Source organism: Acomys russatus, chromosome 24 (assembly GCF_903995435.1).
Source record: "Acomys russatus chromosome 24, mAcoRus1.1, whole genome shotgun sequence".
NCBI lineage: Eukaryota > Metazoa > Chordata > Mammalia > Rodentia > Muridae > Acomys > Acomys russatus.
This window is the reverse complement of record NC_067160.1, coordinates 17,056,817-17,128,218: the sequence shown is the minus strand read 5'-3', so window position 1 is coordinate 17,128,218 and position 71,402 is coordinate 17,056,817. Positions and strand designations below refer to the sequence as shown.

Genomic DNA, 71,402 nt, shown 5'->3' with positions numbered 1-71,402 from the left:
TGCTTAAAAGCACACGTTGCTCTTTCAGAGGTCCCGTTTGATTCCCAGCATCCACAGAGTGGCGTACAGCTGTCTAACTCCAGCACTAAGGGATCCCACTCCCTCTCTCTCTTCTAATCCCCAGGGCACTGTATGCATACGATGCTGGAGACGCATGCAGTACTCATGCACAAATAAATAAATAAATAGGAAGGAGGGAGGGAGGGAGGAAGGGAGGGAGGAAGGGAGGGAGGGACGGAGGGAGGGAGGGGGAAGGGAGGAGGAAAAGAAGGCAACAGCAAGACAGATACAGTAACACCCAGCACTCCAGAAGCCAAAGCATGGGGACTGCCAGGAACTCAAGGCTGGCCTGAGCTCTATATTGGCATGCCAGCCAACTAATGCTCCCCAGCAAGACCTTATCTCAAAGCACACACTCTCGTGATCCAAGCACTCTAAAGGTGGATAGAGAAAAGAAAAAAGAAACTCAACAATTCAATAGCCGGGCATGGTGGCGCATGCCTTTAATCCCAGAAGAGGCAGGCTGGATCACTGTGAGTTTTAGGCCAGCCTAGTCTACAAAGTGAGTCCAGGACAGCCAAGGCTACACAGAGAGATCCTGTCTCAAAAAAAAAAAAAGAAAGAAAGAAAGGAAAAAAAAAAGACAATTCAATAATCGTAGCAAGTTAGGCCTCCTGGGCTGCCTGCTGAGGCTGCACATCAGCACGCTGTGGTTACACTGGCTTTGGGAAGATTGTTGGCATTTTATCTGGAACAGTTTCAGTGTCAGTCAGCATCATGGAAGGGTGAATTTGGAACCTCGGCAACCCATGATGAACATAGATTCTCATTTAAGGTCTCTCTGTGGCAGGAGAGATGGTTTAAGTTTTTACTAAATGGGGGGGGGTGAAAATATGGCCAGGCAATAGTGGCACACACATGCCTTTAATCCCAGCACTTGGGAGGCAGAGGCAGGCAAATTTCTATGAGTTTGAGGGTAGCCTGGTCTACACAGTGATTCCAGGACAGCCAGGGCTACACACAGAGAAACCGTGTCTCAAAAAAAAAAAAAAAGAAAGAAAGAAAATATGTCCTACCTAGTTAAGTGGCTTAGAAATGAATGAAACCAAATTGCATTATTTCAACCAGAGAAGATCGTTTGTCAGATTGGCCTGAAACATCCAGCCTTATCCGATTTTATGGGATGTTTCCTTCTGGGCTCATAACAATCCTACTGTGTTTCCTAGGAGCCATGATATAGCTGTGGCTTGGTGAAAGTAGACTCCCCGTCTTACAAGAAGATTTATCAGCACATTTTGGACAAGCAGTAGTCAGAAGCATGCCTGGACTTGAGTGGATGGAGGTCGAATGGAAAGAAGAGGAGGAGAGTAAGGAGCACCTAAGACTCAACCAGTGCCAGAGATGAGGGTATCAAACTCTGCTCGCTTCCATTTCCTCCCACCTGAACTGGAATATCTGGCCAAATTCCTGCCTTTGGTGCCACTTCTAAAATCCTGAAAGATGACAGCATGTATGCATGCATGTGTGGGTGCGTGTGGGTGTATTTGGGCGGGCAGGGGGCCAGATACAGACATGGTAGTACACCCCCGCAATCCCATCACTCAGGATCTGAGGCCTTGTGAGGACTGTGAGATAGGGGCTAACCTAAATATTTAGCAAGACCTTCCCTCAGAACAAAAAGAGAGAGAAGGGGACAGTGGGAGTGAGTGAACATTGTGTCCTCAGCTACCGTGCAGTAGAAGCTGAGGCAGGAGAATTCCTTGAGCCAATGGTTTTGAAACCTGCCTTGGCAGCATAGAACCCCCATGCCAAAACAAGAGAAGGCGATGGGCAGAAGATCAAGGTGGAGAAGAGCTAGAGCTGGCGACCATCACTGCTGGCATGTGCAGAGTTTATTGACAAGCTAGAAGGCTATACTCAGAAGGAATAATAATAAGGAGACTAAGAGACTGCTGTTCTGTCCCCAGTGTTACATTATACACCATTTTATGGTTTTGTCCTTTTCCCAGGTTGAAAGGGTAATCATAAACTACAGCGTACCATAGTACCCCAAGAGCTAAACTTTCCATGCTAATATTTGACCCAAGGGACTTTGATTTGTTGTTGTTTCCAAGACAGGGTCTCTCTGTGTAGCCTTGGCCGCCCTGGACTCACTTTGTAGACCAGGCTGGCATCGAACTCACAGTGATCTGTCTGCCTGTGCCTCCCAAGTGCTGGGATTAAAGGTGTATGCCACCATGCCCGGCTTCCTGTTTTGTTATTGCTGTTGATATTTTAAATTTTTTCTCTGACAATCTTTGGTAGGTAGTCCACATTGGCTTCAAACTCATTATGCAGAGGGGGTGACTTTGAATTCATGATCTCCTGCCTCCACCTCCCAAGCGCTAAGATTACACCTAGCACCAGCTTCCTCCTTAGCATTCTGATGACTAAAATCTTCATAGCGACAAAAGAAAAATCACAAAAGCTGTAAAAGAGAAAGACCCGTTGCTCATGATCAATAAAATCCTTTCCCAATCTTCAAGAGTGACAATTATGAAGTGGGAAAAGCTGCACCTCTGCTCTGTGACTGTGGACCAAGATTGACACCCAGTGGTCAAGTTCAGTCTTTTTCATTCTTTCTGTGTGATATGTCTTTTGGTTTTGTTTTGTTTTGTTTTGTTTTGTTTCTTTTCAGTGTTTGAGACACGACCTCACTTGGTAGCCCAGGCTGGTCTAGAACTCACCAAGGCTAGTTTCAGAGTCTCCCCATGTGACTCTAACTACAACCTGACTTCTGGAATTATGGGCATGACCACAAGACTCAGTTAATTACACAATTTTTAAAAGAATATATCTAAATCTGTTCCTGCTTTTGTTTTTATTATTATTATTATTATTTATTTATTTATTTATTTATAGCCAAATATAGTGGCACATCCCTTTAAGTTTCAGCACTTGGGAGGCAGAGTCAGATGGGTCTCTCTGAGTTCAAGGCCAATCTGTTCTACAGAATGAGTTCTGGGACAGCCTGAGCTACCTAGTAAGACCCTGTCTCAAAAAAGAAATTGTAGTTTTTGTGTATAGCTGTTTTGCCTGCATGTATACCTGTGCACCATGTGTGTGCCTGATGCCTAGAAGAAAGTGTCAGGTCCCCTGGAGCAGTAACTACAGACAGTCCTGAGTCTCTATGTGGGTGTTGGAAATTGAACTCACGAGCCATTGTTTCCAGTGTCCCCCTCCAACAATAGTGAGATGATACAGAACACACACACACACCCAAGAAGTCAACATCCTCCCAGCCCAAAAGCCCTGCCTCCTCCAAGGAAGAGACAAAGGATCTTTCTTTTTAGCCACAGGTACTGTCACCAACTTGACATTTCCCATATTCTCCGTCCCTAACAGGCCTGGTCACAGAACTATTCCTTATCAGCAGCCCCAGGGCTTCTGGTCTGCACCAGGGTGGAATGGCTACTTAAAGAATCTTGGAATTCCAGGTAGCCAGGTCACAAGAGCTCCTATTCAACCCTCCCTGATCAAATCATTTCAACCCCTAAAAAAGCCACCTTTCCTAGCTAAAAAGAGACCTAACAACAGAAAAAGAAAACAAAAGCAAACAGACAATAATCCGGCATGATTGCATACACAGGGACCCTAGCATTTGGGAAGTAGAGGCAGGCCAAACTCTGAAATAGTTATGGAGGTGAGGTGGGGATAGCTCCATTCCCACCATCAGGAGAATGTGCAGGCTGGGAGTACTGCTCAAGGAGGCTGGAAAGCCAAGGGCACTGTGAGGCCAAGAGTGCTCTACTGTATTCATAAGGAACAGTAGCAAAGACGCCAGCTACTCTGGGGCAACAGCCAAATTGCCAAGAGAACCCTCAAGGGTAGAGATCAGGACTAGGTGCAGTGGCAGAGTGAAATAGCTACTTAGAATACACTCAGAACTTCATCCTTTCCAGAGGCACAGAACCTGTGGGAGTAGCCAACCAATGTCTGATTTGTCTTAAGGCCCACTCCACGAGAAGGAACCCATACCCAACACTGCTTGGGTGACCAAGAACCAGAGACTAGCTAGCCCAGAGACCTATGGTAAAACCAAACATGACTGATGTTTAAAATAAGATGATTCCTAGTGATATTCCGCTAGGCTAATTGGTCAGTTCCTTACCCAGTCTGCATCAGAGAGGCATCCTCCAGCAGCAGATGGGAGCTGGTGCAGAGACCCACAGCCAGACATTATGTGGAGAGAGATTCTAAATCAGAGGTCTCCATCATGTCCCCCCCCCCCCTCAGAGCTCAGGGGACCCCAAGGAAAAGGAGGTGAAACTCACAGAGACTGAAGCAGCAAGCTCTGAATGTTCAAGGCTAGCCTGGGCTACATATCTCAACCCTTCTCAAAAGGAAGTGGGGCAGAGGAGGTGGCTTATTGGCAAACCGTGTTAGCAAGAAGATCCGAATTCAGATACCCAACGCCCACATAAAAAGGCCTGTGACAACACAAGCCAATAACCCCAGTGCTGAGGAAGCTGAAAAAGGAGATCCCTGGGGCTTGCTAGCCAGCCAGCCTCACTGAATCAAAGAGTTCTGGGTTCAGGGAGTGACTGTCTCAAAAGTAAGGCAGAGAAGTAATTGAAAAACAATACTTGTGTCAACTTTGGGCCTCCACATAGGTAGACACCACACACACACACACACACACACACACACACACACACACACACACACGGAGAGGGGGAGGGACCGTGGACGTGATGGAGGGAGGGGACAAGCATCCAATTTGGCTGTTTGGGAGCACTGGTCCTCTATTTGTACAGATTGCCCATCACTGAGATTCTTCATGCTGTGTCTCTTGCTGTGTGAGGCATCTTATCAGGACCCTGTTCCCACACCTGACCACAGTGATTGTGTAGAAACAAAGCCAATGACTAAAACACTTGCTCTGTCTAAAGCAAGGGCTCCTCCTGACTCTTCGTCTTGCCTGGCCTTCCTTAGGGTCTGGACCCTTCACCAAACCTACTGGCCCGTGATGGCCTTAGAGACAAGCTCCTCCTGTTCCGTGCTAGGCACTGTGTGACTTGGCCCTCCCTGCCTGCACACGCTCCCTCCTTTCAGTCCCAGCCTGACCTATGGGCTTGCCATTGCTCCTGTTTGAGCTGGCCTCAGTTGCCCTACCTTGCACCTTAGCACCTCCTTAGAACCGGGGCTTAATGAATTGGCAGATTGTTCGTTGCCCTGGAGAATGCTGTGTTTCCTTAGGAAAGGTAACTGATCTTCATCGTGAAAGGATGGAAAGGAAATCTTTTTTTTTTTTTTTTTTTGACCTGCTTAGGGGCTGAGAATATAGTTTAGTAGTAGAGCAATTACCTAGCATGCCTGAGGACCCAGACTCAATCCCCGGAATTGAGGGACCAACAAAGCCATTTTTAAAAAGCAAGTACTCTAGCAAAATGAGGGCCGGTGCCAGGAGATAGACACCAGAGGCCCTTGCAAAATTATTTCAGAAACTAGATTGAAAATAAAATGTGAAACCAGGCAGTGGTGGTGCACTTGGGAGGCAGAGGCAAGGGGATGTCTGTGAGTTCAAGGCCAGCCTGGTCTACAAAGAGAGTCCAGGACAGCCAAGGCTACACAGAGAAACCCTGTCTCAAAAACAAAACAAAGCAAAAACAAGCAAAATCTCTCCCCAAAAAGAAAAGAAAACATGACTGTGTTTCCTATAAAACAACATCTTTTCTTTGTTTGTTTTATATTTTCTTATATTTTCCTTTTCAGCGTCCCCCACTCCTTTGCCCTCCCTCTCCCCCTTTTCTGGGGAAACATTGTGACCTTCGCCCTTCTTTTTTTTAATTGTATGCATTGGTTTTGTTTATTTGTTTTAGTGTTTGTGTTTTGAGAATCTGAATCTTGGTATGTCTGGCATTTGTCCAGGCTGGGTCCAACTCCAAGGCTCATGACACACACACCCCTCACTCACCTCAGCCTCAGGAGTCCGACCGTGTGTGTGTGCCTCCGCCCACTTCACCTGGCTGAATGCATAAAGTCTAATTTTCTTACTCATAGAATATCTGTTTCAGCTGGGCGTGGTGGCGCACGCCTTTAATCCCAGCACTCGGGAGGCAGAGGCAGGAGGATCAATGTGAGTTCGAGGCCAGCCTGGTCTACAAAGTGAGTCCAGGACAGCCAAGGCTACACAGAGAAATCCTGTCTCAAAAAACCACACACAAAAAAATTGGTTTCCATAGCACCTATTCTTTCTGTCTGTCTTTTTCTTCCAAAGTCACCCAGTATCTTTTGTAAGGTTTCTACACACACGCGTACATGCACACATACACACACTACCTTTTTTTGTTGTCATTGTAAGGGCTCTCTGTATATCTCTGGCTGTTCTGGAACTCTATAGACCAGGCTGGCCTCAAACTCACAGACATCCACCTGCCTCTGCCTCTCTAGCCCTGGGTGGGACTGAAGGTGCACACCACCACGCCTTGCTCTAAATTTTCTTCCTGCTGGTTCTTCTCCTTCTTGTCCTCCAACATTTTTTTTTTCAGATCTTTCTTTTTCTTGTTTCTTTTCCCAATGTTTGATGGTTTGACTCGCTCCCTCTCTTCCACTTCCCTGTCAGTATTTGATAAATATTGAGATTCGTGTCCAGCGATTTGCCTCTGTGGATAAATATACTTGCTTTCCAAGCCTGGAAACCTCCAAACACAAGAACAACAACAAGACAAGCCCGGAAGCCTGAGTGCAAGCCCCAGACCCCACGTAAAGGTGGATGGAGAAAACCAACTTTATGAACATATCTTCCGGTCTCCACGTGCTCGTTCTTTCTCTCTCTCTCTCTCTCTCTCTCTCTCTCTCTCTCTCTCTCTCTCTCTCTCTCTCTCTCTCTCTCTCTCACACACACACACACACACACACACACACACACACACACAGAAAAAATTCTAAGTTTCATTTTTTTATTTAAGGATGCAAACCTGGGCTGGAGAGGTAGCTCAGAGGTTAAGAGCACTGTCTACTCTTCCAAAGGTCCTGAATTCAATTCCCAGCAACTACATGGTGGCTCACAACCATCTATAATGAGATCTGGTGCCCTCTTCTGTCCTGCTGGCTCACATGCAGGTAGAATACTGTATAAATAATAAATAAATAAATCTTTAAAAAAAAAAGAAAGAAAGAAAAAGGCACACATGGTGGCACACGCCTTTAATCCTAGCGCTCGGGAGGCAGAGGCAGGTGGATCGCTGAGTTTGAGGTTAGTCTGGTCTACAAAAAGAGTCCAGGACAGCCAAGGTTACACAGAGAGAGACCCTGTCTCAAAAAACAAAAACAAAAGACAAATCAGACATTGGTTGGCTACTCCCACAGATTCTGTGCCTCAAACTCAGAGATTTACATGCTTCTGACTCTCAAGTACTGAGATTAAAGACGTGCACCCTCATGACAGGCACTATTTTCTGGGTTTGAGACAATTCTTTTTTTTTTTTTTTTAAGATGTATTTATTTATCATGTATACAGTGTATATCATGTATACATGTGTGTGTGCCTGCGGGCCAGAAGAGGGCATCAGATCTCATAGATGGTTATGACTCGCCATGCAGTTGCTGGGAATTGAACTCAGGACCTTTGGAAGAGAAGCCAGTGCTCTTAACCTCTGAGCCATCTCTCCATCCCTTTGAGAAAGTTCTTATGTAGCTCAGGATGTCCTTGAACTCCCTCCACCTTGACAGCCCTAGCACATTCTATGTGTCTTTCACCTCACTTTCAGTGCTGCACACATTCTCGTTAACTAGAAGCATGGTTGAAATCCATGGTCTAGCCTTGCATGATGTGTTTAAAAACAAACAAACAAACAACCTACAGAATACTTGGTTGAGTTCACCAAATAAGAGTTACAGGTCTCTTCCATTTGCCCTTACTCTTGGCTTTGTAAGCAGGTCATTTGCCTCCAGGATGCTCACCCCTTTCCTTTGTTACAAAAAGAAAAGACTACGCGCACACACACATGAAAAGTACTCCAGAGGTAGAGGACCGGGTTCAAGGACTGTCTGGGCTACACAGTAAAGTCCATGTTAGCTTGAGTTACTTGTGAAGTGTGGTGGTACATGCCTGTAGCCCCCAAATCTGGGAGGCTGTGCATGTAGAATGGCCTAGACTACATGGGAAGACCCTATCTAAAGAAGAGAAAAGGAGAGCTGGAGAGATGGCTCAGTGGTTGGGACCACTGACTGTTCTTCCAGAGGACCCAGGTTCAATTCCCAGCACCCACATGGCAGCTCACAACTGTCTGTAACTCCAAAATCTGACACCCATAGACATAAAATAAAAATAAATAATTTTTTTTAAAAAGAAGAGAAGAGGAAAAAGAAAAAGGAGAAAAGAAGGAAGAAAGTAGAGAGAAGAGAGCGGAAAAAGAACTATGCAACAGAACTATGCAACAGAAAGTAGCAGAAGCAATGCTATTGGCTTCCAAGGCTAAGTCAGGAAGGGGCTGGGACTACCATGTGTGCATTCCTGTGCTGTGAGGAAATCCCAGTCACAGAAGAGGCCATGATTAGATTCTTAGTCTAAGCTAAGGTCTTGGCTGATAGCAGAGTGAAGACACCTCCTGAGGACTCACGCTGCCTTGCTCACCCCAAACCACAGCTAGCTATTGCGTCTCCTCCGAGGCCCCAGATGTTGGGGGTGGGGGGAGGGAAAGGGAGAGACAAGTCTGTCTTCCGATGGGTGCTGAAATCCACACATTCATAAGCACAAGGATATAGCTGTTTGAAACTCCGTCACTTTGGAGTGATTTGCTATATGTCAGTGGCAACTAAAATAGAAGAGTCTGTGCGAGGCCATATGACAGGTTCCTCAAGGAAAGCGTGGCGCATAGAAGTAAAGCTTCTAAGTCTTCAGGCAGATCAGACAAACTTCCATGTGACCATCTTCAAGTGCCCCTGAGGTTCCCCTGAAAATTCCCTTTCATGAGTATCACTTTAACAGACCACGGGGTGGTGGGTGGGTGGACAAAAGGCAAAGACTATTCCGCAGCTGTTAATGAGTTCTTTCATCGGCTATGGATGGTGACAGAGTTCTCCTACCTTGCACTCCTGGTGACATCACAGGAGGTTTGTAAAAAGCAACATACACTTGTGAACTTGTGATGGAAGCAGGCGGAGCGATCCTACACCGCCCCGGATCAGCTTCATACAGAACTTCCTCTAAGCCGGTCCACTAGTTTATCTCGTCCAATGCTGTCTCCTGAGATGCCAGCAAGTGGCACATTTTTTTAAAGTCGCAATTTTCTTTCAAGCTCATTATTGATCCTGATCATGCTTCCTTCGTTACTTCCTTCTTTTCTTTTCTTTCTTTCTTTTTCTTTTTTTTTTTTTTTGGAAAAGTTTATTATTCTTTTATGTGTATGAATGTCCTCCTGCATGTACGTACGTGTAGCATACTTATGCAATACTGATATACGCCAGCAGGGGGTATCAGAGTTAAAGTGGTTGTAAGCATCTATCTATGTGCAAGGTCCTCTGGAGAAGCAATGAGCACTCTTTTCTTTTTTTTTCTTTTCTTTTCTTCCTTTCTTCCTTCCTTCTTTTTTCTTTTCTTTACTTTTTTTTGGGGGGGCGGGGTTTGGAGACAGGATTTCTCTGTGTAGCGTTGGCTGTCCTGGACTCTTGTAGACCAGGATGGCCTCGAACTCACAGCAATCTGCCTGCCTCTGACTCCCGAGTGCTGGGATTAAAGGCGTGCACCACCACGGCCCGCTTGTTTGTGCTTTTGAGACAGGGTCTCTCTCTATAGCCCTGACTGTCCTGAAACTCAATGTGTAGACCAGGCTGGACTTGAACTCACAGAGATCCACCTGCCTCTGCCTCCCAAGTGCTGGGATTAAAGGAGTGCTCCATCACACCTGGCCATGAACAGGCTTGTTGTTTGATTCTGTGTATGGGAGTTGAACCTGTGACCAACACTCACTACGATTCTACTACACCGATGAGGAGGAAGGACTCCTCCTCCTCCTCTTCCTCTTCCTCCTCCTCCCTTCCTGGCTCAGAGGTTAAAAGCACTGGCTGCTCTTCCAAAGGTCCTGAGTTCGATTCCTAGAAACCACATGGCAGCTCACATTAATCTGTAATGAAGTCTGGTGCCCTCTTCTGGTGTGTAGGCAGAACACTGTATACATAATAAATAAATAATCTTAAAAAAAAAAAAAAAAAGCCTGACTAGCAAGACAGCAAACTAGAGGAGCCCAGGGGAACCCCACGGTGTGAAAACAAGAGAAGCATGTCATGTCCTATTCTTAGAGTATTTGCCACAAATACCACTGCTTAAAGACAGAAGCTGTCATACCAATTTGTATATTTATTTATTTATTAACATACTGAGCCAGAATGGGAAGTAGCCACAAATGACCTTGTGCCGATCATCCTGCACTGTCCCTGGAATGCTGGGATTGTGGAGACACATCAACCATCACACCCAGTTCATGTGGTTTATGCAGAGCTGGGAAAAAAGTCCAAGGCTTCACGCATGCTCCGCAGGCACTCTACCAACTGAGCCCATACATGCATGCTCACACACACACTACCTGTTTGTTTGTTTAAAGATTTATATAGTATTCTGTCCCCATGTGTGCCTGCATGCCAGAAGAAGGCACTAGATCTCATTACAGATGGTTGTGAGCTGCCATGTGGTTGCTGGGAATTGAACTCAAGACTTTTGGAAGAACAGACAGTGCTCTTAACCTCTGAGCCATCTCTCCGGTCCCATATAGTTTTTCTTTCTTTCTTTTAAGATTTATTTATTATGTATACAGTGCACTGCTTACATGTACACCCACAGGCCAGAAGAGGGCATTAGGTCACAGCAGTCAATGCTCTTAACCTCTGAGTCATCTCTCCAGGCCCTTGTTTTGTTTTTGAGGACAGGGTCTCTCTACATAGCCCCGGCTGTTCTAGAACTCACTATGTGGACTAGGCCAGCCTCAAATTCACCTGTCTCTGCCTCCCAAGGGTAGGGATTAAAGGCATGTGCCACTATGCCTAGCCCTTAATGGTGTTCCTTTTTAATATGGAATTTCTACAGAATTCATAATGAATCTGAGATGACAATCCAAAAAAATTTTTTTTGGTTTTTGTTTTTGTGGGGTTTTTTGCGGGGGGGTTGTTTTGTTGAGACAGGGTTTCTCTGTGTAGTCTTGACTGTCCTGGACTTGCTTTCTAGACCAGGCTGGCCTTGAACTCACAGCGATCCATGTGCCTCTGCCTCCCAAGTGCTGGAAATAAAGGCATGCACAACTACTGTCCGGCCAAAAAAAGTTTTTAAATTCGTGTGCCCCTGTGTCTGGCAATGGGAAAGTACAGGATCAAGGCCATCCGTCCAGGCCTCTGCTCTAAAGTCGCCCTCAAGAGCCCATTGTGAAGCTACACATGGCCATGGGTTTCCGTTGTTGGAGTAAACATGACCCTTTCTTATACGAGCATACTGTGGTTTTGATCCATTGAAAGCCCTCCGTGGACAGCTAGGGACCAGCGTACAGGGTGAGGGCTGAACAATAAATAGGCCACAGCATTAGCACCCGTCACTTCATAAGAAAAGCGCTGAAGCAAACCGGACATCAGGGCTTTACAGAAGCAGCTGACGTGCTCTGTGTTTTGGAGATGGGTTTATGGCTAATTAACCATCCAGGACTATTCTAACTCCTGTACCTAGGAAAACACGAGCTGAGACAAAGAGTGATTGATTTTAGTGGGAAAGTCCTGCATTGTGAAACCAGAGACGGGAGGCTGGCGAAGGCAATCTCTTGGAAGTTCGGGGCTTGCGCAGCTTTGCCAGGGAATCAGGATTTTGCAAGAGGCCGGCTCCGGTTACTGCTGCGATTGTTCCGATTGCTATTATGGTGTGTTTTAAACTATCTCGTTGCAAGGTGGTAGTTAAATCTGCTGTGGGAGGGTAGCTGGGCCACAAGATTTACTGGAAGCATTTGCAGTTGCTATCACTGGATTCCAAAGGGAGAAGATACCAATCGGTTGGTTCTCATTGTGTAGACAGAGATTATCATCAAACTGTTATTAGGATAAAGGGGCGGGGCTCTATTCTTTAACAGTAATTACCTGTCTGCACCAGAACCTTAGCACAATTGCAAGGCTAAAAAGAGTCTGTGATAGAATTTTTTTTTTTTAAATATAATTCTGCTTCGACTCTTTTCTGTTCTAAAATAAATCATCTCTACCAATAGCTGCAGGTATGTCTACTTTCATAGACCTGAAACCCAGAAACACCTGTAATTAAAGCACTTGGGAAGCTGAGGCAGAAGGATTGGATTCAAGTTTCAGGTCAGCCTGGTCAGTATGGGGCTACTCCAGACCAACCAGGCTTACATTGCAAGATCTTATCTCCTAAACAGAACAAAACAATGGCTTAGAGGTTAAGAGCACTGGCTGGCTGCTCATCCAAAGAACCTAGGTACAATTCCTACCACCCACATAGTGGCCAACAACTGTCTGGAATTCCACTTCCAGGAGCTCTGACTCCTTCTGGCTTCTGTCAGCACTGCATGCATGTGGTGCACACATTTACACTCAGGCAAAACATGCGCACACATAAAATTAAGATCAAATAAATATATATATTTTTTAAGAGAAGAAAAGAAGAAAGGGGAAAAGAAAGAAACATGATTAAGCTAAGAAAATGCTGCTTATACAGCTGGACACAGTAATATAAGTGTAATCCAGCCCTGGGGAGGTAGAGGCAGGAGGATCAGAAGTTCAAGGTCAGACTATGTGTGTGTGAGCGTATGTATGTATGTGTGTGCGTATACATACATGCATACATACACATATACACATGTATGTATATATACACACACATATATATCTTCCCCACCTTCCCCTACTCCTTCTTTTACTTTGTTTAGCTCTTCCTCATCTTTCTCTCTCTCTACTGTGTCTTGAAGCCAGTTGTTGTACCCATGGCTAACATAGCCTCGTTCTTGAGCAATGGTTCTCCATCTGTGGGTTGAGACGCCCCCTCCACCTTTGGGGGTGGCATATTGGTTGTCCTGGTATCATGAATTTACAATATGATTCACAACAGTAGCAAAACTACACTTATGAAGCAGCGATGGAAATAATCGTATGGCTAGGGGTCAGCACAGCATGGAGTTGAGCATCAGGAAGGTTGAGTGCCACTGGCCTAGAGGCTCTTCTAAGAGGGTGAAGGAGAAACAAGCTTGAGGACAAGGAGGGCTCAGGTCTGGAAAAAGGAAGGACATGGACAATACGAGACAGGAGGCTTTGCAAACGAGTGGGACCGGTTGGGTGGAGTTTAAGGTGGTAGTGAGTAAAGACTAAAAAGTAAACAAATGGCTTGAGTTTCTGAAAGTGGAAAAACTGGATTCTAGATTCTGTCGCCTAGTGGACATGAAGCTCTGAAGACACGTATACTACACGGCCAGGCTTGGTAGCACATGCCTGTGACCCCAGCGCTTGGGAAGCAGAGGCAGAAGGATTTTTGAATAAGCCTGCCTGGTCTATATATAGAGAGTTCCAAGCCAGCCAGGGTTACACAGTGAGACCCTGTGACAGTTTGAATAAGAAATGGCCCCTAGCACTCAGGGAGGAAGAGGCAGGCACCAATCTCTGTGAGTTTGAGACCATTCTGGTCTAGAGTCCAAGACAGCCAAGGATAAACAGAGAAACCCTGTGTTGAAAAACAAAAAAGAAAGAAAAGAAAAAGAAAAAAGAAGGAAAACACAAAAGCCCCCATGGACTCAAGTGTTTGGGAAGGATTAGGAGTGTGGCCTTGTTGCAGGAGCTGTGTCACTGGTGGCAGGGTTTGAGGTTTCAAAAGACGTTTACCATCTCTCCTGTCCTCTCTGCTTACTTGCAGGTCAAGATGTAAGCTCTCATCTGTCCCTACCACCATGCCTCTGCTCCACCATCACGGGCTCTAACTCTAAAATTATTCATCCTTGCTTTCTTTACATTTTTATATTTTTAAAGATTTATTTCTTATTTATATAGCATTCTGCCTGCATGTGAGCCAACAAGCCAGAAAAAGGCACCAGATCTCATTATAGATGGTTATGATTCACTGGGAATTAAACTCAGGACCTTTGGAAAAGCAGACAGTGTCCTTAAGCTCTGAGCCATCTCTCCAGCCCCCAAATGCTTTCATGTATAAGTTGCTTTGCTTATGGTATTTTGTCACAGCAATAAAAAAGTAACTTTAAAAAAGACACTATATATATATTTTTTAAAACCTATAAACTGCTTTAAATGTAGTTGATAAGTTTTGTGGAATTTTTTGTTTTGTATTTAAGATTTATTTATTTTTATTCTGTGTATATGGGTGTTTTGACTGCATGTATTTCTGGGCACCACTTGCATGTAGTACCCATCGAGGCCAGAAGAGGGCTTTGGATCCCGTGGAACTGGAGTTAGATCCTGCTCTGAGCTGCCATATGGGTCCTGGGAATTGAACCAGGATCCTCTGGAAGAGATGCCAGTGCTCCTAACCACTGAGCCATCTCTCCAGCTTCAACGGTTCGTTAGTATCAATACTTAGGAGAGAGCTGGTGCTAACTGAGGACAAACCTCACCAGCTCTCTGCCTGGCTGCCTCCACTAGTACCGGATAAGACGCTGGTGTTTAGGGTTAGCACACCATGTGCCAAACTTTCATGATAGCCTGGCAGATGAAATAGAGACCTGTGGAATGTAACAGCACCGTCAGCGTCACAAGGACAGACCACACCTGGCTTGTTCACTGCTGTAGTTGATATATAGCATGGGCATTTCTAGGTGAGCCGACTAAGGGCCAAAAAGCAAGGTCCAAGCACATTATGGCTTTGTTTCCTGAGGGTCATGTTATGTAGCCCAGCCTGGCCTCATAGGATTCTCCTTTCCCCGGTTTCCCAAGTGGCTACGTTGTTTTTCTGATCTATGACAAGAGACTCGGCTTTCTTTGTACCCATATCTCCAGGGTATATACTAGACATTTAAGAAAACTTAATGAATGAATAAACATATAAGTCTTTTACAGCAATCTTTTTTTTTTTTTCCCCAAGACAAAGTTTCTCTGTGTAAACAGCCCTGGCTGTCCTGGACTCTCTTTGTAGACCAGGCTGGCCTCAAACTCACAGAGATACACCTGCCTCTGCCTCCCGAGTGCTGGGATTAAAGGCGTGCGCCACCACACCTGGCTATAATTGTGTTGGTGTAATGGAAGCTCTACAAAACCCTAATTACTGGGCTCATGGGGCTTCTGGATTGGTGAACTCAGGACTTCGCACATCCTAGGGCACTTCACAATGCCCTATTACTGAGCTTCATCACCCACCCTATATGACATTTTTGAACATATAAAACTCCATAGTAAATAAATCAACCATTCCAGGAACCAGGGGCCACAGGAGGGTGTGACTATGGTGGTGCAGGAGCAGGGTTGGTACTGGTTGCTCATGTCTACATATATGTCTTTTTGTGTTTGTTTTTTTTTTTTGTTTGTTTGTTTGTTTTCAAGACAGGGTTTCTCTGTGTAGTCTTGGCTGTCCTGGAACTCTGTAGACCAGGCTGGCCTCGAACTCACACATCCCCCCTGCCTCTGCCTTTCTAGTGCTGGGGTAAAAGCCATTTGCCACCACCTTCCGGCTTGCATATATGTCTTAATATTCATGTGCTTGTACATTAAAAAAAAAAAATCTCAAAGTTGGCTGGGTGCAGTGGGGCACGCCTGTAATCCCAGCACTTGGGAGGCAGAGGAAGGCAGATTGCTGTGAGTTAGAGGCCAGCCTGGTCTACAAAGCAAGTCCAGGATAGCCAAGGCTACACCGAGAAATGCTGTCTCAAAAAATCAAACAACAACATCAACAACAAAAGTCAAAGTTAACTAGGTGTGATACTACATGTCTGTAGTTCCAGCACCAGAGAAACTGAGAAAGATTGCAAGTTCTAGGTCAACATGAGAGATATAGGCCAGCCTGAGTTACATAGTGAGACCTTGTATCCAAAAAAAAAAAAAAAGTTGGGAGCTGGTGAGATGGCTCAGCAGTTAAGAGCACTGTCTGCTCTCTGCTCTTCCAGAGGTCCTGAGTTCAATTCCCAGCAACCACATAGTGGCTCCCAACCCTCTATAATGAGATCTGGTGCCCTCTTCTGGTGTGCAGGTGTACACACAGGCAGAACATTGTATAAATAATAAATAATATATTTATAAAAGTTGCCTGGTAATTTACTGAGGCAACCTGAGGAAAACCCCTAGCTGCAAGAAGATTGACCTTGAGTCACTAAAGACAGGCTTCGAGATCATTCCAGTTTGGAATGATGTGGCAAGAGAAGCGGGGAGCTTCCCATCACTGGGAATCGCTGAGATTATTCTAGCAGATGTTAGATAACTACAAGTCAAAATTATCATTGGTAGGATTACTTCCCTGCGTAGGAGAGTTATCCACTTAACCTCTAAGGTCTCTTCCAACTCGACTCCTGTATTCCTTTAAAAAAATTATTTATTTATTTATTTATTCATTTATTATATGTGCGTTGTTCTGCCTGCATGTACACCTGTGGGCCAGAAGAGGGCATCAGAGCACATTTTAGATGGTGGTGGCCATGTGGTTGCTGGGAATTGAACTCAGGACCTCTGGAAGAGCAGCTAGTGCTCCTAACATCTGAATCACCCTTGCCCTACGTGTGTCTTCAACTTCTTGCAACCCGTTATGGTGCGTGCTATAGACTGAGCACTCCCCCAAATCGCCATGGACTTCAAGCATAGTCCCAGCAAGGGCGGGGCCAGTGAGATGGTAGCGGCTGTGCAACCCTGAGAACCTGAGTTCAAACCCTGGAACCCACGTAAAGGCAGAAGGAGGAAAAAACATCTCCAGAAAGCTATTCTCTGACCTCTGCACACATGCTGTGGCGTACTTGACCACATAGCAACAGTAGCAATGCCTTTACTAAAACTCCTACCTAACAGATGACTAGAAAATGTTACCCTGGTTGGATGCTTGTTTTTCCTTAAGTGTTTGTCTATTTATTTGAGACAGGTCTCACATAGTATACCTGACTGGCTTCAAATTACCTATGTGTCTGAGGATGACCTTGAATTAATTTTTTTTGTTATTGTTGTTTTTGAGACAGGGTTTCTCTGTGTAGCCTTGGCTGGCCTTGAACTCACAGTGATCCACCTTCCTCTGCCTCCTAAGTGCTGGGATTAAAAGCGTGTGCCACCATGCCTGGCTTACTTTCATCTTTTAAAGTTACTATTTTAACTGGGCGAATAAGCTTTATGAGAAGAAATAGCAACAAGCAAAGGGGGAAATATTGAAGCCAGTACAAAGACTGTCCCTGTGGCATCGTCAGAAGGTGCTGTCAGGACACACAGCCTCCAGTACCTGGTGAATCCCAGGACCTATGGCAAACATATTAGAAAAGCAAGCATCGGCCAGGCAGTGCTCACACACGTCTTTATTCCTAGAGCTTGGGAGGCAGAAGCAAGCAGATTGCTGTGAGTTCAAGGGCAGCCTGGTCTACAAAGTAAGTCCAGGACAGCCAAGGCTACACAGAGAGACCCTGTCTCAAAAACAAAAACACAAACACAAACAAAAACAAAAAAGAAAAGCAAGAAGTGCTCTAGATGTGGTGGCTCATGCCTGTAATCTTAGTATTTGGGAGGATAAGGCAGAAGAATTACAAATGAAGCATATAATGAATTCAAAGCTAGCCTAGCTCATCTATGAATGAGTGAGTGAGTAAGCTAATAAATGAGTGTGTGAGTGAATTAATGAATGAGTGATTGAGTGAGTAAATGAACAGATAAATGAATGAATGAATGATGCAAGGACCAATTTTCCCAGAATACACTGACATACATACATTTGCTCACAACTGCAGGATTGCTTTACAATATAAACAGCAGAATTAATTTAGTCTCTGATCATCTGAGGAAAATACAGAACAATACAATAAAAAAAAAAATCTATGAAAGAAATGGCCCAGTCCCCATGCATGTCAGGTCTCCACAAACTCTCTGAGTTCCATCAGAAGGCTGGTTGACTTAGTTAACAGTGATTTTTGCGTTCAGGTGGGTAAATGCCCACTCTGCTTTGTAGCTGTTGTTCTAAAAACTGGCCACACGATGTCACTATTGTCCTGGGGAAATACTTGCACAGTGCTCCTCCCTCTTTGTTTACAGTGCTTTCCCTCTCCCCCTCCCCCCTCCCTTTTTTTTTTAATTAGTATTTGTGAGGGCAGGGGGAAGGGAGAGACGGGAGAAATGGTGACTTAGAGGTTAAGAGTGCTTGTTGCTACTGCAGAGGATCTGGGTTCAATTCTCAGCACCCACATAATGGCTCACAATTACCCATAACCCATACACGTTATGCATACACACATACTGGGGAAAAACACTTGTGTATATAAAAATAAATATGTGTTCCATGTGCATGTATGTGCACGTGTGTCTGTCACCTCTATATCAGAGGACAACTTTGTGGACTTGGCAGTTTTTTTTTATTTCCCCCCAACTTCAAGGCAAGCACTTTTTACCCACTTAGCTATTTCACCAAGCCCCCAAATCCTTTAAAAAGAACTAAGAAATGCCCTTGAGGTGAAAGAGGGCTGTCGGAAAGACTGTTTCCTTAAAGTTTTTCATTAATATGCCAGGCGTGGTGGCGCACACCTTTTAATCCCAGCACTTGGGAGGCAGAGGCAGGTGGGTCGCTGTGAGTTCAAGGCCAGCCTGGTCTACAAAACGAGTCTAGGACAGCCAAGGTTACACAGAGAAACCCTGTCTCGAGGGGGGAAAAAAAGAAGGAAAAAATTTCATTAATTAATCTAGTTTAATTTTTTTTGTTTGTTTGTTTTTTATGTGTATGGGTATTTTACCTGTATGGATGGCTGCGCTCCATGTGCATGCAGTGCCTGATGAGACCAGAAGAGGGCATCAGTTCCTCTGAAACTGAAGTAACACACAGTTTGGTTAGTTGGTTTTCTGAGACAGGGTTTCTCTGTGTAGCCTTGGCTACTCTGGACTCACTTTGTAGACCAGGCTGGCCTCAAAGTCACTGAAATTCATCTGCCTCTACCTCCGCCTCCTTGAGTGCTGGGATCACAGGCATGCACCACCACACCCAGTTTTGTTTTTGTTTTTGTTTTTTTTTCTAAACAGGGTTTCTCTGTGTAGCCCTGGCTGTCCTGGAACTTATTCTGTGGACCAGGCTGGCTTCCACCTTAGAGACCCTCCTGCTTCTGCCTCATGAGTGCTGGGACTAAAAGTGTGTATCACTACACCCAGCTGGCTTGAAATTCTTGTCCAATTCATAGCCGATGGGGATCAGCTGGCAGGTTCTGTTCCACACTGGCCTCTCTTGGGAGCCCCTTGTGATGTTTGGCCATGCCAGCAAGGCCAATCCCACAGGCTATAATCATAACACTTTCCCCCTACACACACTCCAAATCCTTCACTCTCAGAGGATGGCTGATCCCCAGTGAGGCCTGCATCCCTGCAGCCGGACCAATGTTGCAGTAGAAGGGATGGGCTGGCTCCTTTACAAGTGGTGGCCATCACTAAGTGCATCTCACCAGGCTGGTCCTCAGCATGCTTGGCAGCTGGTTCCACTTTATTAAGGATGATTAGACTCCATAGCGCAGCTCTCAAGGCCCCAAGTCCTCAGCCACATCTTCTTAACAGCACCCAACAGTGTCCAGAGCATCCAGTCATTGTTTTGTTTTGTCTTGTTTTTTTTTCTGCATCAAGGTTAAGCAGGTCAGACTCACAAACAGCATCTCACAGCATCTGCCACAGAGTGCCCCACCTCCTCACAGCCCCAGGCTCAGGTCAGTGGCTTACCGGCCCCTCACTGTCCAGGTTCCAGCCACTCTCACTCAGCCACACCAGCAACAGCTTATAGAGAACCCTGGGGAGATGCAGCCAGGACTCAAAAATCGTATTTTGAGCTGGGTGATGGTGGCACACACCTTTAATCCCAGCACTCAGAAAAGCAGAGGCAGGCAGATCTCTGTGAGTTTGGGGCCAGCTTGATCTACAAAGTGAGTCCAGGGCAGCCAGGACTATTAGAAACACCTGTCTCAAAAATCTTTTAAAATGTACTTTGTTTATATTTAATGTACATTTCATATTAATTGATATTTACATATCTTCCTGAAAACTCGCCTTTTTAAAGTGTTAACTGCACAGGGTGGTTTTGAGGATCTTTTTGTTTCTGTTTTTTGGTTTTTGGTTTTGTTTTGTTTTGTTTTGTTTTTTTGAGACAGGGCTTCTCTGTGTAGCCCTGGCTTTTCTGAAACTGGCTCTGTAGATCAGGCTGGCCTTGAAGGAGACTTGGGAGCATCACTTTCCTGTGACAGCTTTGGTCCATTCCTGCAGAGACAGAGTAATGAAGTGAAACTAGCCAAGGAAGTGATAAGCAGAACTAATGAGCATGCAGGTGTTTTCCTGCTGTGTCCCGCCCCCAAGCTCTAGGGCAATCAGGCTGATTGATAGCTGGATGAGGACGCTGCTGTTCTTACTGTGCTTCAGCCCACAGGCTTGGCCATCCATGCCTTTAAGAGTACTGGTTCCTTTAGGTCCCACAAGCCCACCTAAGTTTTTTTGGAGGGGAAGATACTCCAGAGGAGAGAGAAAAAATGTATTCCCCCAAACAGAGGGCAAACTACTTTTAAATTTTCTTAGTAAAATATACTGTGTCTGCATTTGTGTAATTTCCTGCTTGCCGCCCTGGAACTGTTTTGGAGAAGAACTTCAAATCAGTGAATAAATGGGTCCCTGCTGCCATGTCGTTAGGGAGGCTGGATGGAATTGATCCCAAGACCAGACCCCAGTACCCATTTTGCAGCACCCACTACTGTGGCCAAGAGCTTGCACTCTCTGTTGCTTCTTAAAGTACCCAGGATATCTCTCTTCTTCCTCCTCCTCCTCTTCCTCTTCCTCTTCTTCTTTGTTGTTTTGTTTGTTTTTCGAGACAGGGTTTCTCTGTGTAGCCTTGGCTGTCCTGGACTCACTTTGTAGACCAGGCTGGCCTTGAACTCACATTAATCAGCCTGCCTCTGCCTCCCATATGCTGGGATTAAAGGTGTGCGGGGTCTATGTGGCAAGTTCCAAAAATACAGTCCAAAGACTACATCGTTCAAATGACTTTTCTTTCTTCTTTTTTTTTCTTTTTGGTTTTTCGAGAAAGGGTTTCTCTGTGTGTCTTGGCTGTCCTGGACTTGCTCTGTAGACCAGGCTGGCTTCGAACTCACAGCAATCCACCTGCCTCTGCCTCCCAAGTGCTGCGATTACAGGCATACACCACCATGCCGGGCCGACATTCTTTAATTTACCTTTATGTGTATTTGGTGTTTTACATGCATATATGGCTACATGAGACTGTCAGATCTTGGAGTCACAGACAGTTGTGAGCTGCCATGTGGGTGCTGAGATTTGAACCTGTGTCCTCTAGAAGAGCAGTCGGTGCCCTTGACCGCTGAGCCATCGCTCCAGCCCCTTAAATGACTTTCTACTTCAGCATCTCTTAGCGCTATTTGGCTCACCTTTCCCTTAGTTTTCTCTTCCCCTCTTCAAAATACAGTATTCTTGAGATTTTTCTAGAGGCCTTTATAAAGCAGTTTCCCACAGTGCTCAGGTTTTTATTGGCACAGGCGCTATCACTGTTTATAAAGTGGACTTTGTGGCCTTCCTGACTGTGTTATAGTCAGTAGATAACACATTTTAAAGAAAACAGCAACATTTCTTTCATTCTGCCGTCTCCTTAACTGTCAAACGTAACCTGGCTAATGCACTGTAAATAGCTCTAGCATCATCAGATTGTTTTCGTGGTTTGGATTTGCATAAAAAGATAACAGCACTCAGACTCATTCTAGCCATAATGTTTGTGCTTAATGCTGTGAGGAGTTGTACTTTTACCAGCCCACTGAGCACTAGCATTCAATTTGAGTACACAAATCATATGGAAGGCAAAATAATGTCCTCCAAGGTCTGTTGCTCTGCACTGTGCATGGAATGTTACGAAAATAACTGGGCATCATGGGAGTGTATCTACCCTTGACATAGAAATTGAAAATGCATGTAAAATGTTCTTTACAAATGATTAAGAATGGAATATGAATAATTTCAGGCACTTTTCTCATCCTCCTTTTTTTAAAGACAGAAAATACACAGGAGTAGTAAGTAATGAAGATTGGTTTAGGCTAAGGCCACTCTGCCTACCTCTATGGTACCACAATAAATGGTGGCTTAGTTTATGCCTATCACTTTGCTAGTGAAGGTCAGCATAGAATGGCCGCCCATTTTCTAAGAGGCAGTTGGATGATGATGATGATTTTATTATTATTAATTATTATTTATTATTGTTGTTGTTGTTGTTGTTGTTTTGAGACAGGGTTTCTTTGTGTAGCCTTGGCTGGCCTCTTTGTAGACCAGGCCGGCCTCAAACTCATAGAGATTTGCCTGCCTCTGCCTCCCGAGTGCTGGGATTAAAGGCGTGCGCCACCACGCCCAGCTTACACTCTTCTTAACAACATATATCAGTTGACGATGAGTCTAGTCAGAGTTTGAGAATTTTTCTTTTGTTTGGTAGCACATTCCTTTTGCTTTATTATTATTATTCATTGTGCATGAGCGTTTTGTCTGGATGTGTCTATGTACCATTTATGTGCTGGGTGCTCAGAAAGTGTCAGATCCCCTAGAAGTAGAGTTACAAAGGGTTGTGTGCAGCTATGTGGGTGCTGGGAATTGAACCCAGGTCCTCTGGAAGAGCAGCAGAAACTCTTAGGCACAGAGTCATCTCTGCAGCCCCAACACATTCCGTTTTTAGTGAAATAAGAAGTCACCACTTGCCAGGTGTGGTGGTACATGCCTTTAATCCCAGCACTCAGGAAGCCAGGGCAGGTGGATCTCTACGAGTTTCAAGGAAAAAAAGTCACCATTGCTTAATCCTCTTCCCACAATATTCAGAAACACACACTCCACAGAACTTCTTACATATATACCATAATGTTTCATTTTATTCTGTGTAAGCTTGAAGATTTTACATGGGTACCACTGTGTATGTGTGAGCACAGTAGTGCAATGCTATACAAAAGATAACAGTACCACTGAGCTATCCTGTTGTGGGTATTCACCAAAGAAGACTGCGCAGACATGGGTTTACTTTTATTTTTATTTATTTTTTATTTTATTTTATTTTATTTTATTTTTTGGTTTTTCGAGACAGGGTTTCTCTGCGTAGCCTTGGCTGTCCTGGACTCACCACGCCCGGCTTCAGACATGGATTTAAACCAATAGAAAGTTTTTATTAGCCAGCCAGCTGGGTGCTCAGGATCCCAGTGTAGCACCCAGCCTTTCTCAGGGTGAGCTTTTAAACACACACACACACACACACACACACACACACACACACACACACACCAAAAACAAAAATATAAACAAACAAACAAACAAAAGCATGTTCTGGGTAATACACTTCAGTTAACAAGAACAGTTAGGCAGAAGTGGAACTACAGAAGCTAAAAAGCAAAGTTAGTACATTTAGAGACTTTCCCAGAACTATCTAGACTTGGATGGATTAGGCCTTTGTTTTGGTTTTTGGCAGGTGGTGCTGTCTATGTGCTAAATTCTCCAGCCTGAATGGCACATCTACCATAGAGTCAGTTGTGTTAATGTCTGGAGCCCTGTTACAATACCTCTTGTTTGTTTGCTTTTTTGTTTTTGGAGACAGGGGTTTCTTTGTGTTACCCTTGGCTTTCCTGGACTCCTGGCCTCATACTCACAGCGATCCTCCTACCTCTGCCCCCCCAAGTGCTGGGATTAAAGGCGTGTGCCACCATGCCAGGCACCTTCTATATTTTAAAACAATTTGCACCAAGAAGGCATTATTCTATTATACTAATTTATTATACTAATAAATCTGGGATTATTAGTTGTGTTCACATAGACATTAGTGACTATATCCGAGCTAAGATACACATCAGAGACTTCTGCCAGTCTAAGTGTGTTCCAGGGAGTTTCTGTGCAACACATCATTTATGTGCAACAATAGGATATTGTGCACCTCGAACTTGCTGAAGGCATGGAGTACAGCGCCATGGCAGAGTGCTGCCTCACCTAGCTGAAGGCATGGACCAGGGGTACATCGCAATGGCAGAGTGCTGGCTTACCTAGCATCATGCACAAGGTCCTGGCTCAACGCCAGCAACACAACAGTTTGTTAGTGGTGGTGGTACAATTCATGCTCAGTGTTCTTATCATCAAACAAACTAAACACACAAAGAGAGAAGAGGAAACATTTGGAGACAATGGATTTTTACTATCTTGGTTGTGGTGCTGATAATATACATGCATACGTAAGTTCCAACTCAACAAATTGTATACATTATCTTCAATATACCAGTTACACTTCAATAAAACGAGAAGAGATATATTTCAATCAATATTGACTCACATTAATCAACAGAGTGAAAGTGTTGGGTGTGGTGGCACACACCTTTAACACCAGCACTCAAGAGGCAGAGGCAGAGTTTGAGGACAGCCTGGTCTACAGAGTGAATTCCAGGACAGCCAAAGCTATACAGAGAAACCCAGTCTCAAAAAGAAAAAGAAAAAAGAAAAAAGAAACAGAGTATAAGCACTTGGGAAAGCAGAGGCAGGTGGATCTCTATGAGTTCGAGGCCAACCTGGTCTACAAGACAAGTCAAGGACAGGCAAGACTATGCAGAAGAACCCTGTCTCAAAATACATAAACAAGCAAACAAACAAACAGAGTAAAAAGAATCTTTTGAGATAGAGTCTTACTAGTGACCCTGCCTAGCCTAGAGCTTACTATGTAGACCGTTGGGTCTGGAGTCACTCAGAAGAAACACCAAGGCCATCCTGTAGTGAATAACTTTTCCAGGCAACAGTTACTCAGTCTCAATACCAGGATTGAGAACCATAACCAAAAAACAAGCTTGTTACAGTCTTTTGTTTGTTTGTTTTTGTTTTGTTTTTTTCTGAGACAGGGTTTCTCTGTGTAGCCTTGGCTGTCCTGGACTCACTTGGTAGACCAGGCTGGCCTTGAACTCATAGCGATCCGCCTGTCAGTACCAGGAGGACTCATTTTTAACAAGGCAGGATGTGATATGGATCCACCAGCAGCAATCTATCTTGGGACTGGAAACATCTGTCTGTCCTTGGTTAATAGATGGTCCCTTTGTCCTCCCAGAACTAAAGGCCTGTGTAAGTTAAGATGGGGGACAGGCCTAAGGTGGAGTCTGGGTTGTTAGTCCTTTCCTAGACCAGCATAGCTTCTGCCTCTGCCTCCCAAATGCTGTACTAAAAATATATGCCACTATTTCCAACAACATACATAACCTTTAAAAATAAATTCTATAAACATTTTGCAAGAATAACATTGTTCTACATTCTTGCAAAACTTTTAAAAAGTTAGGTTTATTTTATGTGTATGTGTTTGTTTGCATGGATATCTGTGTACCACGTGTGTGCCTAGTACCTATGTAGTTTATAAAGGGCATCAGATCCCCTGGAACTGGAGTTACAGGCAGTTGTGAGCCACCATGTAGGTCCTGGGAACCAAACCCACTTTCTCTGGAAGAGCAGCTAATGCTCTTAACCACCGAGCCATGTAACCAGCCCCTGTTACAAAACTTTTCCATACCTAGCTTAGTAACAGGCAGCTGTAGCCAGCACGGTGGCACAGGAGATGAATGTCCAGGACTTTTAAAGGCAGAATCACATGGACCATGAGGACTGCCCTGCTTACAAATCAAGATCCTGTCTCAGTTTTTTTTTGTTTGTTTGTTTTTTGTTTTTTCCTTTTTGTTTTTCTTTCTCGAGATAGGGTTTCTCTGTGTAGCCCTGACTGTTCTGGACTCACTTTGTAGACCAGGCTGGCCTCGAACTAACAGCGATCTACCTGCCTCTGCCTCCCAAGTGCTGGCATTAAAGGTGTGTGCCACCACTGCCTGGCTTCCCCCTGCCCTTTTTTTTTTAAGGTAGGCATGGTGGTTCACACCTTAATTCCAGCACTCAGGAGGCTGAGCAGGAAAATTACAATGATGACATTGTGAAGACTTGCTTTCCCTTTTGGCATAACTGTAGCCATTTTGTCTTTAACCTCCGTCTTGATCCTAAGGTAAAATCAAGTTTCTGTTCTCAGACTCTGCCTCCCAGTGATCAATCTGCTGACACTTTGTGAGGTCACAATAACCTCACATTGTTCTGTCTCTATGGTTTCATCTTTAAACTTTGTGTACTATATTATCTGGATACTCCGTAAAGTCGCCCACTACAGGACCAAATCAAAGGTCAGTTAAAAAATGCTTTCTTTAGCTAGTCAAAATGAGGTAAAGCCTGCTTGAAAAATAGACCCCCAATGTTACAGTCTTGGGTCCCAAATCCAGACTGTGTCCCTGACCAGTCCGACTTGGCTAAATGGTCAATAAACTTGCATCTACCCGAGTCTGGTATCCAAACGGTCAGTGGGCGGCTATTCCTGAACAAAAATGATTTGAATGATATCAATCCTAAAACCAAACGGCCACAGTTCATTAATCAAATAGCAGAGTAGGATGGCTCACACCTCTGACTTCTGGGGTTGAGGAGGGGAGGGTTGATGTGAGTTCAAAGCCACCCTAGTCGACACAGTAAAATTCAGGCGAATTTGGCTTATGCTGTGAAATCTTGGCTGGGAGGAAACAAACAGCAACTAGAATGTTTCATCTGCTTCCATAGGCAGTTAGCCACAATGTACATCCATGACCCAGTGAAGAGTATTAAAGGTGACTGTTTTCACGTCATTACGTGACCGTGAAAGGCTCTTGAGTATGCCCAGGAGACCCCAGATCACTCTTTGTGAATCAGTAACTTAGTTATGGTTTTATTTGCTTATTGACACTTGTTATGTACTAAAAGAAAGCACTTTGATTAATTTAAAAAGAATTTATAAAGTAGGCAAGATCCATGCTTATAATTCCAGCACTAGGGAGGCTGAAGCTGTCTGATTTTGAGGCCAGCCTGGGCCACAAAGTAAGACCCTGTCTTTAAAAAAAAAAAAAAAAAAAAGTGTTTCTGCCTTGCTCTCTCTGTGCTGGCTGCGCATTGTTCAAAGCGGTGAACTTACAAGGATGGGAACCTGTCTTTTGTTTGCTCACAATAGAGGGACCCCAGAGCTGACTTGAGAAATAGGACTAAGGGCTGGTTGGCACCCAGGGGAAGCAGTGGTCCAGACCAGACCGAATCCGACCTTAGCAGGTTCTGAGCCTAGGGCTGGAATGTAACCAAAGAGAGCCAAGCCTCCAGGGTACGCGAGGTGGGCAGGGCCAAAGCCCCACCGAACCAGAAACGAAATTTAGTGAAATTAAGATTTCTTGATGGTGTAGGTAAACAGTAGGAAGGCTGAAATGGCAACAAATCTGCATGGAGACCACAGAGGCGGCTCAGAAGTCAAGCACCCTCCCAGCCGCCCGCCTCAAACCGACTTAACGACCCAAAGGGGCAGAGGAAAGAGTGCGCCCTGCGTGGTGGAAGCTTGGGCCTCTCCGCCCGCCGTAGATAGGGTGACGAAGCCGACGCGTTGCCCTGGAGCCTGCAAGACGCCGCAGGGCGGCCACTGTGGACAGCATCGGCGGGGTAGCAAGGTCGCCATGTCTGTGCTGGACGTGTTGTGGGAGGACCGCGACGTGCGCTTCGACGTGTCCTCGCAGTGAGTCGGTGCGACGCGCTGGAACCCCGCGGCTGTGGTCCCCCGCAGTCCTTGGTCCTGCCCTGGCCGGCGGGCAGCGCACCCAGAGGGCACGCCCATCAGGGCTGCGACCCTCCGCGTCCAGCGGCGGGAGGACATGGGGCCGGGATTCTGGAAAGCGGAGTCCTAGAGCAAAATCCGGAATAGCACTGCACATTATGGGCCTCTGCAGTTTACCGTGTCTGTCAAATGACGATCATGGCAGTGAGATTTCTCCAAAACTCCCGACCATACAAAAAGCTTGTTTCGGGGCTAAGCTTTCATTTGCCTTGTCATGCAAATACTTTTAGAGCTTGTTAAAAAAATAATCCCTGTCCGTGGGGCATGTGCTTTAAAAAGAGAAGGTGGGTGCGAGTGGGGTGGGGGCGCTGAGCTTAGCGTTGGAAAACATGAAAGCTGAAAGTTCTTAAGTCAAGACTACATGGCGCCTCAGCTAATTCCTAATGGTGCTTTGTCATGAACAGTGCCTCCTTAAGTGGAAAAATGAAATATTACTACATTTCGCAGTCTTTTTGGTAACGGGGTGCCTATCATAGTGTTAGTTTCTTTAGAAAGTTGAGGGACGGGGTGTTTGTGAAACTAAGAACTACATTAACTCGTTACATACTTTCTATGGCTTTCCCTATAGTTCTTTTGGGGGAGGGGCTCTTAATCCAGACTAATCCTAGTTGCCATTAACATTTTCAGTTTACAGACAGTTGTCTCATGCTGAGTACCTTGCTGATAGAGACACAAAAATAAGAGGGAATGTTATCACACACACTTTCCTCATTCCGGGCCGGGAGATTCACTTGGGCACCTGTGTAAGTGCAAGTGCACAAAAGAGCCTGGGGAGATAGCTCACCAAGAGTTTTTCTTTCTGTGTGCCTCGTGCACAGCAGAGGTCAGGACTTGCAGAAGTCGATTCTCATGCCTTTAATCCCGGCACTCGGGAAGCAGAGGCAGGTGGATAGCTGTGAGTTCGAGGCCAGCCTGATCTGTAAAGTGAGTTCAGGACAGCCAAGGCTACACAGAGATACCCTGTCTCGAAAAACCAAAACCAACCAAACAAACAAACAAAATAAAAAGTCAGTTCTCTTTTGCCCGCATGCACGCCCCAGGGGTGAAACTTGGGCCATTAAACTTGATGGCAGCTACCTTGACTTGGCTGAGCCACACAGTACCCCTCCGGGGATACTTCTCATACAATCCTTTCGAAAATCATTCCCTCCATAACTGCCTGGTGCCCTTGCTCTGCGGCTTATCTCTTGTCCACAGAATGAGGCCCGTGCCTATCATCCTGGAGTCCAGATTCTTTGATAACTTTCCAACCCAGTTACCCATCTACCTCTCTTGTCATTCGGTGTCCTTCTCTTCCCGGCCACCTCTCTTGCCTTTCTTGTTCCTAATTTTCTTTTTTTTTTTTTTTTTTTTTTTTTTTTTTTTTTTTTTTTTTTTAAGATTTATTTATTTATTATTATGTATACAGTGCTCTGCCTGCATGTACATCTGCAGGCAGAGGAGGGTATCAGATCTCATTATAGATGGTTGTGAGCCACCATGTGGTTGCTGGGAATTGAACTCATGACCTCTGGAAGAGCAGTCAGTGCTCTTAACCACTGAGCCATCTCTCCAGCCCCTTGTTCCTAATTTTCAATCCCATGCCCTCTTGCTCTTTTCATTTTAGTTATCCAAGACTTCGCTTCTGGTTCTAGCTGACTCCAGGGAGCCCTGGTCAGTTCAGGCCTCACTGACCTCCAGGGTCTAGAAGTTACTTTCAAGGGCATGAGCACTTGGTGCTGTAAACTTTCTCCTGTTGGCTGCCCTGTGCCTGTGTCTCTCTTCCCTAAGTAGATTGGTAGCAGACAGAGTTGACATTAGCAACCCTGAAATTTTTAATCTTTATTTTAGACAGATGAAAACAAGACCTGGAGAAGTGCTTATTGATTGTCTAGATTCGATTGAAGACACAAAAGGAAACAATGGAGATAGAGGTGAGTGGATTTGGGTTTTATATTCTGATTTAATTTATGAACATTGATTCATCCTAGCTGGAGAAAAAGCACCGTATGTAAATGTGACTGTGAGAACAGTTAAGTCCACAAATATTTCTCAAATGAAAGAAAGGGTAGGTGTTGAACCTACAGCCAGAAACACAGGTTCCCCCTGAGCTTCAGCCCAACAGAAGTGAGTCTTGGTTCACCACATGAGATTTTCTAGTGTAGTGGCTGAAACTCCAGGAGCCCTGTTGGCAAGGTTCCTACCCTTGGATATGCCTCCCACAAAGCGGTGACCATTAAGTATTCATAGCTGTGGTATCTGTAGCCAGACTTCACCCTTACCCAGAAGTGCTGCCCAGTCCCCTCAGGTTGACCCCTAGAGATGGACACGTGGAAGAGGAAAACAGTGCTACATTGAGAACTCTATTTGTCAGTCAAGTATCAGACTTGTGGGATTTTTTTTTTCCCCTCTTTCTGCCGCTGAGAAACAGCTGTGGCTGGTCTAGCATCCTTCCCAAATGAAATTTGCTTGAAGCTAAAACTTAAAGCAGCTGTCCATGGAGCCGGTGGTCAGTCCACAGTCAACAGGGCCTGAACACATCATTACCTCTATGCTTTAGAGGTCAGGGCAGGGATGCGAGTTTGGGGTACCCTGAAAGTTTCTTTGGAGAAGCAGGGAGTTTAGAAAGGAAGAACGAAAACCTCTTTTTCAAAGGAGGAATCAGGGATGAGGAGCCCACCTCACTCATGTACGGGGATCAGTGAGTCCTGGGGAAGGAACAGTGGCCTCAAAGCAGAACAGGCTTAGGGCTGTTTTTGGGTGGCTGCATGTTCCCTAGGACTTAATTTTGAATTGTCCTACTAAGCTCCACTCCCCGCCCCCTTTTGTGTGAGGAAACTGTCTTTGCCACAAGGCACAAGCAGATCTTGTCAGTGTCTTGGGGCTATCCTTAGAGGCGTGCTTATATTTCTTAGTGATCTTGGCGTTAGTCAGGCTGGGGAGAGGGTGAATATAAACCCCTCAGCAGGAAAGAAGTCTTGGCTTGTGCTTTGTAGCATAGGATAGTAATTTTGTTGTCCCAGTGGCTAACTCTTAGTGAGAAGCCAGTTACCTTGAGGAAGTAAAGAGAAACTTCAGTAGTTTCTGTACCGACTGCCGAGAAGGTTTCGGTGAGTGTGCCATCCTCCAGAACAAATAGAGACTGTGGATAATAAAACAGTTTTTATTGAGCGCAGAATCCTATGTCAGTCCTTGGAGTACAGAGCACTCCTTAGGTAGCTTTAATTGACAACTTGACACAGTCTAAAGTTGTCTGAAAAGAGAAACCCCAATTGAGGAATTGCCTAGATTGGGCTGTGGGCATGTCTGTGGGCATCTGTTAACTGATGTAAGAGGGCCCAGACCACCATGGGCGGCACCATCCCTAGGCAGGTGGTCCTGGGCTGTGAGCCTGTGAATTAGGAAGCCAGTGTTGCTCTGTGGTTTCTGCTTCAGGTTCCTGCCTTGAGTTCCTTCCCCTACTTCCCTCAATGATGAATTGTGACCTGGAAATAGAGACAAAATAAACCCTTTCCTCCTCGAGATTGCTTTCGGTTAGAGTGTTTTATCACAGCAATAGAAGTCAAATTACAGCAGGGGGCAGAGAGGCTTTGGGGGGAGTTGCGGATGAAGCTCACTGGTAGAGTGCCTTACTCACGTGGGCTGAGTCCTCAGCACATCCCTGTAACCCCAGCACTCAGAAAGTGTTAATGGGGAGAGCAGACGTTTGAAGCCAACCAGGGTTTTTCTTTTGCACCAAACAAGGAGGTAGGAAAGTCTGGCTATAAATAATCTCCTCAGAGCCTGCCTTCTACTCAGAACTCAGGAAGCTTTGTTGATTTTTTTGTTGTTGTTGTTCCCCCACCCCCTGGCCCCCCTCCCCTGCCAGGAGACAGAGTTACTTTGTGTAGTCTTGGCTGTCCTGGACTCTATTTGTAGACCAGGCTGGCCTCGAACTCACAGTGATCCACCTGCCTCTGCCTCCTGACTGCTGGGATTAAAGGCATGCGCCACCACGCCTGACTTTATTTTTCGTTATTTGGTTTTTTTAAGACAGGGTTTCTCTGTGTAGCTCTGGCTGTCCTCTGTAAACCAGGCTAGCCTCAAACTCACAGAGAACCACCTGCCTCTACCTCCCAAGTGATGGGATTAAAGGCCTGTGCCACCACCACCTGGCTAGGAAGCTTTGTTTAAATGAAGGGTTACAGGAGTGTGCAGAGTGTCTGGTTTATCTGGAGGTAAAGGGGAGTCCCACATTCAACCCACTACATCTGCTCCTTTCGAGCAGTTTCCACATGACCAGCTTAAGGCCATGTCCCATCCAGGACCCCCTGCTTTACAGCTGTGAGTACCCCAGACGATTAGGACATTTAATCCACTTCTGAGTGCTCTGCCAGGACAATGCCAGATTAGGGTAGTGCCCTGAAGCCAGGAGAGTGAAATGCGGGCAAGGAGATTTGGTATTTGGGAGATTAGAAGAAACAAGGGCAGAGAAAGGTCCAGGCCTGGAAGAGTGGACATAGAGCGGTGGGGAGGGGTCCTTCAGGAGAAAAGAGGCCTCACAGGAATCCTCTAACTTGTAGGAGATAAACAAGGAGCAGAAAAATGGTGACAGAGTTGGCTGAAAGGTTTGTGGGTTTTGTTTTTTGTTTTTTGTTTCTGGAGACAGGTTTCTCTATGTAGCCTTGACTATCCTGGACTCACTTTGTAGACCAGGCTGGCCTCGAACTCACAGCGATCCACCTGCTTCTGCCTCTGGGATTAAAGGCGTGCGCCACCATGCCTTAGTTACCCCATAACTACTTCTAGATACGCTAAAAGTATAAAGACAAATATTACCTAAGTAAAATAATACAAGGAGTTTTGTTTTTGTTTTTGGTGGGGGTTTTTTTGTTGTTGTTGTTGTTTGTTTGTTTTTGGTTTTTGGTTTTTTGAGACAGAGTTGTTCTGTGTAGCCTTGGTTGTCCTGGACTCGTTTTGTAGACCTGGCTGGCCTTGAACTCACAGAGATCTTCTGCCTGTCTCTGCCTTCCTAATGGCTGTGATTATAGGCGTGCACTGCCATGCCCAGCTATGTTTTTTATTTTTGAGACTATATAGCCTTATGTGCCCTAGAACTCTCTATGTAGACCAGGCGAACTTCAAACTCACAGAGATCTACCTGCCTCTCAAGTGCTGCGATTAAAAGCATGGGCTACCATTCCATACTGTGTCTCACCTTTTGAGAGAGGATCTCACTTAACCATGGCTCGTGGCCTGGAACTCATAAAGATCCACCTGCCTCTGTCTCCATCCTCTGTGTTAGCCTTGGATGTCCTGGATTTGCTTTGTAGACCAGGCTAGCCTCGAACTCACAGCGATCGGCCTACCTCTGCCTCCTGAGTGCTGGGATTAGAGACATGTGCCACCACATCTGGCTTTACATGGTTCATTTAAATGAGAGCTGTTGGGCTGGAGAGATGGCTCAGCAGTTAAGAGTGCTTCCTATGCAATTATAAGGACTAGAGTGGTCCTATGGACACCTGTAGCACTGAAGTGGGCTGGGGCTGGCTGCCTCAAAGGAATACTGTGGAGATTATAGAGGAGGCCACCTGATGCTCTACTTGTGCTTCCACAAACACAAACACACAGCTCACAAAATGAGAGCTGCTAAGAGAGACTCATGTGACAGTATGTGTCAGTTGCTTTTCTCATTTATGTAATAAAGCCAAAAAACAAAACGAAACAAACAAACAAAAAAAAAAAGAGGAAGAATTTATTTTGTCTCACAATTCTAGGGTTGAGTTCATCATAGCTAGGAAGTCAAAACAGCAGGAGCTGCCTTGGCCAGCCCATGCTCTCAGGCTAGCCCTGACTGCACACCCTGAGCTCGGGGATCACAGGCACGCCGCGTATACAGTGCTGGGCACGGAACCATGCACTGCTGGGGGTTATGGAACCCCAGCTTCTGCTCCCACCTCATCCTGTTCTGTGAGAGGGCCTTGAGATAATCTGTTCTTGCTTACTTTGCTTTTAGGTCGACTCTTAGTAACAAACTTAAGAATCATCTGGCATTCCTTGGCATTAACCAGAGTCAATCTTTGTAAGTATCCTTCCTTCTTAGATAAAAATGCTATGAAAAAAAAATTCCTTTTTCAGGAAAGTTGGACGCTGAGTTTTGTATTTAAACAAACAAAAAATCTAAAGTGTCGGGAACAAGGCTCAGTGGTAGGGCATTTGCCCAACATGCTTAGGCCCTAGACTGAATCACCCATAATGTAGAAAACAGGGACAGTTTTCTTTTATAAGGCATATCATGACGGATCACAGACTATATTGCAATGAAAAAGAAATGATCTGTTCTTATTTCTCATTTTGCATGTTGGGCATATGTGGATTAATGCTTTCACATGGGATGGGTTTGGGATGTGTGTGTGTGTGTGTGTGTATGTGTGTGTATGCTCTATGTCTTGGGTGGGGTTTCGTGTGCCAAGGGACAGGTGTGTGGTGTCAGTTCTCTTGTTCCATTTTATGGGTTCTGGAGATAGATTGAGGTCCCTGGGCTTGTGCACTGGGTGCCTTACCTGCCCTGCCTTCTTTGGTCCTGGTCTCTGTTTTGCATTGCCTTTGAAAACATGTGGGGTTTTTTTTTTTGTTTTGTTTTGTTTTGTTTTGTTTTTTTAAGTGTGGCAACTCTAGCCAGATTCTTTCTTTTTGTAGTTTTGTTTGTTTGGTTTGGTTTTTTGAGAAAGGGTTTCTCTGTGTAAGAAGCTCTGGCTGTCCTGGACTCCGTTCATAGACCAGATGAGGGTGGCTTCGAACTCACAGAGATCTGCCTGCCTCTGTCTCCCATGTGCTGGGATTATAGGCATGTGCCACCATGCCCAGTGCCAGACTCTTTCTTTTGGCATACAGTGGAAAGGGTTTTGTTTTGATTTTTTGGTAAATGGTGGTGTATGGATTTTAGACATTGGCTTTTTCCATGTTAGGAATATTTTTGGTCAAAGAAGCACAACTGACCCTCAAGTTATTTAATCATTCATTCATTTTCTTTCTTTTGTTTTGAGACGAGGTCCTATGTATTCTAGGCTAGCCTCTAGCCTGTTGTGTCATTGAAAATGACTTGGACTTGTGATCTTTCTGCCTCCATCACCTGAGTGCAGGAACTACAAGTGTGTACCGCTGCGCTAGGGCTCCATTTGGCCAGGGCTGAGGGTCAAGCCCAGGGCTCCGTGTTTGCTAAGCGAGCACTCAACCACTGAGCAGTATTCCTAGCCTCAATTTGTACTTATTTCATAGGAATTTAAAAAGTTGTTTCTGCTTATGTTTAATTTGTAAAGCATTAAAATTCTGGGGTTTTAGGGTTTTGTTTTTTAACAATATTCTGTTTCTCATTTTACGATATCATATTCCTTACATCCTTTGTCTTTTTTAAAATTTTAGCTATTGGGTACAACTGCATATTGAATATTACAACAAGAACTGCTAACTCCGTAAGTCTGAAAATTTCTAGTGAAGTAGATGTACAGTGAAGAAACGTTAGATATTTAAAGTTAAGGCTTGCTTCCACCTTAAATGGGAACTTACTCTTTAACTCTGAACTTTGTGGTAATACATCTGTCTTTACAGAAACTCAGAGGCCAAACTGAAGCGCTTTATATACTGACAAAATGTAACACCACCCGATTTGAGTTTATATTCACAAATCTGGTGCCCGGGAGCCCCAGACTTTTCACTTCTGTCATCGCAGTGCACAGGTACAATAGCACCCACAGACTCTATCAGGTTATTCTGATGTAACGGTGTAAAGCGTAAAACCTTACAGATGTGTGACAGCATTTTCTAGTCGCCAACATCAAAGATCTGTTATCCCCAGAACCCACATGGCAAGCGAGAAGTAACTACCACATGCTGTTTTCTGGCCTCCACACGTGCTCTCACGGCCGCTGTTTGGTTCTTTGCACTTCTGCTTTGTTTGCTTTTGTGATTTGAACCGATCTCACTCCGGCCCAGGCTGGCCTACTTCTCAGTTCGTTCTCCAGGCTGGCCTCAAACTGTCAGCAGCTCTCTCCTGCCTCAGCCTCCCAAGCGATGACACTGTAGGCATGGGCTACTACAGCTAGCTGAAGACTGTTTAAATTTACCATAGTGGAAGAGCGATGTTCAGACCCACCCGCAGCGTGTGTTTTAGCAGATGAGTGAACATGGTCTAACAGCACCGCATTTCCACTTGAACTGGCTTGTCTTTGATTTTCATAGAGCGTATGAAACTTCTAAGATGTACCGTGATTTTAAGTTGAGAAGTGCAGTCATTCAGAACAAGCAACTGAGGCTGTTGCCCCAGGAACATGTGTACGACAAGATCAACGGCGTGTGGAACTTATCCAGCGACCAGGTACCCTGTAAGATAATTAGCCTTTTAGGATGCTTCCACAGCCAATTTCCCACTCGTCATTGGGGTTGTGTGCCCTTAAAATTTGGGTTGGAGATCTGGATAAATTAGTCCTACAGCTTTTTTTCTCTCCTCCTCCTCCTCCTCCTTTTCTTCTACTCCTTTTTTTGTTTTGTTTTGTTTTTCAAGACAGGGCTTCTCTGTTTAGCCTTGGCTCTCCTGGATTTGCTTTCGCTTTGTAGACCAGGCTGGCCTTGAACTCACAGAAATCCTCCTGCCTCTGCCTCCCTGAGTGCTGGGGTTAAAGGTGTGAGCCACCATGCCCAGCAGTACTACAGCTTTAAATATGAAGTAATATTCTAATTATCATGGTCATGTGCTCTTTTCATCAACTTATGTATAGAACCAAGAACCACAGTGGGCCTTGGAGATGGTCTGGTTCAGTCTGCTTTTTCCGTAGGTGAGAAACAGAATCACACTTGTCCACGTCTTCACCTACATGCTATTCTTCATAACACACTGATAGAGGCGAACCAATGCCGTGGATAAATAGAAGGCCCCGCATTGAGTCAGGGTCTTGCTTTTAAGCTGGCAGGCCTGGAGACCACCACGTAGAGCAGGCTAGCCAAGAATATGTGGAGACCTTCCTAGTTCTGCCTTCTGAGTTGCAGGGATTACAAGCATGGACCCAGCCACACAGAAACCTTTTATCCTGTGTGTGCACTTAGTTTTGAGACAGAGTCCCATGTAATCCAACTCAACTTTCAGCTGAATGCTGGGCTTACAGAACCCACTCAGGCAGCTCACAGCCACACGTGACTCTAGTTCCAGGAGGATCTCCATCGGCACTAACACTCATATGTAAATCACACAGGATCACACACATATACATAATTAAAATTGGTGTGGTGTGGTGGCACACTCCTTTAATTCCAGCACTCAGGAGGCAGAGCAAGCAGATCTCTGTGGGGTTAAAGACAGCCTGGTCTACATAGTAAGTTCCAGGCCAGCCAAAGCTACAGATTGAAACCCTGTCTCAAAATAAACAAATAAAATATTTTAAAATGTTTCATTGTTATTAGTGGTGGTGTTTGTTTTATTTTTACGTGTACAGGTCTTTTGTCTGTGTGTATACCTGTGTACTACATGTGCCTGGTGCCCTTAGAGGCCAGAAGAGGTCATTGGACCCCCTGGGACTGGAGGAACAAACAATTGTGAGCTACCTTTTGGGTACTGGGAACTGAACCTGCGTCCACTGAAAGAGCAACTGGTGCTCTTAACCAATGAGACCTCTCTAGCTCCAGGGTGTTGTTGTTGTTGTTGTTTTGTGGTTTTTGAGAAAAGATCTCACTGTATAACCCAGGCTGGCCCTAAGCTCATGGTATTTCCTGCCTTAGCCTCCCAGGTCCTGAGGGGATAGAGGGGAGTCACCAAATCTGGCTGTAGTTCTGGTCCAGTCAGTACAGACCAGCCATCAAATAGATCTGATAAGTTGATGGTGGGGCATAACACTTTGATCTCAGTCGGCATAACTCCTTTGCTCATGCACATCTCAAGTTTTGAATACTAATTATAGAAAGATCTAATACCTATAAAATACTGTGTGCCAGGCTCTATATACTATAGTCTTAAAAGGGGCAGGGATACTTATTCAACTCCCCATTTTATATTTGACAAAATATACCAAGAAAAATTGTGTGGGTCAGTGAAGTGGCTCAGTGGGCAGAGATACTTGCATGCAGCCCTGACAGCCCGAGTTTGAATCCTCGATCCCATAAGGTGGCCAGAGAGAGCGCACTGCAAAGAGTTGTCCTCTGACCTGCGTGTATACACGTGCGCGCGTGCGTGCACACACACACACACACACACACACACACACACACACACACACACACACACACTACATTGTTAACTTTGTCCTCAGAAATGTATACTAACTTTAATGTTTAACTGTCCTGCTGACCTGCTGCTCTATGGTTCCAGGTCCCGGTGCTGAGTCATCTCATTGTCCCAATTTGTAAACAGTAGAGCCACTGCTGCTCCATAGTGCTATACACTGTACTGCTCTACTGGTGTGATATTGAGAATTGTCCTGAGCCTTAGAAAACAAAGGCTGGGGATCAAAACAAGCAATCACTGATTTACCTCTCTTTCATCTGCAGGGAAATTTAGGAACTTTTTTTATTACCAATGTGAGAATTGTGTGGCATGCAAATATGAATGACAGCTTTAATGTCAGCATCCCATACCTGCAAATTGTAAGTACATGCATTTTGCTTATCTTCTTTAAATGTAAAATAAATAATACTGTTAATAACTGGGTGTTTTCCTTTCTTTTTATATGCTACTAACTAAAAGCATACTCCTAGGGCCAGTGAGGTGGCTCAGAAGGTGAAGGTGCTTGCCACCAAACCTGACGGCCTGAATTCAGTCCCCTGACCCACATGGCGGAAGGAGAGAGAGTTGTTCTGTGACCTCCACGCTCATATACATTTGGCATACATACATGCCTCTCTCCAAATAAAGCATAAATGTAATTTTTAAGTATGCTTAAAAATAAGTAAATAAGCTGGACATTGATTGTGGCACACGCCTTTAATCACAGCATTCGAGAGGCAGAGGCAAGTGGATCTCTGTGAGTTCAAGGCCAGCCTGGCCTACAAATTCACATCCAGGACAGCCAAGGCTACACAGAGAAACCCTGTCTTGAAAAATCAAAAGAAGGGGCCTGTCGCCCTGGCGCATGCCTGTAATCCTAGCACTCAGAAGGCAGAGGCAGGTGGATCTCTGTGAGTTCGAGGCCAGCCTGGTCTACATAGTGAGTTCAGGACAGCCAAGGCTACACTAAGAAACCCTGTCTCGGAAAAGGAAAAAGAAAAAAAAGAGTACATCTGTGCTTTCATAGTACCACAGTTTAATCCCCAGCTCCCATACCAGGTAGTTCACGCCCTCCTTCAGCTCCAGGCGTCTGGCACCCTCCAAAGCAGTGACCCTAGAACTGTGACCCCTTAATACAGTTCCTCATATCATAGTGACCTCCAGCCATAAAATTACTTTTCTTGGTACTTCATAACTGTGGTTTTGCTACTGTTATGAATCATAATGTAAGTATCTATTTTCTGATGGTCTTGGTCAAAGCCTGTGAGCAGGTCACTCTTTTTTTTTTTTTTTAAATTTTTATTTAATTTTAACTTATGTGCATTGGTGTGAGGGTGTCAGATCTTGGCGTTACAGAAAGTTGTGAGCTGCCATGTGGGTGCTGGGAATTGAACTCGGGTCCTTTGGAAGAGCAGACAGTGCTCTTAACCACTGAGCCATCTCTCCAGCCCGAGCAGGTCACTCTTAACACCCTCTCCCAAGGGATCACAACCCACAGGTTGAGAACCACTGCTCCAAAGGCACATGTGTGGTACACACACAGATACGTGTTCACACACATAAACAAACACTGGGAAAAACGATGCAAGGCCATAAGCATCCTCCTCCCTGGCCGCTGCTTCGGTTCTTGCCGTGAGCTCCTTTCCTTCATGGTGGAGTGTGATTAGGACACGTACACCGAAGCAAACCCTTTTCTCCAAGGTTGCTTTATCATAGCAATAGAAACCTAAGGCAGTATCACTCTGTGCTCAGCGATCGACAGGAAGACAGTTATGACCCAGCGCACAGCCCTGCTACTGAGCTTTCATTCTGGCAGAGGAAAAAATACATTACATGAATAATAATAAAGTTTGAGTTGAAGGAAATCTGATTGTTTTGTTTATGGTATTGGAGATTGAACCCAGGACCTTGTACAAACTAGGCAAGTACTCCACCACTGAGCTACGTCTCCTGATAGAAATAATCTGACATCAAAGCTTAGCCGCTGTGATGGTCTGCATGGGTAGATGACAAACCGATGTTTGTATTTTTTTTTTATTGCTTAGTTTAGTTTGTTTCTTTTCCCTTGGTTTTTCGAGACAGGGTTTCTCTGTGTAGCCTTGGCTGTCCTGGACTCACTTTGTAGACGAGGCTGGCCTTGAACTCATAGTGATCTGCCTGCCTCTTTCTCCCAAGTGCTGGGATTAAAGGTGTGCTCACTATCGCCCACTTAGTTTAGTTTAATTTGAGATATTTTTGAGGCTGGTCTCTATAGTCCAGACTGATATGGAGCTTACCATGTAGCCCAGGCTGGGCCTCGAACTCACCCTGCTTTCCCTCCCAATTGTTTGGGTTACAGTGTTATTCCACAGGCACAGTGTTTGCCGCTGCTCTGCATTCAGGTATGTGCCTGACCCTCGTTATGCTGAATAATTACTGAGTAGTAAACAACCTGTGCTTTCTGTTCCTCAAATAGAATATTTTTTTGTTATTAAGAATAGAGTTGCCAAATGTGGCTTCTGGAATGAATTCAGCCTGACCCAAACAGCTTGTAACGCGATACATCACGGCTTGTCACTGTAGGCGTCATGCTCTGCCTTCAGCTCTAGCCTCAGCCACTGCCCTGACTACTCCACGGGCCCGAGCTCTGTATGTGTGTGTTGTGTGTGTGTGTGTGTGTGTGTGTGTGTATCTGTGTGTGTCTGTGTATGTCTGTCTGCCCGTGTGTTGTGTCCTCTGTGTGTGTGTCTGCCCATGTCTTGTGTCTGTGTGTGTGCACACGCGTGTGTGTGTGTCTGTGTGTCTGTGTATGTCTCTCTGCCCATGTGTTGTGTCCTTGTCCATGTCTGTATGTGTATGTGTGTGTCCATGTGTATGTCTGTCAGTCCATTTGTTGTGTCCATGTGTCTGTCTGTCTGTCCCCGTGTGTGTCCTGTCTTACCGGCATGTGTCAGCTAGTCAGATAGGTAGGGATTGACATATCTTAGCTTTCTATTGCTATGATGAGCCATGACCAAAAGTAATTTGGGGGAGGGAAGGCTTTATTTCTGCTGCACCCCTCTACATCACAATTCATCATCGATGGAAGTTAGGACTAGAACCTGGAGGTGAGAACAGAGGCAGAAGCCTTGGACAAGTGCTGCTGCCTGGCTTGCTTCTAAACACACACACACACACACACACACACACACACACACACACACACACACAAAACCCAGACCATTAAGGTTTGAGCAGTCAATGGCTTTTGGAGCCCAAAGTCCAGATGTCACCACATTCCTCCCCAAAACACATGGTCAAATCTGTCACAGCTGTACCCATGAGCTAGTACACATTTCTCTCTCAGTTAGGGCTTCTGTTGCTGTGATTAAACATCTTGACCAGAATCAGTGTGGGAGGAAAGGGTTTGTTTTAGCTTATAGTTCTACAGCCCGTGCATCACAGAGGGGAGCGAGGACAGGAACTCAAGCAGGGCAGGAAGCTGGAGGCCGGAGCTGACGCAGAGGCACGGAGGGTGCTGCCTACTGGCTTGCACTCTCGTGGCCTCCTCAGTCTGCTCTCTTACAGAACCCAGGACCACTACCCAGGGTAGCAGCACCCACAGTGAACAGGGTCGTGGCACGTCAGTCACGAGTTAGGGAATTGTCATACAGGCTTGTCATACAAGCCACTTGGGTGGGGGCATTTCTCAGCTGAGGTATTCTTTTCCCAGATGACCTTGTGTCCATTTGCAAAAAACTAACCAGGGCTAGGTACGAGAATCAAAATGGTATATGTAACTTCAGTCTTGGTTTAGGAGCCACAGACTGAACAGTATCTAATTATAAACTGCCGCATAACTGGAAGATCATGGCCCTTTTCGTATGAAATATCCAAAAGCCTGTTACTCTAGGGGGTTGGGAAATCTAAGTCAGATGACTGTGTGCTTCTGAGATGTCTTCTGTGTATGCCTTTATCAGTTCGCCTCCTGTCTTAGTATGTCTTGTCGTTTACTGACTCCTTCAGGAAGAGGTTAGGAGAGGACCTTCTGCCTTTTAGGCGATGAAGAGTAGTTCTGCAGAGGTGGGGCTGGTGCCTCACACCTATAGTCTATGCACTCAGGAGGCTAAAGCAGGAGGATTGCCCAGAGCTAAAGGCCAGCCTGGGCTGCATGGTTGCTTCCAGGCCAGCCTGTGGTACAGCATGAGACCCAGCTTCAAAAGCACAAGACATAATTAAAACATGTATTAAAGAGTTACTAGCCAGGTGATGGTGACACACGCCATTAATCCCAGCACTCGGGAGGCAGGTAGATCTCTCTGTGAGTTCAAGGCCAGCCTGGTCTACAAAACAAGTCCAGGACAGCCAAGGCTACACAGAGAAACCCTGTCTCAAAAAACAAAACCCACCCTCCCAGAAACCAAAAACCAAACCAACCAAACCAAAAAGGTTACTATGGTCATAATAAAAATATGCTTTTTTTCTTTTTCATTTTATATAGCGTTCAATAAAGATTAGAGATTCAAAGTTTGGCTTGGCTCTTGTCATAGAAAGCTCTCAGCAGGTAAGATATTTTAACATTTTTATTAAACTGATAAACTTATAACTATGTGACTGGGTTTTTAGTTGTTGTTCTATAGTGACCAGTGTACTTGTAAGAATGCCAGCTGTGGCATGACAATCTAGGAAGTGTTTGACATTTTATAAGTGTCCCCATAGGAAGAATCCTTCCTACGTGTATTTGTGACACTAACTCGGGAGCCTCCTAAGCACTAGAATTATAGGTGTGATTTAGTGCATATCACACTGCCAGCTTGTTCATTAGATGGATATATTCATTACTGTAATTATGAAGAAAATCACTGCTAGGTCAACACATTTCATAAATTATCTCAATCTAATACCTCCGTGAAATGGTAGCTGTTTCTTCCCCTCTTCTACCAGTCCAGGATGCTAAGGCCTGCAGGAGTTAGGAAGCTTCCCTGGAATCTCCAGGCTGTTAGGGATGGGACTGCAATTTTCATCCCAGTTTGTCTGATTCACACTTGCTTAGAGAAACGGGGATATGTAGGGAATTATATATACTCTGAGATTTTACATTTTCACAGACTGAACAGTATCTAATTATAAACTGCTGCATACCTACTATGTTGTGGGTTTTGTTTTGTTTTTTGTCTTTTTTTTTTTTTTTTTTTTTTTTCAGAAGTAAATTTGAAGCATTTAAGATACTTTACTTACGGTCTTGAACTCATGTAGACCAGGCAGATTTTGAGCTTTTGTTTCTCCTGCCTCTGTCTCCTGAGTGCGGAGACGACATGCCTGGACAAGCACGTCCCACATCAGAGCTCTAGTCTAGTTACTCCGCAGCCCCTGCTCCCTCAGTGTACCCAGCAACTGTCCTTCCTTCAAAAGAATGGGAAAGTTATAAAATCACTTCTGAATTTAAAAATGAATGTCCACTCTCTCTTTCCCACTTACTAAGTACCCACTATGTCCCAGGAACTGTACCAACGGGATATGCTTTATCCTGTTTAATATAACCACTGGATAACCATTCATGGGTTTTTTTCAATGAGGCTTAGAACAAGTACAGAAAGACTATTGTCCAATACTAGCTGTTGATTGAGAATTGAACCTAAAAGTATTTATGCTTTTAAAACAAAATATGTTCTTGCCTCTTTTTTGTTGTTGTTTTTGTTTTGTTTGTGTGGAAAGGGTTTCTTTGTGTAGCACTGGCTGTCCTGAAACTCCATCTTATAGACCAGGCTGGCCTAGAACTCGGAGCTCCACCTACCTCTGCCTCCTGAGTGCTGGGATTAAAGGCAAGCGCCACTACCACCAGGCACTTTTGCTTCTTATAACTACGCTGCATTTCTTTTTCAACCAGTTCTTTCTACCAGCCTGTAGTCAATCATAGTCAAGATGCTTTGCAAACCCTTCAAGGAGATGGCTTCAAACAGACAGTATTTTAATGGATAGTCTATTCCTTCTCAAACCCTAGTCCAAGAAAAACTTAGTTCCTTGAGCACCACACTTTCCTGTGCATATTTTTTATCTGGAAAGATCAACTTGTATTTAAAGATGAAGTTATATGCAATCTAGAAATGCTTTAGAATATGAGGGAGGCAGCGGCTCAAGGAGAGAAGTTAGAGGCGTTGCTTGTGTGGTCATGCCACCAGCAGCTCTGCCATGACTCCCCGGAGGCTCTCTGTGCTCTTCTGTCCTTGGGTTTGGAATTTTCAGAGCAGAGAGTTGAATTTCTCTAGAACAGCTTAGGTGTGATGCCTCAAAATAAGGACAGTTAGACTGAGTCACCACACCCTGTAGGTGTTGCCACTCAGGCTTGGGTGTTGTTTTTCTTGTCTTTTCTTTTTACAGAGTGGAGGATACGTTCTTGGCTTTAAAATAGACCCTGTGGAAAAACTACAGGAATCAGTTAAGGAGATCAACTCTCTTCACAAAGTCTATTCTGCCAATCCAATATTTGGAGTGAGTTATGAAATGGAGGAGAAGGTAATGTGTTCAATATAGGGCTATAGAGTTTACTGAATTACTTTCACACTACCTAAAAAAAAAAAAAATTAAAAACAAACCCACTGTGTATAGAGTTTGAACATGTATGTAAACCTTGGTCAAATGAGCATGGCCTCAGGCTTGCCCTCTCTAATTGGCCGCTATTACTGTCTTGTAATTGGTTGCTTCATCTTCATTCCTCTGTGCCCTGCCTAGGTAAACAGCCTATTCAGCTAAGCTTGCATGTACATGGCTCCTCCGATGTAGACAGAATTGAGACAGTGTCATTCTGTCAACTTTAGGTTTAGGCCACCACCTCCCCATGAGCTTAAATGGCCTTATAGACAAACCTTAAAAGCCTTGTGGGCACCATCCTATTCCATATTGTCCCACAATGCAGCAAACCTAGAATCTGCCCCATCAGTATGTTCCATCTCTGTCCTGTTAATTAGTGCCTCTAGTGTGGTAGATTGGAGATGTTTTATTGGTTTCCATTTGTCGGTTTGTTGTCTAACTATTTACTTGGTTTTGAGTTAGGATTGGATTTTTTTTTTTATTTTATTTTGCCAGACTGGGCTTCAAGCTCCTAATTACCTTGGCCTCAGCTTCTATAGTGCTGGGCCCTCAGACACATACACTTTGCCCAACTAGTTTTGAGGGTTTTTTTTTTAACGTGTCTTCCTCATCCGTTCTGATTGTGGTTCCAATCATCAGGTACACCAGCTTTCTTTTGGTCTGCAGCCCTCATCATCTGATCTGTCACTAGCATCCTCACTGTCTACACAGGTGCCCTGGCCCAGGCTCTTACTCTGGTGTGCTCCCTAGCTCACTCCCATCACAGACCCCTTGCCAGGGCCCCCAATGCATACCCTAATGTCTGTATCCTGGCCATTCACTTTCCTCAGTACCCTTGCTGACGCTCACACTGCTGAACCATGTCCCCACCACTGTCTCTCCTATCTCCTCTGTTCTCAGACTACAGTGTGTAGCCCAAGAGAACCAGGAAACAGGCTGGGCACAGGGAAATGCGTGTCCTCTGACTTCAGAGAGGCATTTTACTCTTCCTTCTTTGCGTATTCTTCAGTAATACCACTGGCTGCTCCAGCAGCATCTTTAGTTTTTATTTCTTCTTCTTCCTCCTCCTCCTCCTCCTCTTTTGGTGTTTTGAGACAGGGTTTCTCTGTGTAGCTTTGGTTTTCCTGGACTTTCTGTAGACCAGGCTGGCCTCGAACTCACAGAAATCTGCCTGCCTCTGCCTTCAGAGTGCTGGGATTAAAGCCCTGCACCACTACCACCTGGCTTTATTCATGTTGTGCATTGTGCACACATGTGGAGGTCAGAGGGCAACTTTCAGGAGTCAGTTCTCTCCTACTATGAGGGTCCAGGGACAGCTCATGTACTTGCCAGCAGATATCTTCATCCTCTGCGCCATCTCTCCAGCCCTCCAGCTCCTTTATTACATGTTTCTGGGTGCCTTGTACATCTACTGTTCTGATCCTGAGACTGTCAACTTGTATTTAGTTCCAAACACTCTTGAATATTGTCACATAGATAAGCATCTCAAATACAAATAAATATTATTTGAAAAAATGCATTGTTTGCATGTGTGCGTGTATGCATATGTATGTGAAAGTCAGAGAACAACTTTTGAGAATTGCTTCTCTCACAAAGGAACTAGAGACGTGGGATCAAACTCAGGTCATTAGGCTTCGCAACAAGGCATGGAGCAAGATTGCTGGCATAAAGTTGAATTGCTTTTCTTTTCTTTCTTTTCTTTTTTGTTTGTTTGTTTGTTTGTTTGTTTGTTTTTTCGAGACAGGGTTTCTCTGTGTGGTCCTGGCTGTCCACATTATAGACCAGGCTGGCCTCAAACTCACAGAGATTCCCCTGTCTCTGCCTCCCGAGTGCTGGTGATTTTCACTTTTTAAAAGTATTTTATTGTGTGCAGGGTATGTAACTTTAATCCCAGCACTCAGGAAGCTGAGACAGGTGGGTCTTCGTGTGTCCAAGCCCAGCCTGGTTTACACAGCAAGTTCCAGGGTAGCCTTGTCTCCAAATAAATTATCTGTTATTTATGTGTGAGTATGTGCTTATGTATGCAGGTGCCCTCAGAGCCCAGAAGAGAATATAGGACCCTCTGGAGCTAGAGTTAGGGGTGGTGTGAGCCAGCTGACATGAGAACTAAACGCAGCCTTCTAAAAGAACAGCAATTGTTCTTTGTTTTGTTTTTTTCTGTTTTTGAGACAGGGTTTCTCTGTGTAGACTTGACTGTCCTGGACTCACTTTGTATACCAGGCTGGTCTCAAACTCACAGAGATCTGCCTGCCTCTGCCTCCCGAGTGCTGGGATTACAGTTGTGCACCACCATGCCAGGCTGTAGCAATTGTTCTTAAAGCATGAAGTTGAATTGCTTTTCTTTTCTTTTTTGTGTGTTTGTTTGTTCGAGACAGGGTTTCTCTATGTAGTCCTGGCTGTCCACTTTGTAGACCAGCCCCCATAGAACTGAGTTCCTTATTTCATAATTTTATTTTCATAATAACATTATGCAAGTCAGTAGGATCTGTTAGACCTAAGAGCAGCCTTGTCATGTCTTCTTCAGATGCAGGGTTCTGTTGACTTAGACTTTACTTGTTTCTAACATGGCCAAAAGTAGCTGTGCTCAAAGTCTTAGAGTTTTCCTTCATTGCTTACTTATCTAATCTTACATATTAATTTGATCCTATGGATCTTCCTTGTGCCAATTCCTTTCTATTCAGACTGCAAGTGCTGCTGCTGCTTGAGGAATGATGTAAAATTAGCAGTCTTTGGAACCTGACTTTCGTTCCCAGATTAGCTGTACCCTAGGGACCTTTAGCTTCAAGTTTCTTGTTATTAAATGTAGATAATCTCCTCACAGCTACATGCACATAACCCCACAACTATGTTTACATAAACGCAGAGTGCACAGGAGATGCCTGTGGCGCTGATCCACTTCCTGCCCTGTTTGGCTTTCATTTTTCCTCTCTCCTCTCCTTTGACCCCAGCTCCTACCCATAACTAGCCGTGGTCACCTGCTCTCTCACTTCTCAGTAGCCTCCTAAGTTCTTCAGAGTGGCCTTCTCTGACTCACCCCTTTCTGTCTGAAAGAATGGCAAGGACTTTTTCTCTTAAGCACATCTCTAGGCTGGGCGTGGTGATGCCCGCCTGTAATCCCAGCACACTAGGGAGGCAAAGGCAGGCAGATCGCTGTGAGTTCGAGGCCAGCCTGCTCTACAAAGTGAGTCTAGGACAGCCAAGGCTACACAGAGAAACCTTGTCTCAAAAAACCAAAAAAAAAAAAAAAGCACATCTCTAAGTACATTAAGCAGGTACGTATTTCCTGTTTCAACTGTTTTGATAATGTTGACTTCAGATTTAAAAACCTGACACCTTTACAACTCAAGCTAGCTTTAACATGAGAATATAAATTATAGAATGGCTTGAGTGGTTTGCATTGTATTACCCTTTACAAGTATTTGTAGTTCTCATCGTACATTTTTCTAAAACAACTTATTTAATGTTGACTCTGACATCTTAATTTTTAGCCACAGCCACTTGAAGCTCTGACTGTTGAACAAATTCAGGACGATGTGGAAATAGACGCTGATGACCACACAGATGCTTTTGTGGTGAGCACCAAACAAACAAACAAAAACCCCTATTCAATGTCCTGTGATGAATATCTGAGTCATGTTTAATTAGTAATGGTATAATTGTATAAAATGTTGTAAACCTGACACATTTGACAGGAGTTGAGAAAAATATTTTTAAATGAGAGAATTTCTTTTGTGAGAATATTTTTAAATTCTCAACCTAGGAAAGAGTTTGAGAATAGTTATTTAGATGGTTTGATTCATGGCATGTTAAATATCATAATTAATTTAAAGTCTTTACAGAATTCATCTTTATGAAATGATTTTCTTTAATCACATATTTTAGAAGGATAATATTTGAGCAATATATTGTCCTGTATCCAAGTAGATATTATTTAATTAGCCAACATACTAATAATGTTAGGCTGGCTGTAGTAGCACACAGTCTTTAACCCAGCACTCAGGAGGTGGAAGCCAGGAGGATCTCTGTGGGTTCAAGGCCAGCCAAGTCTACAGAGCAAGTTCAGGACAGCCAGGCAGACAGAGCTACATAGTAAGACCCTGTCTCAAAAAAATAAGTAAACTAATGCTTTCTAATGTTTCCATATTCTACAGTCTTTTGAATCTGACCATAAGGCATGTCTCCCCTCCGGTAACAAATAGTTGTCAATAAAGATGTGAAATTGGCATAAAGTAGTTAATTATGAACTACTACCTCCAGCTGTATCCGGACACATTAAAGTGCTTTTGTTTGGCATGTTTCTGGTTGTTTTTGCTGTTTCTTTTTGTTTTGTTTTTGTTTGTTCTGATTTGTTTTACATCTACTTGTTTTGTGAGGCGGGGAGAAGACATATAGTGGCCAGAGGACAACTTTCACTAGTTAGTTCTTTCCTTCCATCATGTGGTCCCAGGGATCAAATTCATGTTGTCACACTTGGTGACAAGTGCCTGTATCCACCAGGCCATGTTTTGTTTTCTTAAATTTATTGTTTTTCCAATTATGTTTATTTTAGAGTATGTGCACCTAAGTGCAGCTCTTGGAGGTCAGAGGTCTCAGATCTCCTGGAGCTTGAGTTAGAGGTGGTTGTGAGCTGTCTGATATGCATTTGCAAAGTAAACTCAAGATCTCCAGGAAAGCAGTACATGCTCTTTGCTGCTGAGCCATCGCTCCAGCCCTGGTCTTGAACTCTTGACCCTCCTACCATGTGCTTGCAATTGCAGCCACCACGCCAGCCTTTCCTGCTATTCCATCCTCATCTTTAAAACAGAAGGAGAGAAGTCATCTTAAGCTCCCAGAGTGTTCTGTATCCCCTCAGGCTAACAGTGCTGTGCATAAATTAGAAAGCCTGTTTGCTTAGAGCAGTGGTTCTCAACACAGATCTCCTGAATATCCGATGTTTACATTCCGGCTCCTAACAGTAGCAGGATTCCAGTTGTAAAGTAGCAATGGGATACTTGCATGGCAGGGTCACCACCGCATGAGGAGCTGTCTGAAAGGGTCACAGCGTTAGGAAGGTTGGAAGCCACTGACTTAGAGCACAATTTTTATAAACGTTAATGCTGGATAAGAAAAAAACTTAAAGTTGTTTGTTTTGTTTTGCTTTGCGTTAAGATAGGGTTTCATAGTGTAGCCCTAGCTGGAGAACTCACTATGTAAAGTCTTCTGGCCCCACACTTAGAAAGTTCCAACCTGACTCTGCCTCCCGCGTTCTGGGAGTAAGGGGCCATGCCACCCCAAGAAATGTGTTGATGGCAGCATTATGGATGGACGGTAGCCATCTGCCCTGTGCATTAACTGCACCGTAGCCAAATGTGAAATAGATGTAGTTACTAAATCTTTCTGAAAATTATCTGTCCCTGATTTGTTTTGTATGAAGCGTGTAAAATACTGTTTTCTATATCTTGCAGGCTTATTTTGCTGATGGAAATAAGGTAAGGACACTTTACCTATAGTTGTTTTGTTTTGTTTTGTTTTAAGTTTCAGTATTACACCATTAGCATTCACTAACTTGGTGAAACATTTTCTTGTTTGTTTTTGTTTTTTCCCGTTCCTTGCTCATCTTCTGTTCTCATCTCACCTCCTTACGTTCCCCAAAGCAACAAGATCGTGAGCCCGTCTTTTCAGAAGAACTGGGGCTCGCGATAGAGAAACTGAAGGATGGATTCACACTGCAGGGACTCTGGGAAATGACGGCCTGATCTTGAGTGGAGCGGGACTTATTTAACGATATCTCAAGAGCAAATAAAAGATACCACTTGCTCGCTACCAGCATGGAATAGTTCTTATACTTAGTGCTTTTATATTTTATATTTTAAGAAAAGTTTTTAATAATTAAGGAAAAACTCCTTAATTTTGGAAAACTCCTCAGCTTTCTACAGATTATATTTGAAATTGCAACTGAAATGTGCCTGGTGTGTAAAAGTTTATGTTGTACCTAATACTTGTAAAATACTGATTTTCAGATATTAAGTGACTGTATCATGTTGTGTTTAATAAAGATTTTTATGCAGTACCTCTTAATGTTTTGAAAGTATTATTTAAAAACAAAACAAGATCATTCTTAAAAATTAGTCAAATATTTCTAAACTACAAATCTGCTTAAATATATTATCACAGGACTCTAAAAGTAAAACTGTAATTCAAATTCTAGTTCTGTTTGTTTTTGAGACAGGGTCTTACTATGCAGCTCTAGCTGTCCTGGAACTTACTATGTAGACCAGGCTGGCCTCGAACTCAAAGACATGCCTGTCTCTGAGGCCTCCTAAATTACAGTTCTTAAACATACCATTTTTAGGGGTTCATTTTTATAAAATCTGAAAATTATAATTATGATGCATATCAACACAGAAGGCTAATCTATAAGTAATGTCATGATGGTTTTGATAAGAATGCATTTTGCTTTATAAGGAAATTGTTCACTAATTGACTGTCTCCTTGTTTGTATTCATTGAGACTCCTTTTACCATTCCTCAGATAACATTTGAGGACCTTTCTGACGTCATTCAGTTGTTTCGGCAACAGTGAAAGTCTAAAGAACATTTATGGAATCTTTCAAAACAATTGTACTTAGCCAAAGCCACCCTTTTTCACTAATGGAAAAGAAATGAACACATAAATATATTTAAGATAAGATTTAATAATATGTACAAACATGCATTACAACCGAGGCTGCCCTGATTCATCAAAAATTGGTGAAAAAAGCAACATGGGTTTCTTCATTTAAATGTAGGATTTCTACATACTTAAGGATAAAGTATAGTAAACAATATTTAGGTATTACAAATAAAGTTCTGCTGTCAACAGTGCTCACTGGTATTCGAGCAAACAGGATGATAAAATGGCCCCCCAACAAAGACTCATTTCAAACGTCATACCCTGGTGTGTGCATCTGACTCAACTAATCTCTTCAAATGTTAGGTGTTACGCGTGGAGAGAAATGAATCACTTATTGTTTATCAAGGGGAGCAGCTGTTAGCTTCATCCAGTGTGTTAAACCCTTTAATGACATCTATAAATGGAAAAAGAACCATTGAGCTCCCCCGTCAGCTGTCATTCCTGCAGCTGGCAGTGCGATCAACTCACTGTGATGTCAAAAGAAAAAAGAAAAAACACCCTTTATAGAGAGACAGCTTAAAGCTTGGAAATACATACGTCCCTGGTCTGGGGGTATTTGCTAATCCTAGCATCCATGAAACCTAGGGAGTATATCGACTGAACACACAGACCTACGGCACAAGAGTCAGGGCTTCACTGAGTTTCCGTTCGGGAGCATATTTAAGAGCCCCAGCCATTGAAACTTCAGCCTCTTTGTAGCACTGCTGAGTTCAGAGGGATCATGATCCTGTAAAAGGACTTCATAAAGAAACAAGGGCTCTCTTCCCTTGTGTGTCTCCAGAGGCTGTGCCTGCATTCCCCTAATAAACCTCTTAAGTGGAAAAAAAAATGTATATATATATAATGCCATGCAGGGACAGTGGTGGAAATGAGACAGGGTCTATTCACATAGCCCAGGCTGGCCTTAAACTCACTGTGTAGCTGAGGTTACTTTTCGTCCCTCTGCCTCACAGGTCCTGGGATTCCAGCTGTGTGCCACTGTGCCTGGCTGAGCTCTTTGAAATCATGTCTTCATTCCATACGGTGCTCCATTACCATCAACAGCATAAATCATGACTCCAGTATTAGATTTTCTTACACGAGGTCTGCTTTCTAAACAATATAGATGATAGAGTAAGTCGCTCGCCCTGGTTTTACTGTCTCTGGGTTAGCATTTTCCTCATGGGGTTGCGTCTGTTCTATTTTTTAACTTTTTATTTCATGAAAGGTACATTTCAGCACTTAAAGTCATAAAATATTCCTAGTATGTATGTGGGTATTTTCTCTCCCCCAAAACTTAATTGTTTTCCTTGGTCTTGATTCCTTTTAAGCTTTGTCTTTTATTTTACTTTTTGTATTATTTTTACTTCATATCCCTTGTATGGCAAAATAGTGTGAATGAATTTGATAATTCAGTAGTAATTAGAGTTTTCCCACCTAATGATAAATATAATTTAGGCTATTTTAGAAAATCACATTTCTTTGCATTTGTTATTTCAGTTATAAAAATAAGTATATAAAAATAAGTACGTTATGTTTCCTACTTGGAAAAGAAAATTTTGTCTGCTTTGAATAGAAAGTGACATTTTGTGTTTTAAACCATTGGCCTCATTGCTTATGAGAATTGAAATGAACTCACCTCATATTCTTGACCTTGGCCTCATTATTTCAGAGAGCCAAGCAGCTTGCCACTAGGCCATTTTTAGAGGAGTGACTCATTTTTATGATACATTTTTTTCCTGTTAGTTCAGTAAGCATTTTCCTGTGGACGCCCTTTATTAACATGTGTTCCAAGGCTTTCTGTATTTCAAAGCTTTCCGCTTCACCTGAATGTCTTCTTTCCTAGCAGTTTCGCTAGTGACCAGAAGTCACAGTTGTTACTTTCAATCTCAGACAGCTGAACAACACTCCTTTCCAAAGCAGCTCTCTTAAATTCCGGTTGTTAAAGCCGCTGTCTATATTTAGCTGGTGGGATTAAATTGCAAAGGCTTCAGGCTGCCCAGGGCACACTGCTCTGCCTTTTTACAGCTAGACCTCTGTGCAGCAAGGAGCAAAGACCCTCAGTGTCCCCTTCCTCACCCAGGTTCCTCACAGAATGGATTCCCAGCGGGAGCTTGCAGAGGAACTCCGCCTTTACCAATCCACCCTTCTTCAGGATGGTCTAAAAGATCTCCTGGAAGAGAAAAAATTCATCGATTGCACCCTAAAAGCAGGTGACAAAAGCCTTCCATGCCACAGACTGATACTGTCTGCTTGTAGCCCTTACTTTCGTGAATATTTTTTATCCGAAATTGAGGAGGAGAAAAAAAAGGAGGTGGTGCTGGATAACGTGGATCCTGCGGTACTTGATTTGATCATCAAATACCTGTACTCTGCCAGTATCGATCTCAACGACGGAAACGTGCAAGACATCTTCGCCCTGTCCAGCCGCTTCCAGATCCCGTCTGTGTTCACTGTCTGTGTGTCTTACCTTCAGAAAAGACTGGCTCCCGGGAACTGTCTGGCCATCCTAAGGTTAGGGCTGCTTCTTGACTGCCCAAGACTTGCCATTTCTGCCCGGGAGTTTGTGTCCGATCGCTTTGTGCAGATTTGTAAGGAAGAAGACTTCATGCAACTGTCGCCGCAGGAACTGATCTCGGTCATTTCAAATGACAGCCTCAACGTGGAAAAGGAGGAAGTAGTGTTTGAGGCAGTGATGAAATGGGTGCGGACCGACAAAGAAAACCGGGCGAAAAACCTTAGCGAAGTGTTTGATTGTATTCGTTTTCGCCTCATGGCAGAAAAATATTTCAAAGACCACGTTGAGAAAGATGACATAATTAAAAGCAACCCAGAAGTCCAGAAAAAAATCAAAGTTCTAAAAGACGCTTTCGCAGGCAAACTCCCAGAACCTAGCAAAAATGCCGAGAAGGCGGGGGCGGGTGAGGTGAATGGTGACGTTGGTGATGAAGACTTACTTCCTGGTTACCTGAATGACATCCCCAGGCATGGAATGTTCGTTAAAGATCTCATCCTCTTGGTCAATGACACAGCTGCGGTGGCTTATGACCCCACAGAAAACGAGTGTTACCTTACTGCCCTGGCCGAGCAGATCCCCAGAAACCATTCCAGTATTGTTACCCAACAGAATCAGATCTACGTGGTGGGGGGACTGTACGTGGATGAAGAAAACAAGGATCAACCCCTGCAGTCATACTTTTTCCAGGTAAGGAGGCGCAGGCTGTCATTTACCATCCTTAGCCAGTTTGTGACTTATGGGGGGTGGGGAGCTGCTTATGTGATATACCACTGTGCCGCCTTCTTCTTCTTCTTCTTCTTCTTCTTCTTCTTCTTCTTCTTCTTCTTCTTCTTCTTCTTCTTCTTCTTCTTCTTTTGGTTTTTTTTGTTTGTTTGTTTGTTTTTTGAGACAGCGTTTCTCCGTGTAGCCTTGGCTGTCCTGAACTCACTTTGTAGACCAGGCTGGCCTCGAACTCACAGCGATCCTCCTGCCTCTGCCTCCCGAGTGCTGGGATTACAGGCGTGCGCCACCACGCCCGGCTCCACTGTGCCCTCTTAATGATCATGCTTAAGAGTGCTGGCAAGAATACTTAGACTTAATATTTAATGAAAATGTGTGGTGACAGAGTCCTTATGCCTGACTCATGAGTCAAGATTTTCCTTCCGCTATTTCACCCTAATACCGTTTAGGTGGTAGCTGGTAATTACAATCCTTCAAAGCTCAGCATTTTGGTAAAAATGGAGTTTATAATCTTTAACACTGTTACCTGGTAAATAGGTTAAGGCCTTTGTTGCCTATGTCACAGTGCTTTACACACTGCAAGGAAGTAGGAATTTGTCTGCTTTTCTACTTTCTCAGTTTCATAGGAGGCTTAGGGAAGTAACAGTTCATTTCCTATTTATTGTTACTGTATTAAAGGTGTATTGAAAAAGAATGACTTGTATATATTCTGAACAATTTTGATTGTACAAAAAAAAAAAGCTGCCACCGCAAGTGTCACTATTTGAGTTACATTTAGAAGGCATTGCCTATAATATTACATTTATTTGATCAGAGGTAGAGGCAGATATCATTATAACCTAATTGTCTGTTTGGTGTAACCATAAAAATTTCCAAGAAAGCAAATCCTCCTACCTAACCAGCCCTTTCTAATTTATTTCAGGAGAATTTGTTTCATGCCATCAATGTGCTGTACTTAGCAGCTTATGAGTCCTTTGGTGATGTAACCCTGCACCTCCGGTATTGCCAGGATCAATGCTTGATGGTTGTGGTTAGATCAATAAGAACTACTTTAGTTCCTAGCTGATTGTGGCGTGGGGTTTTCAGGCACTTACAGTGGAAAGGCCAGGGATGAGCAAGTGTAGACTGCCAGACCACAGTCACTGCGAGCTCTCAAAATACACAACATACCACGCATTCACAAAATACTGCCTCTCACCAACTTGCTCTAATGTCAGAAAAATATGACCATAATAATATATACTACTCAAGTTTAATTTTCTAAGTTCCAGTGAAAGACAGTAGCAAAAGCATTCGAATCGGACCCAGATATTTCCCCAAGCCCTGATTTCAAATTCAGATTAACCTTAGAAAGGGAAAAATCCAGTGAAAAAGATTGTAAATATATCTGGGAAATGAAAAACATAACTGAGTAGGTAGACAGGCACAGACAGGCAGATAGGCCAGACAGAGAAACAACCACAGGTCCAAGGAACAAAATACAGACTAGTTCTCAACACTCCTGGATGCTTTAACCCACTTTATATTAGTATACTGACTATAAAGGTAGGGACCTAGCTCATTACACTCACGCGCGCGCACACACACACACACACACCTTTAAAAAATATATCCAGCGCCCACGCTCTTCGTTTTAAGTACTCATTTTCATCTTTATTTTCTTTGTCCTCTTAACTTCCTTCTACCTTTTTTGTGCCTCAGTTTCCAAGTGAGATTACCTGTGTAGGCAGGAGCCATTGAAACACTTATACAAAGTTGAAAGGTCATCTCCTTTGCCACTTCTAACATGCACAAATGCCTTTTAACTAAATTAATTAAACAAAATGAGTGAGTTAAATTCATAAAGGAGAGCTTTGTATGAGAACTTTAGGCTTTGTGGCTTTCTTCTTGGCTGCCTGTGTGAGGTGTATAAATTCAGAATGAATTGACATTTGGCACGCACATGCCGCAAATAGACTGGGGACACTTTTGGTCTTAAGATTTCCCTCCACCATTGGATTAATAGATTCATCAAGTTTTATTTTGTTTTTTGTTTTTTGTTTTTCAAGACAGGGTTTCTCTGTGTACCCCTGGCTGTCCTGGACTCGCTTTGTAGACCAGGTTGGCCTCGAACTCACACCGATCCACCTGCCTCTGCCTCCCGAGTGCTGGGATTAAAGGTATGTGCCACCACACCAGGCTGATCCATCAAATTTTAGACCACATTAAGGTTTGAGATATCCTAGGTATCAACCCAAATCTCCACAGTGAGGAAAGTGGGATCTAGAAGGGTTAAGAAACTCGAGAGCTCATCCACTGAAGGGGCCGGCTGCTATAGAAAATGTTCCCGGGGTAGAATGCGAAGACAGGTAGTGCATAGTCTGGAACCAAGCCCTCAGGTTTGGGATTGTGGTAGCTGTGGAGCCATTAAAAATAAAAACTAAAAAATAATTAAAAAAAAATAGCTAGGCATGGTGGCGCATGCCTTTAATCCCAGCACTAGGGAGGCAGAGGCAGGTGAAGTGCTGTGAGTTCAAGACCAGCTTGATCTACAAAGGGAGTCCAGGACAGCAAAGGCTGCACAGAGAAACTCTGCCTTGAAAAACCTAAATAAATAAATAAACAGATAAACAAACAAAATTTAAGAAGGTATCCATGATGCATAATGAGACCCTGTCTCAAACAAGCAACAACCCCCCTAATGGCATTGAAAATCACCTAAAAAGCTATGTCAAGTTGGGCAAGTGATTTAACCTCTCTGTGCCTAGCGGGAAGCCAAGTAAGATTGCGCTCCTGCCTACACATTTTGTACAGAAGTTTGTACAGAGTCAGCCTTCCATCAGTGTTTATAGTTACTCTATTACGTAGTACTCCCCACCCCTACACACACACACACACACACACACACACACACACACACACACAGGCACACACTCACCACCTGTGCTAGGAATCAAACCCAGGGTTCTGTGCATGTCATCTCAGCCTCACTGAGCACGGAGCTACATACTCTTAGCTCTATGATACCTTCTTGACCTGAGGTTTTTGTTTTTTGTTTTTCAAGAACGGAAACATTACATTCTCAGTCTAGATGCGGAAATGAATGACTACAAAGCTAACGCTGTGGACAAGGAGTTTAAGCCCACATCACGGGTGGGTCACTTGGTCTCAGAACTTTGTTTAACTGACACTGCTAGACCAGAAGCAGTCCTGCCTATACTAGGATTTGCACTGGATCTCAGTTTGCTGCATTTCTCTTCTGCTCCCTGGGAGTGGCATACGAAGCTGCAGCTTCACCTCTCAGAAACAGTTTCCTTGGCAGTGTTGCCCTCGAGTTCAAAACGGAGTACATTGAGATTTTAGAAAGTAAGTGCCAAGATGAATGCCAGGCAGATCAGACTCACCTGGTCCAGAGCATGACGCTAACCGAGCCTCCGTGGGGCTGCTTTACATCTTAGCGTAAGCCAGAAAAAGGATATTTGAGACGACTCCACCCAGAACATGGGTATTGAAATGAGTATTTCCTGTACCCAAGACAATAAAACACAGGGGACGCAGACTTGTTTAAAAGGTGGAAAGTGATACTGCCCCGCCTCGATGGTCTGTGGACTGAGCGACAAGTCCAGCTGTCTCGGGGGCTGGCTTTGGGCGTGTGTTAAATATAGCATTCAGGAGTCATTCATAGACTGTGACCCTGCCACAGACAGCCTGTCTTTCCCCGGTGTCCCCAAAGTATTGAGATTCCTTGTTTCAAAACAAGGAACAAGGCAACTTCAGAGGGAAATTTGACAAGAAACTGCACAGATCTAACTCACCTAACAGTTCTACTTTTTCCTCTTTCCTTTCTATTTTTTTCTTTTTCTTTCTTTCTTTCTTTCTTTTTATTTATTTATTTATTTGCTTTTGTTTTTGTTTTGTTTTGTTTTTCGAGATAGGGTTTCTCTGTGTAACAGCTCTAGCTGTCCTGGAACTTGCTCCAGGCTGGCCTCGAACTCACAGAGACCCGCTTGCCTCTGCCTTCCAAGTGCTGGGGTTAAAGGTCTGCACCACCACAGCCCAGCTCTCTTTCCTTTCTTTATGTCTTTTGTGTGTATGTGGGGTTGGTTTTGTTTTTGTTTCTTGTTTTTATAAGCCACATAGATTTTTCCATTCTTTTTAGTAATTCTCAGCTAAAATGTGATACTTTGGGATTATAGTTTTACAAGATCTTCGACCGTCTCTGTAAATTTTAAACATTATATGAAATATTGTGGGGTTTTTATTTACACCTGATAATATTTCTCTACCAAACTCCATAACTCATATTTTTTTTCAGCTTGATAATATAACCTCTGAGTGGGTTGGGCTTCCACCTCTGCCGTCAGCCAGGTGTCTCTTTGGTCTGGGAGAGGTAGATGACAAAATATATGTGGTTGCTGGCAAAGACCTTCAAACAGAGGCTTCACTGGATTCCGTATTATGCTATGATCCTGTGTAAGTTGGTATAATATTTCCATAATATTTTTGCCCCTTAAGTATGCCCACAACATTCATATTTTCATAAGATGGAACATGAACTCTAATTATCGTCTGATTTTAGGGCTGCAAAATGGAGTGAAGTAAAAAATCTTCCTATTAAAGTTTACGGCCATAATGTGATTTCACACAATGGGATGGTATACTGTTTAGGTGGAAAGACAGATGACAAGTAAGTGCCCTAAAGATTTCTTTTGATCTACATTCACGTGAGTATTGCAAGGGTTTCTTTTCTTTTCTCTTTTTGAGACTACATACTGAAATGGGACTTGGCTCTCATCATATTTGGCAGATAAAGAGAATTTGAAAAATTATTAGAGGAAATTGTTTTTTGAAGAAAAAACAATGTTTTAAAGCCACTAGACCGAATAGACAGAAATGTAGCACGCTGCCACATGAGCCCCTCAACTGTGAGCATCCTGACAGTGGACAAGCAGCATCTAGAAGCCCCGTCAGTCTTCTATGTAGCTGCTTTATAACCACCTTTCACTATGTCAAGACCAGTAGGCTTTATTATTCAATTAAACATAAGTAGATTCACATTTACAGTTTTGTTTTGCCAGTTTTACTGTGCGTGTATATATCCTGTGGGTGGCGCACTTCCCACAGCGCACATGTGGAGGTGAGGGAAGAAAGTTGATGAGCCACTTCTTCCACCATGTGGGATCCAGGGACAGAATGCAGACCATCAGGCTGAAGGGGCACAGGCACCTTTACCTGTTGAGCTATGTCTCCAGCTGACACCAGTGGATAAAAAGTTCCAATGTACTCCCTCACGTGGCATTGAAGTATATCCATTAGCAAAACAGTACACAGGAAAAGTGTAGATCTGTGCTTTGTGTGCATGAGAAAGAATTTTTATCAGTTTGAAACGAAAGAGCATAGTAACTGAAAAAAGCGGTCATTTTTTCCAGGAGTATGTTGGTGACTTACTCCCGCTCAGGTCTCCCACTCGTGACTTCTAGCTGGTCCGTTGTAAGAAAACCAGAATATATCTCATGTATGAGCCCATCTTGGCTTCAAGGCCAGGGATTCTCAATTGCCTGTTTAAGAAGAACTGTTCGAATATTCTCCACAGTTGAGTGGAGAGTGTGATATGACTTTCTCACGTACTATGGTGCCTCACATTTGACCATGTCCCCTGGAGGGGGAGACCTGGTGACACTCAGAGGAAGGACAGCAAGTAGCCAAGAAGAGACTTGATACCCTATGAGAATATATAGGGGGAGGTAATCCCCCTCAGGAACAGTCATAGGGGAGGGGAATAATGGGGAAAATGGGGGGGGGGAGGAATGGGAGGATACAAGGGATGGGATAAACATTGAGATGTAACAAGAATAAATTAAAAAAAAAAAAAGAAGAAGAAGAAGAACTGTTCTTCTAGGCGGTCTCCAGTTTAAGAAGAGATCTGACATCTCAGAGAGTGCTCCCAGGGTCAGTTAAGCCAGTCACCCAGCTAGTCAAACGATCACCAGGCTATTTATTAATGGAACTGTCCAACCATGGAAAGGTAACGGAGATTATGAATTGTAAGGTTGTACTTGGGCACAGTGGCATGCACCCGTAGTCCCAGGCTGAGGTCAGAGAATCAACTGGGCCCAGGATTTCCAGACCACCTAGGTGACAGCAAGACCCGGTCTCAGAACACACAAAGAAGCAACTTAAAAGATACACAGCTAGCAAAGAAGAAGTCAAATATGAAGTTCTGTGTCAAGTAAAGAACTCTGTATTTGGGAATTAGTTTATTCCATTAAAAGGATAAATACAAAGCCAGGTGTCATGGCGTACGCCTTTAATCTTAGCACTGGAGAGGCAGAGGTAGGTGGATCAGTGTGAATTCCAGACCAGCCTGGTGTACAGAGAAATGCCAAGGCTACACACAAAAAAACTCTGTATTAAAATAAATAAATAAATAAATAAATACAGCATAGAAAATGTGGTGACCTAACAGGCAATTTTTAAAAACCCTATCTCTCCATACTCAAAGATGATATATCCTGAAATAAAATCTCTTCTTAATCAAATGCTGGAAACATTGGAATTCTACCTAAATGATTTAAATTGTTTCCTGCAGATAATAATAGTAGTCAGAAAATCAATATGCCAATAAAAAAAAACATTCATGTCGGCCAGAAATAATATATTAATCCTCAAGAATCTTATTACCTAGGCAGCATTGCCTAACAAATGTCAAAGCCAAGAACTTTGAAATGAATCATTAGCTAAAAGTAGAGGCTGAGACTGAGGGTGAGGCTCAATAGCACTTTCTAGAACATGGAAGGCCTAGAGTCCAATGCCAAGTACATGGGGTATGGGATGCTGGGGGCACTGAATCGCCCAGGTGTGCGCTGCTGGGGGGGCCACTGAATCGCCCAGGTGAATATGCTTTTCTTTTCTGCTATCACCAAACCTTGCCGTACTCAAGTCTTAAAGGAAATGTTTACGTCTGGCCTTTTTTCACATTAAGAAAAAAAAAATCATTCCCACAAAAAGATTTTTGTTTGGTTCTTGGCATTACCAAACTGCTTATGACTAGGGATTCAGAATTATTGATCAGTTTATGTACAACTTTAGGAAACCCATCTTGGCCCAATCTGAGAATAATTTGGTTGAGTCCAAGTATTTCTGTTGGCATTTAGCACATAAAACCATTTTCATCATTAATCAGTCTACATGATGACTTATATAATCTACAGTTGCAATGTTTTGGGTTTTTCAAAAAGATGTTTATTTATTATGTATACAGCGCTCTGCTTGCGCATATGCCTGCATGCCAGAAGAGGACATTATATCACATAGATGGTTGTGAGCTACCATGTGGTTGCTGGGAATTGAACTCAGGTCCTCTGGGAGAGCAGTTAGTGCTCTTAACTGCAAAGCCATCTCTCAGGCCCCCTCACAATGGTTTGTTTCTATTTTTGTTTTTTCTGAGGCAGGGTTTTTCTGTGTAGCCTTGGCTGTCCTGGACTCACTTTGTAGACCAGGCTGGCCTCAAATTCACATTAATCAGCCTGCCTCTGCCTCCCAAGTGCTGGGATTAAAGGCATGCACCACCACCACCTGGCCTCGCCATGGTTTTCTAATATAGGAGCTTATGTAGACAAGGCTGGACTCACTAAGAAAACACTTTTTTCAGAGCTTGAACCCAGAGCCTCACACATGCCTCAATAGCACTTTGCCACTAAGCCACACCCCTAGCCCCAAAGAGTCCCAAATCTCTTTAAATGGAGTACAGTGTACTCCATCAGAAACAGAACTAAATTATTAAGTTGCTTTCACAAAAAGAAGGTTCTAAATGGAACACTTATTGTCTTTTTATGTTTACAGAAAGTGTACAAATAGGGTGTTTATCTACAACCCCAAGAAAGGAGACTGGAAAGATCTGGCTCCGATGAAAACCCCTCGTTCCATGTTCGGCGTGGCAATCCATAAAGGCAAAATTGTGATCGCAGGAGGGGTCACCGAAGACGGCCTCTCAGCTTCAGTGGAAGCTTTCGACCTCAAAACCAATAAGTGAGTTGCTTTGCTACAACACATGAGTCTTGCACGTCTAAGTTGTTAAATGTGGGCAGTAGCTATGCTTCCTAAGGCATGAGGAGAGCAAGCCAGAGATGCTTAGGTTAAAGAGGAAGTATTTCCAACTCCCCACGACACGTGTTTGCCATTAGGAATGTACAACTCATGAGTTAGCGCTGACATACTGTTTGCCTGACTCTGCACTAACTTTATACATTTAGTCATTTAGCAAAGGCATTATTTCCTCTGAAGACCAGTATAAACATGGATGTGTATGTGTTACAATAACTGATGGAGAACATATAGTTTAAGAATTATAAGATCATCCAGGTATGGCGGCACACGCCTTTAATCCCAGCACTCGGGAGGCAGAGGCAGGCGGATCTCTGTGAGTTCGAGGCCAGCCTGGTCTACAAAGCAAGTCCAGGACAGCTAAGGCTACACAGAGAAATCTTGTCTCGAAAAACAAAACAAAACAAAAATAATTTAAAAATGGGGCTGGAGAGGTGGCTCAGTGAGTGGTTAAGAGTGCTGGCTGTTCTTCTAGAGGTCCTGAGTTCAATTCCCAGCACACATGGCAGCTCAAAACTGGCTATAATTCCAGATCCAGACCATTTGACAGCCTTACACAGACATACATGCAGGCAAGACCACTACTGCACATAAAATAAAAAATAGACATTTTTTTAAAAAAAGAATTAAAAGATTTTTTGGCTGGATGTGGTGGTGCACAACTTTAATCCCAACACTTGAGAGGCAGAGACAGGTGGATCTCTGAGTTCCAGGCCAGCCTGCTCTACACAGAGAAACCATGTCTCAAACCCAAAATTTTCACTTGTTAACAACTAGCATTCATAAACTATGAATGCTTTGTGAGTTTCTTAATATTTTTCTTTTAAAATTTTATTAGATTAATGTGAAAAGACACTTGGCTGATATTTTACATAAAATTAATTTTTCTAAAGTTTTGAGCTTACACACATTGGGGCAGTGCATATGTTTTATACACTGATGTTAGTGATGAAAAAAGTTAGAGCAGTGTCATTACTTTTTTGATGAACCAAATAAATATGATTACACACTAATTTTTATACCTGCAAACCACAATGAATTTCACACAACTAGATGTAACTGATCATTAAAAAGTATATTCTTAAAAATTATATTCTTGAAGACTTGATAATATGGGTAAATGCTTCAATGCACAAAAGTTTCAATCTGCTGGACTCAATGGGGCACGACCTTGACTGGCTGTACTGGGGAGTCTGAGGCAGACAGAAAACAGCCAGAGTTACACAGGAAACCCTGCCTAGAGTAAAGAAATGTAAACCTGCATACAAAACTATGAATGCACACATCCTTTAAAAATAGCAAAATTACACCCAAATGGTCTGTGTCCATACATTTTACATTGACTATATTTTCAATAAAATGCCTAGGTGGGAAGTGATGGCAGAATTTCCTCAGGAAAGAAGCTCCATCAGTCTGGTCAGCCTGGCAGGGTCCCTGTATGCCATCGGCGGTTTTGCAATGATTCAGCTGGAATCCAAAGAGTTCGCACCCACTGAAGTCAATGACATATGGAAGTAAGTTTTCCTCAGTCTGATTCTTTGAACCAAGTATTAAATCAGATAATTGACAAGCAATTCTGTAGAAACTAAGCCAGATTTTCCCCATCATGCCAGCCACGCCTCAGTGGTAAACCATAACTTTGGAGTATGCCACTTATTGACCACACTTGCGATAATGGTGAGAGTCAGGAAGAAGTCCTCTAGATGGTCTTTTCCTCCTCCTCTTCCTCCTCCTCCCATCCTCCTCTTCCCCCTCTTCCTCCTCTTCCTCCTCTTCCTCCTCCTCCTCTTCCTCCTCTTCTCTTTCTCCTCTTCCCTCCTCCTCCTCTTCCTCCTCTTCCTCCTCCTCCTCTCCCCATCCTCTTCTTCCTCCTCCTCCTCTTTACTCCTCCTCCTCTTCCTCCTCCTCCTCTTCCCTCCTCCTCCTCCTCTTCCTCCTCTCCCCATCCTCCTCTTCTCCTCCTCTTCCCTCCTCCTCCTCCTCTTCCTCCTCCTCCTCTTCCTCTTCCTCCTCTCCCCATCCTCCTCTTCCTCCTCCTCTTCCCTCCTCCTCCTCTTCCTTCTTCTTCTTCTTCTTCTTCTTTCTTCTTCTTCTTCTTCTTCTTCTTCTTCTTCTTCTTCTTCTTCTTCTCTGAGACAGGGTTTCTCTGTCCCAAGCTAGCCTGGGACTCACAGCCATCCTAAGTACTAGGATTAAAGGCATGCACCACCATGCCAGGCTCAGACTAGTTTCTTGATTTTTTTTTGTTGTTGTTGTTGTTGTTGTTATTTTATGTATATGGGCGTTTTGCCTTTATGCATGTTTGTATACCACATGCCTCTGTAATGCATTTGGATGCCAGAAGAGGGCACTGGATCCCCAGTAGCTGGAGTCACGGACACCCGTGAGACCCCACACGGATACTGGGAACCAAATGTGCATCCTCAGGAAGAGCAGCCAGTCTGCTGAGCCACCTCTCCAACCCTGGGCAGGTTTCCTTTTTTTTTTTTTTTTTTTTTTTTTTTTTTTTGGTTGTAATGAATTTTTTTATTAATTTATTCATATTACATCTAGATTGTTAGCCCTTCCCTTGTTTCCTCCTATTCCTCCCTCCCTCCCACTTCCCCCCTTCTCCCCTCCCCTATGTCTGTGACTGAGGGAGACCTCCTCCCCCTATATATGCTCTCAGAATATCAAGTCTCTTCTTGGTAACTAGCTATCCTTCCTCTGAGTGCCGCCAGGCCTCCCCATCCAGGGGACATGGTCAGAAAAGGGGCACCAGAGTTCATGTGAGAGTCAGATCTCACTCTCCACTCAAAGGTGGAGTATATCCTGTTCGTCAGCTAGGTCTTGGTAGGGGTTCGAAGTTAGGCAGGTTTCTTTAATTGTATAATGAGTAAAGATATTTCTGCCCAATTCTACCATTCTGATTGAGATGGTCCAGCCACCAAGTAGGGCCTTCAGATTAATTCATTTACTAGGAAAGCACAGCAGTAGGGGCTGGAGAAATGGCTCAGTGGAGAGTGGCACTGGCTACTCTTCCAGAGGACCCAAGTTCAATTCCCAGCACCCATATCGCTGCTCAAGCATATCTGTAACTCCATATCTAGGAGATCTGACACCCTAACAAAAGCCCAGCATGCACCTGGTTTTCTTTTTTCTCAAATGTGCTTTTTTAGGAAATTAATGACTGAGCCAGGCGTGGTGACACACCAGCAACTCGGGAGTTCAAGGCTAGCTTGGTCTATGAAGCAAGTCAAGGACAGCCTAAGACTATATACAGAGAAACCCTGTCTCAAAAAACAAACAAAAAATTTAAAAATCATTTTAGAAAAGAAATCACTGAAGAAATATTTAGACTATTGAGTTTTACATGAATGCATTAAGTATAATTTAGTCTTCCAATTATTTGGCGATTCAGCTAGTAAATACTTTTTTCCCTGTTTTTTTCTGAGATTGGGTTCTCTGTGTAACCCTGGCTGTCCTGGAACTCACTCTGTGGACCAGGCTGGCCTCAAACTCAGAGATCCACCAGCCTCTGCCTCCCAAGTGCTGGGATTAAAGGTGTGCCCCACCCAGCCCAGCCATAAATGTTTAAAAGCAAACAAACAAAAACCAGTGAAAGTAGCTATCCATTTTACCACCCAGACAGCTGCTGGGCAATTCTCCCAAGTATGCCGCAGTTACTCAACTGAACTATTTTAGTCAAAGAATGTTTTTTAAAGGGCAGACAAGGAACGCTTTTACCATAGTGTCAGATACAGTAACTATCTAATGGAAACCAAGCTCTATCCTGGCGGTCACAGGAGCATAAATCCATTTGGATAGCTAAGTCTCCTGCAGGGCACCTGGTGATGGATAGGGCCCATCAGGACACTTACTATGCAGTGTGCCCTGCTGCTGGCCCAGAGCCCGTGCTTGGCATCTGACCTACAGCAGGGGCTCTTGGGTTCCTTAGTGAGTCCATGCTGCGTACTCTCCTGGAGCAGCCACAGGCATGCTCTTCCATCATCTTACTGGCAAGGCCAGAGGTCTTCAAGTGGCCTGTTCTCAGGCTGCCTGGCGCCAGGCTCCCTGGAGTATGGCTTGTAGAGCATTACCAGCATCATCCCCTGGAGTTGCTGGGAGACACAGAATCCCAGACCTCAGCTCAGATCTCCTGAATCAGAAGTGGCATTTTAACAAGGCTCCTATTTGGCTCGTCAGTGCACTTGGTTTATGCCCAATCAATGAAGGCAAAGCAATGCACTGGAGACCCGCGAGTGGGTAGTATTTGTTCTAGACCCAAACCAGCAGGAGCTGGTGCTTCACTTAGATTGTAGTAACTGGTTGTGTTGAAGAGAAGGTGACTATAAAACAGTTCATTGCAATCTCTCGTTCCCTCAAAAGACGACCATGGGGACTAGAACTTGCAAGAAGGTGAGATACAGAAATGCTGGAGTCAAAAAAAAAAAAAAAAAAAAAAAAAGAAATGCTGGAATCAACAGAAACAGAATGAAATAGTGGGAAGAGTAGTAGTCTTGTTTTTGTTTGTTTGTTTTGAGACAGGGTTTCTTTGTGTAGCCTTCGCTGTCCTGGACTAACTCTGTAGACCAGGCTGGCTTTGAATTCACAGCGATCTGCCTGCCTCTATCTCCCGAGTGCTGGGATTAAAGGCGTGCGCCACCACCACCACCCCCAACAAGAGTAGAAGTTTTGAAGGACAGGTACCAAGGGTGAATAAGCAGTGATTCCCCAACCCTGACTGCAGTCGCCTGTGATACTTGTAAAATATACCAGAGCTGGGCCTTAACACACAGACCAGATTCTGGAGCTAGGACCTGAAAAAAAAAAAAAAAAAAAAAAAAAAAAAAAAAAAAAACACTCTTTCCTGGAACCTCAGGTGATCCAATGTGCAGAAAGAGCTTGAGAAACATTGATGGGAAGAAACTGTGCCGTTCACTATCCCACTTTACATGAGCCACTAGGTTCTGATGTAGTCTAAAGCCAAGCTGCCCCAGGAATAGGAAATAACAGGCAGTAAAGGGAAGAAAAGCTCAGCATTGCCTGCTGATGGGCTCCTTACCGTTGCTAGGAGACCCTCTAACAGGAATAGCCGGCTATGACTCATCTTTCTGTTGGGGCAGTAGTTCCCAGATTTGCCCTCACAGTGCAGTCACTACAGAGCTTCCAGAGGCACTGTGCCTGCTCATGGGTTTATCTGGTTTCGGCTTTGGAAACTTGACAGATTCCCCAAAATTATTTTACATGTGCAGAAGGGCTCGAAGACCACAAGACTGGGTTTCAAGCCCACTACTGTATAATGGCCACAGTCCAGGTCTTATTAATAATGTGTACACTTTGAAAGGAATTCAAGTGTTATTTACTAGGCAGGATCTTGTCTGGGGAGGAGGCAGTGGGATTTTTTTACTCCCAGAGATCCTATTTTTATACTAAATACAAAGAAACTTACAGAAGTGTCTCATTAAAGGCTGCTTATTGATTTTTGGTTTTTTTTTCTTCCATCAGGTTTGAAGACGATAAAAAAGAATGGGCTGGGATGTTGAAGGAAATACGTTATGCTTCGGGAGCTAGTTGCCTAGCAACGCGCTTAAATCTGTTCAAACTGTCTAAACTATAAACAAGGTGACAAAAACAATAGTTTGAGGGGTGACTTGTTGAGACAAGAGGGCTTTAATTTATTGTCTTTCTTTAAGCCTGTGCAATGATTCATGTAGAGTTACAGCGATTCACGCATGGTGTCTATGAGGTAAAACAGTGTACCCGAATCTCAGAGTGTTTCAGTGTGGCAAGTAGAAAACGGTTTACTGAGAAGTTTAGTACTCAGTTGAACAACGTACTTTGTTAAGACTTTATCAAAGAAGAGAGCTTTCTAAATTTGAGCTGTTTACTGATCTTTGTATTCTTAAGGCACATTTACACTCGTTTTCTATTATAAATGAAATGTAGATGTCTACATTCTAAAGAAATGTTTGGATAACAGAAACCTTTCCTTGTTTTGAGCTAAGGGGGCGGGTGTCTTGTACATTACAATGAAGGTGACTGGACATGCTGTTTAAGAAGTATAATAAACCAGTCTCCAGTCCTTTTCTCCATTCCTTTTGTGACATTGCCATATTATTTCCAAATCAGAATGTAGTATCGCTGTGTGTATGTGTATACAATGCATGCGTGCTTGCATCCATAGTGGATGTGTAGAGGTCAGAAGGCGGCAACTGGTATCAGTCTTCAGTTTCCACTTTATTAGTGCAGGGTCTCATTGATGCTTCTCCACTGTGCTGGAAAGCTGGCCTGCAAGCTTTTGTGCAGATTTCTGTCTGCCTCCCAGCTTCCTGCAGGAGCACTTGTGCTACGTGCCAATCCTTTTTGTGGGTTGTAGGGATTTGACTTGGAGTTCTTGGCTTTCGAAGCAAGCATGGTTACCTGCTGAGCCCTCTCTCCAGCCCAGCTTAAATTTAAGGCCCAATAAATGGGTCTTCACACTAGGCACAGCAGTTGTAATGAGAAGCGATCTTTAAGCCTGTGAGGCAGAAGGTGACAATCACTGGTTCAGTGTTTAGCTTTAATTACATAAACAGGCTGCTGGTTTGCCAACTATTCAACAAGGAGAGGTGACTGCTCCAGGTGTGGTGGTACAGATCTGAAATCCCAGCTCTCCAGAGACTTCCACAAGAGGATTGGTGGAACACACAAGTTTGAGGCCAGCCTGAGTAACATAGTAAGACTCCATCTGGAGGGATGTGAGGCTGCCCACCCAGTGTTCCTTGGTGTACAGACAGGCTCCTCAGTCTACCACAGTCATCAGACTCCACCTAGGAAGGCTTGAACTGATGACCATCACTTGGATCCTCCCACAGTCTGTGATTGGCTGGCTCTTCTCTCCCCCTCTTAATGCTAGAGGCCTGAGGGGACAATCCTACACCTCTGCTCCATCCACACTCTTCCCCAATAGTGAAGCCATGTAGTCAGTTGATGCTAAACACCAGTGATGACTTCCACACTCCCTTCAAGAGTCTGGAACTCCCCCTGACCTCCAAACTCACTGAGTGGACATATTAGATGATGGAAAAGTGTCACAATATGTCTGAATAAATTCAGGATTGTTCCAACACCAGCCCACCTCCCACCTTGCTTTTCCAATAGACCCCAGTTTTTGTGAAAGGAATGTGTTAGTGCCACACCCTCTCACCCAAGAGTCAGAAAACAACCCAGATGAAGGACAGACTGTGAGAGCCACATAGTGTCCTCCAGAGTCCCAGGCGTTTGTCCTAGTGACCTCTCATCAGCTATGCAGCTACACAAGATCAAGCCGGCCAGCACTCAAGCAGGGATAGTGGGTGTCACAAGGCCTACTCCTAGTTCAGAAGCCACAGCAGTTTTACAGGGAGCTGGTCAGCTCTCTCCAGGCCCAGGCCCTGCTTCAGTGGACAGCCCGCTACCCATGTGTATGCAGCAACACTAAACGGACTCACTAGGTTACAGCCACAAATGTATAGAGAACAGAGAAGGGACACAGAGTTAGAGGAGGGTGAGGGACAGGGATGCAGGAGGAGCTAAAGAGGGGAGTGAGAGGTGGATTTGGATTTGATTAAAATAAAATATTCATGCACCAAGGAAGAAACAGAAAATTTTCCAGTTGTGCACTATGAGAATATCTTTTTATTCATATATTAATTCTTTTGAGGTGTGGGATACTTTGGGACAGTACTTCACACTATAGCCTAGAATGGCCCTAGACTCACTATACCACAGGCTAGTCTCCACCTCACAGCAACCCCCCCACCTGTACTCTAGATGATTGGATTGACTTGTGTATTACTCCACACGTTTCTGTACACTCTGGCTTCATCATGGAGTATAGAGTCCAAAGGAATATGCCCCTGTAGACATGTATCATGCTGGCTGCATACCCAGAAAGCTGAGTACAATCTTTGGGTGGCAAGCACACATAGATCATGTCACAAATCTGCAACAAAGAGACTACAGGACACTTACACACCCAACCTACACATACTGTCTCTAAAATTGGGAAACCTGGGATCATCCATGAAATGGGCTTCTTCCTCCATCCTGTAGGCTTCAGGTCCCAAAATGGCTCCTGTGACTCCCCTGAAGCCTTTATATACCCTGAGGCTCAGGCTGTCCCTGGGAAGGCCACATCTCCCAACCACAGCTGCCTTGAGACTGGTTAATTGAGTCCCATACTGCTAATCCCACCCTGGATTTTCCCAGTCTCTACATTGAAGCAAGGCTTTCTGGGTCAATGCAACCAAAACAAAAACAAAAGAGGATGGAAATCATGAGTCCATTGGCTTCTTTCCTCCAAATCCTTCCATTTTGTTGCTTGTCTGTTTATTGTTTTTTCCTCTATTTGCTCTTGATGTCCTTGCTTTTGGATTGTTTTCTGAGACACCAATGTTCTATAGCTAAGGGTAACTTCTAGTTCCAATTCAAAGGGGTCCTCCTGCCTCAGCCTTCCTGTTTCTAGGATTTAGGACTGTGTGAGCCAACTCACGTGGCTGTGCCGATTCATTTGTGTCCAGCATGGTCCAGAGTGTGAGTCCTCTGGGGTTGGAGGGGTTAACCTGTTCCTGAAAAGATACAGTATCTTGCCGGTTCCAGGCAGGGACAAAAAAGAACTGAACTTCATCCTTTACCCATCTTCTACTACTTCAGCAGATGCTCAGAAGGCGGAGGCAGGAGGATGATTTGCATCCAGAACGTTTTTGTCAGGGATATCTCTGCCTGTAACTCAGGTAGGAAAGTCCTTGCTCTGGGTTTTGTTGATTCTTTGACTTTTTAAAAAAGGTTTTGTTTTGTTTTATTATTTATACAGTGTTCTGCCCACATGGGTGCCTGCCTACCACAAGAAGGCACCAGATCTCATTACAGATGGTTGTAAGCCATCATGTGGTTGCTGGGAATTG

At 44.0% G+C, this 71,402-nt stretch overlaps 2 protein-coding genes across 3 annotated transcripts; both read left to right on the top strand.

Moving 5' to 3' along the window:
• Positions 1–27,528: 27,528 nt before the first annotated feature.
• Positions 27,529–50,530, top strand: Bbs5 (Bardet-Biedl syndrome 5). Of its 2 annotated transcripts, none has more exons than XM_051166625.1 (12): positions 27,529–27,694; positions 29,624–29,706; positions 33,768–33,833; positions 35,174–35,223; positions 35,360–35,487; positions 35,990–36,125; positions 38,285–38,380; positions 42,460–42,522; positions 44,337–44,471; positions 48,035–48,118; positions 49,991–50,014; positions 50,180–50,530. In XM_051166625.1, exons 1-12 carry the CDS (start codon positions 27,636–27,638, stop codon positions 50,279–50,281), a joined length of 1,026 nt encoding a protein of 341 aa, XP_051022582.1. In that variant the 5' UTR covers positions 27,529–27,635; the 3' UTR covers positions 50,282–50,530. The 2 variants fall into 2 exon arrangements, with proteins under 2 accessions (XP_051022582.1, XP_051022583.1); XM_051166626.1 differs by having other exon boundaries at positions 27,563–27,702.
• Positions 50,531–53,175: 2,645 nt separating this feature from the next.
• On the top strand, positions 53,176–68,273 carry Klhl41 (kelch like family member 41). Its single transcript, XM_051166624.1, has 6 exons — positions 53,176–54,381; positions 58,709–58,866; positions 58,973–59,080; positions 62,236–62,421; positions 63,864–64,010; positions 67,984–68,273. The coding sequence occupies exons 1-6, from the start codon at positions 53,272–53,274 to the stop codon at positions 68,093–68,095; spliced, it is 1,821 nt and encodes a 606-aa protein (XP_051022581.1). The 5' UTR covers positions 53,176–53,271; the 3' UTR covers positions 68,096–68,273.
• The last annotated feature ends 3,129 nt before the right edge of the window (positions 68,274–71,402 follow it).

Coding starts and splice junctions, on each gene's coding strand:
- Klhl41 (XM_051166624.1), top strand. CDS start 53,272: ATGGATTCCCAGCGGGAGCTTGCAGAGGAACTCCGCCTTTACCAATCC. Junction 58,867..58,972: donor GTATTATGCTATGATCCTGT/GTAAGTTGGTAT, acceptor GTCTGATTTTAG/GGCTGCAAAATGGAGTGAAG. Junction 62,422..63,863: donor TTCGACCTCAAAACCAATAA/GTGAGTTGCTTT, acceptor TAAAATGCCTAG/GTGGGAAGTGATGGCAGAAT.
- Bbs5 (XM_051166625.1), top strand. CDS start 27,636: ATGTCTGTGCTGGACGTGTTGTGGGAGGACCGCGACGTGCGCTTCGAC. Junction 27,695..29,623: donor CGCTTCGACGTGTCCTCGCA/GTGAGTCGGTGC, acceptor TCTTTATTTTAG/ACAGATGAAAACAAGACCTG. Junction 44,472..48,034: donor GTTATGAAATGGAGGAGAAG/GTAATGTGTTCA, acceptor CTTAATTTTTAG/CCACAGCCACTTGAAGCTCT.